General features: G+C 36.0%; 5 protein-coding genes across 12 annotated transcripts; 1 reads left to right on the top strand and 4 right to left on the bottom strand.

The window, feature by feature from the left end:
* Positions 1-13,234: 13,234 nt before the first annotated feature.
* On the bottom strand, positions 13,235-16,720 carry LOC111917233 (beta-fructofuranosidase, insoluble isoenzyme CWINV3). Of its 3 annotated transcripts, none has more exons than XR_008230721.1 (7): positions 16,445-16,720; positions 14,776-15,641; positions 14,541-14,699; positions 14,206-14,444; positions 13,836-13,926; positions 13,502-13,750; positions 13,235-13,415 (listed from the first exon to the last, which is right to left on the bottom strand). XR_008230721.1 is itself a non-coding variant. In XM_023912903.3 (7 exons), the coding sequence occupies exons 1-7, from the start codon at positions 16,449-16,451 to the stop codon at positions 13,553-13,555; spliced, it is 1,569 nt and encodes a 522-aa protein (XP_023768671.2). In that variant the 5' UTR covers positions 16,452-16,466; the 3' UTR covers positions 13,235-13,552. The 3 variants fall into 3 exon arrangements, 2 of the variants coding, with proteins under 2 accessions (XP_023768671.2, XP_042755979.1); XM_023912903.3 differs by adding an exon at positions 16,305-16,313 and having other exon boundaries at positions 13,235-13,750; positions 16,445-16,466; XM_042900045.2 differs by having other exon boundaries at positions 13,235-13,750.
* An 18,262-nt stretch (positions 16,721-34,982) lies between these two features.
* LOC111917234 (fructan 6-exohydrolase) lies at positions 34,983-37,811 on the bottom strand. 3 transcript variants are annotated; one of them, XM_023912904.3, is made up of 7 exons: positions 37,504-37,811; positions 37,349-37,357; positions 36,278-37,131; positions 36,027-36,191; positions 35,697-35,935; positions 35,528-35,618; positions 34,983-35,439 (listed from the first exon to the last, which is right to left on the bottom strand). In XM_023912904.3, exons 1-7 carry the CDS (start codon positions 37,658-37,660, stop codon positions 35,230-35,232), a joined length of 1,725 nt encoding a protein of 574 aa, XP_023768672.1. In that variant the 5' UTR covers positions 37,661-37,811; the 3' UTR covers positions 34,983-35,229. The 3 variants fall into 3 exon arrangements, with proteins under 3 accessions (XP_023768672.1, XP_052625166.1, XP_052625167.1); XM_052769206.1 differs by lacking the exon at positions 37,349-37,357; XM_052769207.1 differs by lacking the exon at positions 37,504-37,811 and having other exon boundaries at positions 37,321-37,357.
* A 7,208-nt stretch (positions 37,812-45,019) lies between these two features.
* On the bottom strand, positions 45,020-47,119 carry LOC111917235 (UDP-sulfoquinovose synthase, chloroplastic). The gene is made up of 3 exons (XM_023912905.3): positions 46,962-47,119; positions 45,592-46,646; positions 45,020-45,506 (listed from the first exon to the last, which is right to left on the bottom strand). The coding sequence occupies exons 2-3, from the start codon at positions 46,624-46,626 to the stop codon at positions 45,105-45,107; spliced, it is 1,437 nt and encodes a 478-aa protein (XP_023768673.1). The 5' UTR covers positions 46,627-46,646; positions 46,962-47,119; the 3' UTR covers positions 45,020-45,104.
* Positions 47,120-47,676: 557 nt separating this feature from the next.
* LOC111917236 (T-complex protein 1 subunit beta) lies at positions 47,677-51,344 on the bottom strand. The gene is made up of 11 exons (XM_023912906.3): positions 51,185-51,344; positions 50,264-50,309; positions 50,092-50,148; positions 49,939-50,004; positions 49,714-49,825; positions 49,484-49,612; positions 49,214-49,401; positions 49,066-49,142; positions 48,493-48,978; positions 48,102-48,417; positions 47,677-48,018 (listed from the first exon to the last, which is right to left on the bottom strand). Exons 2-11 carry the CDS (start codon positions 50,267-50,269, stop codon positions 47,872-47,874), a joined length of 1,584 nt encoding a protein of 527 aa, XP_023768674.1. The 5' UTR covers positions 50,270-50,309; positions 51,185-51,344; the 3' UTR covers positions 47,677-47,871.
* A 16,088-nt stretch (positions 51,345-67,432) lies between these two features.
* On the top strand, positions 67,433-69,572 carry LOC111917238 (zinc transporter 4, chloroplastic). 4 transcript variants are annotated; one of them, XM_023912909.3, is made up of 4 exons: positions 67,433-67,677; positions 67,766-67,823; positions 68,273-68,920; positions 68,998-69,572. In XM_023912909.3, the coding sequence occupies exons 3-4, from the start codon at positions 68,303-68,305 to the stop codon at positions 69,451-69,453; spliced, it is 1,074 nt and encodes a 357-aa protein (XP_023768677.1). In that variant the 5' UTR covers positions 67,433-67,677; positions 67,766-67,823; positions 68,273-68,302; the 3' UTR covers positions 69,454-69,572. The 4 variants fall into 4 exon arrangements, with proteins under 4 accessions (XP_023768677.1, XP_023768675.1, XP_023768676.1 ...); XM_023912907.3 differs by having other exon boundaries at positions 68,172-68,920; XM_023912908.3 differs by having other exon boundaries at positions 67,433-67,823.
* Positions 69,573-72,089: the final 2,517 nt, after the last annotated feature.

The following is a 72,089-nucleotide window of genomic DNA, read 5'->3' as shown; positions in this document are numbered from 1 at the left end:
CATGAAACCATGATTACAAAAAATCCCTTTGATTCTTAATATATGACATCTAAATAACCAACTACTACATTGTGAATGTTGAGGGAATAGGAACATTTTCAGAAGCTTTCTTTCTTGGTCTCCCTCTTGGCTTCTTTGGTTGATTCATTTCAAGATTTGTTTCTCCATTCCTTTTTGCTTTGATTCTTTTTTTTCTTTGACTTTGAAGACTCTAATGAATGAGCACCAATAACAAAGAACTAGATTGCAATTTAGATTTCAATTCAAATGGTATAAAATTTAGATTCTGTATTTCAATGGAGCACATTGTATGTAAAGAGCTAGAATGCAGGTCCAATGGTATGCAATTCAGATTCTTAATTTCAATGGTATGCAAAGAAATCAAATCCAACAAATTAATTAAGTTTTACTTTTGGTACATGATATATGTTTGAATGATGTAACATCAATGTAGATGGTTTGCAATTTAGATTCGTGTGAATGTTGTAGGACCATCAAAGAATTGTATGGCCAAAATCATTGAAATTTCTCTTAAGCATTTACACAAACACTTGGCATGCTAGTTATGAAACAACCATATCAACCATATCACTGAAATTTCTCTTAAGCATTATACGACCAAAATCTCTGAAATCGTGCTTGCCAGTGATCAAACAACCATTTACACAAACATAGTAACAACATAAATCTACCTTCAATCGAGTTTATGGGTTTGTCTAAAATCTGTTTTAACAGTGAATCAAGCGTATATGAGGAACAAACCTTCGTATAGATTGAAGAACACTAAGTTGATTTTACCAATTTGAGTCGAGAGAGAATCGATTTTACCAACAAAAAAACACCCTAGAAACAAACTGGGTATAGACTGAAGAACAAACCTTCGTAGATGATAAGGACTGGGTTAGAGGGCTCCTGGAGTTGTAGACGACGTCGGAGGAGAAGGGCAGCAACTTTAAGTCAACAATGTGACAACGAGGTTGGAGGGGGTGACAAACTAGAGCAAAAGGAGATAACGTGAACGGAGGAAGAAGATTTCAAGTTTTTGATGTTTTACATATTTTGTGGTTGAGTTGGGAGGGAATCGACTTTACCAATTGCCATGTATGATCTAGCAGAAAATAGAATCACAGATCGAGTGAGTTTGAATTGAATCGATGCAGTTGTGAACCAATAGACCATCATGTGCAAAGATGTATAGAACTATTACAAGTTTGTCATCCCACATCGTTGTTGGGAAAATAAACAAAGGCACCCATATCTTATATAAAGAGACTTAGGCTCCTTTAAAAAATCAAACCACTTGGTGTGCAAGCTGGTTCTTTCGAGCATGGTTAGCTGGACCGATTTGGCCCAATTTTGAGTCAAAGTTGGACCGATTTGGACCGGTTTTGATCGTTATTGACCAAGGCTGATTATTTTACCCTCTAAAAATTATTCGTAGGCGGATGGAGGCCGCCAAGCGTCTAGGCGCCGATTAATCGGCCTCCATTACCGATTTTTACAACCATGGAATTTCAGCTAGGGTTCTCTGGAAGCAAGCATTTGCCGAAAATCCTAAGCCTAGGGGTTCCTTATATAGCTGAGGGTTGCTAGGGTTTCTAGAGGAAACCCTAATTTCCTATTTAGGGCTTAAGCAGCTCATGTACCTTCCACCAATAGGCCTTGGACGAAATCTATAGGTCCTCCCTATAGAATTTCGTCCACTCTTATCTAAGGAGTCCATCAGCTCAGTTTCACAACTATCAATGATTTGCACAACAGCCCATGTTCCTTTAATCCCGAAATTAATTCCAAACTAATTTCTGATTAAATACTAATTAAATAACATGATTTCTAATTAAGATATAATACATTAATAAATCAATTTCTTATTCCAATTAATAAATTCAACCTTTCTCCAAAAGTCATCCTGTCAAGTTGCTATGGTGAAGGCAACCCAACAGGACCATGATACTATCAAATCAAGTACATACCAATTATAGTTATGGGCTTAGACACCTAATCCAACAGTCTCCCACTTGGATAAGTCTAATAACTATGATTGCATGAACTCAAAATTTGACCAACAATCATAGCTTTCAAAAGCCGTTGTCGAACTCAGACCTAGTCAATGATGTGTCCTTAGATAAGTGATCAAATATCTCACCGTTCTACAAGATATCGTATGGACATGAGACATGGATTACAATCAATCTCAATACAAGATTTGTTTCCCTATTTCCGATTTATGACAACTGACTACAATTGAACACATCAATCCAGTCTAGGCTTGGCCAAGTGCTTCATATGTTATCACCAAATCATCGAGGGGGCGACATATATCGCTTATATCCCATTTAAGGTAAAAGGAATGGATAAACTTAGACTATATTCTTGTACAATTCACTTATCAAATCATACACAACAATATGTTTTATAACATCAAGTTACTGATACTTTTACGTATTATCAATGCACAACCGACTCGTAAATAACAACTCATATGTCTCTATTTCAAGAATATATGGTATTATCGTCTCAGAATAAATTATGATAAAATCCATGAAGTAATTCTCTGAGTGTGGGTTAATCCAATACTCAAATTCCTATCTCAAGAGTACTAATGAACACTGCAACAAACTTGTGCTATGTCTAAGTTTTTAGACAATCTACCGTCAAAGAGGGCATCATGGAGATCATGCAGGAGCGGCTCAGGTCTTTCCGAGCCGAGATTTCTGTAGATCAGGTTGGGGCCTGAGTTCCCCCGTTCCAGGAGTTCAAGGCATACGGTGTGCCCAAGTTCTTTGGGATCAGGGATCCCATCACTAGTCGAAGTTGGGTGGCAGACATGGAGAATGCCCAGCGCATGAGCTTTTTCCCTAAGGCGGCAAAGGTGGGGTTCGCATCTTGTATGTTGAGGGAACGAGCATGTGACTGGTGCGAGGAGGTAACCCGCGAGGTGGGATCAACGGGTGTTGTTGAGATGTCTTGGGAGAAGTTTGTGAGGAGGTTTGATCAGGAGTTTGCACCATCCATTGAGGTGCAGCATTTAGTGAGGGAGTTACAGGATTTACAACAGACTATCGAGACTGTGGCGGAGCTCACCACCAATTTTCGGGAGAGGGCACTATTGTTTCTGCAATACGCTGTAGATGAGGAGATGAAGAAGACGAGGTTTCATTCCATCCTGAGAGATGACATTCATGTGTTTGTGAGATTTTTCGGGGTGTAAGACCCTAAAGGACATGGTGGAGAAGGCCCGGGAATGGGAAATTGAGTTGGAGCTCCGCACAAAGCGGAAGTCGGAGTAGGTTCATACAGTAGCAAGTCAGGCTAAGAAGCCTAAGACCTCTGATCCTCCTAGAAGGGGCCAGCTAGGTTGTGGTCTATGTGCCAAGTGTTGTAAGCCGCACAGTGGAGCTTGTCGAGTGATAGGCTCGGTATGTTATACATGTGGTTAGCCGACCCATGTGAGGAGGGATTTCCACAGGAAGGGCTTGATTTGTTTTCACTGCAATCAGGTTGGTCTTAAAAAGACTGACTGTCCGCAGTTGGCATGAGGAGGAGGAGCAGTGGTGGCGCTAGTGTTTCAGACACGAGTGTGGAAGCCATGCCGGAGTTGACTAGTTTTCCGATTGTGAGAGATTTTGCTGACGTATTTCCTAAGGAGTTGCCAGGGGTGCCTCCAGAGAGGAAAGTGGAGTTCTATATTGATTTAGTGCCTGGTGCGGCTCCGATAGCCAAGGCACCACATCGGCTAGCTCCGCCTGAGATGCAGGAGTTGTCTACGCAGCTTTAGGAGCTACTAGACCGAGGATTCATCCGTCCTAGCAGTTCTCCATGGGGAGCACCGATCCTGTTTGTGAAAAAGAAGGATGGGTCACACAAGATGTGTGTTGATTATCAGGATCTGAAAAAGCTAACAGTGAAGAACCGTTATCCACTTCCTAGGATTGATGATTTGTTTGACCAGTTTCAGGGTGCATCTTGTTTTTCCAAGATTGATCTTCGGTCGGGGTATCACCAGATGAGGATATACCGAAGACGACTTTCAGGACTCATTATGGTCACTATGAGTCTGTGGTGATGTCATTTGGGCTCACCAACGCTCCATCGACGTTCATGGATCTCATGAACGGGGTTTGTAGACCAAAGTTGGATCGCTCTGTGATCGTCTTCATTGATGATATTTTGGTCTATTTCAAGACCAAGGAGCAGCACGAGCAACATTTGAGGGAGGTGCTGGAGACCTTGGGGATGGAGAGGCTTTATGCCAAATTCTCCAAATGTGATTTTTGGTTGTGTGAGGTGTAGTTCTTAGGGCACATCATCAATTAAGAGGGTATTTTGGTTGATCCAGCCAAAACTGTGACAATGATGCATTGGTAGGCTCCGAAGAATGCATCCGAGGTCCGGAGTTTCTTGGGTCTAGAAGGGTACTATTGGAGTTTCATTCAGGATTTCTCCAAGATCCTTGTACCTTTGACTCGGTTGACCAAGAAGAGTGTGACCTTTCGGTGGGGCCCAGATCAGCAGCTGGTTTTCGAGACTTGGAGTCAAAAATTATGTGAGGCCCTGATTCTAGTGCTACCTGATGGATTGGATGACTTTGTGGTGTATTGTGATGCTTCTATTTTGGGATTATGATATGTTTCTGATGCGGAGGGGGCATGTGATTGCTTATGCTTCGAGGCAGTTGAAGCCTCATGAGGCGAATTACCCCACTCATGACTTGGAATTAGGTGTGTGGTGTTTTCCCTTAAGATTTGGTGACATTACCTATATGGGGTCCGATGCACCATCTTCACTAATCACAAGACTTTGAAGTATTTGATGGAACAACAGAATCTGAATATGTGGCAGAGGAGATGGCTTGATGTAGTAAAAGATTATGACTGCGAGATTTTGTATCATCCCCGGAAGGCCAACGTGGAGGCCGATGCCTTGAGCCATAAGGAGGCAAGTGCTCCAATCCGAGATGTTTGCTTGAGGATAACAATGATTTCACCTTTGATGGATATAATCAAGTAGGCTCAGGTGAAGGGGATGAAAAAGGAGAACCGGAAGGTTGAGCGGACTCGATGATAGATTCCACTATTTGTTCGAGATAGTCGGGGTTTATTGACTCAGTGCAATAAGATTTGGATTCCAACATTTGGGGGAGTGAGACAGAAGATCTTAGAGGAAGCACATAATTCCAAGCTTTCTATCCATCCGGGGCCACAAAGATGTATCGACACTTGAGGTTGAGTTATTGGTGGCCCTGCATGAAACGAGACGTTGCGTGGTTTGTTGAGCGGTTTTTGACCTGCAGAAAGGTCACTGCTGAACATCAGAGTCCCCATGACAAGGTTCAGCCGCTACCTATCCCCATGTGGAAATGGGAAGAGGTTACCATGGATTTTATCATGAAGTTGCCTAGGACGACGCGGGGTGTGGATTCTATTTGGGTTATTGTTGACAGGTTGACCAAGAGTGCACATTTTGTTCCGATTTACGAGAGTATCTCCGCTAAGAAATTAGTAGATATTTATGTGTGAGAGGTGGTGGTTAGGCATGGCGTGCCAGTGTCTGTGGTCTCGGACTGCGATGTTCGTTTCACCTCCAGGTTCTGGTGGAAGTTTCATGAGGATTTAGGAGCTCAATTGCTTTTCAACATTGCTTACCACCCCCAACCGATGGACAGAGTGACCGGACGATTCAGACGCTCGAGGATATGCTTCGAGCCTCTGTATTGGATTTTGGAGATAGTTAGGATACTTACCTCCGATTAGTAGAGCTTCCATACAACAATAGTTATCATGCTAGTATTGACCAACCCCTATTTGAGATGTTGTATGGTTGGAGGTGTAGGACTCCAGTTTGTTGGGGGAGGTCGGGCATTGAGTTATGGGAAGCACCAAGGTGGTTCTTAAGACCACCGAGTTGATACAACAGGTGTGTGACAGGATGCGAGTCGTGTAGAGCCGTCAGAAAAGCTATGCTGACCGGAGTCGTTTGGAACTCGAGTTTTAGGTGGGAGATTTCATTTTGATGAAGGAGTCACCATGGAAGGGTTTCATTCAGTTTCGAAAGAGGGGCAAGCTGGGGCCCTAATTTATTGGTCCATTCAGGATTTCTACTCGATTTGGCAGGGTTGCTTATCGATTGGACTTACCAGACGAGCGCAGTCAGATCCACAACACCTTTCATGTGTCTCATCTTCGGAAGTGTGTTGCTGATGAGGCTGCAATCATTTCCTTAGATGATATTCAGGTTGATGAGAGCCTGAGTTATGTGGAAAAGCCCATTGCGGTTCTGGACAGAAAAACGAAAGCCCTTCGGAACAAAGAAGTTGTAACGTCCAAGAGTTATAAGTTATTATTTATATTTATATAAGGTTAATGAATTTAATTGGTTTGGGCTTGGACCATTGGGCCCTTGTGATTGGGTTGAGGAAGTGTCGTACGTGGGGCGTACCATGCAATGTACGCTTAGCATACTCAAGAGATAAGGATGCAGATGTTATGCACGTACGCACAACGTACCATAGGATAAGCACAACGTATGTGTGCAGTCTCTAAAACCCTAAAATTTAGGGGTTGAGCCCTATATAAAGAACCTTATGTCCTTAGCCCAGCCTTCCTCTCACCTTTAAGCACCTCTCACAAAAACCCTAACCCATACTTGTGTGTTCTTGTGATTCGGAAGCCATTTGAGAGTATCTTGGTGTTGTTTTGGTGATTTTGAAGAGAAAGAAGTTTGAAGAAGGAGCAAGGACTTGAGGAGAGCTTGTAAATCCTGGGGATTAGCACCATTTCTAACTCATTTGAGGTATCAAGCTCAAACTAGACCATTGCATGCTTAGTTGTAGTTTTGGGGTGTTTTATGTGACATTTTGACTCCATAGTTGGGGTTCCTTGTGTTTTGGTAGTTTCAGTCCGTAAAAGCTGTCCTTTTGAGCTCTTGGAAGCATTTAGAGTCATAAAAATTGGACCTTGATGGTTAAGCCACAACCATGAAAGTGCTAGATGGTCACAAAGCATGATTAAGGACTTAAATCATGTCTTAACCCCCATCCATGCATGTAAAGACATAAAGGTTATGACTTTATGGTTTAGCACGTCTTAAAGGACATGCATCTGTGTTTTGGACATTAGGACTTAATGGATTAAGTAAAAAGGGAGTCCTTAGGAAGCTAGCTACTACGTTGGGTGTAAACCGTGGTACGTCGCACGTACTGGGTCAACTTCCCGCTTCTGGTCAAGGCTAGATTACATTGGGCGTACGTGCCAGGTACGTCGTGCATACGCATACATAATGGCAAAAATAAACTTTTGGGCCTGGATTTTTTGGGCCTCATGACCCACTGTGGAGCAGGGCCTCTGGGCCTAGGACTAAGATTTATGGTATTGGGCCTTATTTGTTATTTGGGCCAAATTCATGGACTAGTGTCTTGTGCCTTAGTGGGTTATTTGGAATTGACCCTTTGGACTAGAGAAACATTAGTGGGCTTAGGTTGAGGCCCATGAGAAGGAAAGAGGCCCAATTAGAAATTTGGCCATATATTGGGCCTGGATGGATCATGGAGCTATTGGGCCATGGGGTTACAATCTAAGGTTCCATTATTGGACCAAATCATGACAAGGGTAAAATGGTCTCTTACCCTTGTAGGGATTTTGGTTAAGGTTGTAGATCCCGAATGCTAAGCAGCTTTTATTTGGTAATTGATAGCTCGGGGAGCGGTAGAGCCAGTAAACAGGGGTCATTCTTTTCATTCAGCTATTCAAGGTGACCTACCTTCCTATAAAAGTGGGTCTAAGACACCAATGTCGGCCCACTAGTAAGTGTATAGAGTAGAGATGATTGTCTTTGTGATAATTGTCTAGTTTTCCACTATCTTTTATGATTTATATGGTTATATGTTGCATTATTATGTGATAGTGGGAGGGGTGAAATAGTCCCTGGTTACTGGTTAAAAGAGACCGAAGGGGTAGGCCAGCACCCAGATTTGCTAGGTAGTATGTGATTCATATGCTTATATGCTAGGAGATCATGTGGTAGTGGTAGGGATGAAATAGTCCCCGGTTACCGGTTGAAAGAGACCAAAGGGGTAGGTCGGCACCTACATATGCTAGGCAGTTACCAGTTAAAAGAGACCGAAGGGGTAGGCTAACACCCAGATATGCTAGGCAGTATGTGTATGGTATGTGGTATGATGGGGGAACTCACTAAGCTTCGTGCTTACGGTTTACAATTTTGTTTTCAGTTACTTCTTCTTCCAAGGGAAAGGAGTCGGCTTGACTGCAGCGCATCACACATGATTTTCCGCACCATGAGATTCTTGGGATTTCGTACTCTGGCATTATTATCTTATGACATGTTTTGATTTATGTGACTTATGGGTTTTATGATATGATATAACAATGATGATATTTTTGGAAGATTGTTTTTATAAATTACTTAATCAAAAATAAAATTTTTGGTCTTGGATTTTGGGATATTACAGAAGTGAAGTTAGTAAAGGCATAATGGCAATACCGAAGAGGCTCCGAATGGACCTGGGAGCCGGAGGACGAGATGAGAAAGCATTATTCTGACCTTTTTGCATCAGCAGACTTCGAGGACGAACTCTAGTTCAAGTGGGGTAGATTTGTAACACTTTGTTCAGTTATAAGTTATTCTTTAAATTTATGAAATTTTTGTTGGACCTCGACGAGTTGGGGAGCTTTAACTCGTTGTGTTGAGAAGGATTGTGGTTGGGGGTTTTAATGAACCAACTCGGCGAGTCGGGGTGTCCCAACTCGACGAGTTGGCGGCTAGGATGAAACCCTAAATTTAGGGTGTTGAACCCAATTTAAAGAATCCCCTTAGCTGGCCTCCTTACCAGCCACCCTTGTCTAGAAATCCTAGATTTGTGTATCTCCTTGAAAGTTTGAGTGTGTGAGCTTGGAAAGTTGATTTTGATGATTTCTTGGAAGGAGCTTTGAAGTTGGAAGTGCCTAGCTTAGAAGGAGGACTTTAGATCCTGAAACTCTTCGCCAATAGTAGTATTTTTTAGGTATAAAGTCGACACCTTTCCTTGTTATCATTTAGATCTCTTTGTTTGAAGTTTTAGCATGATTTTGGGATTTTGGTTGGGGTGTCCAAGATGTTGAGGGTTCCAGAGGTTATTATGATAGATCTAACCCCTTCATGACTTCTCTTGGACTAAAGTTGCAAACTTTATTGGCCTCTAGGCTCCATTCATGCAATAAGTCCCTCATTAAGTCTTTATTAAGCTCTAGAGTGCATTTCTAGCTTGCATGGACGTAAAGTTAGAAATGTGACTTCCCAACCTTTGGACTCCAGACATGTGTTTTAATACTATGTTGTGAAAGTTTAAGGGCTTAATGGGTTAAGACTCACTCTAATGAGACTAGGGTTTGAGTTTGGCTCTTTATGGATGGTTCTTAAGGGTAAAGTTGGAAACTTTACCCTTCTAGACATCATTTTGGAAAAGATATGAGATTGGGAGTCCATGGATTCGATGGAAATAGCTTAATGCATAAAGAGGTTGGATTTCTGGCCAACTCAGCAAGTTCATTAGTGAACTCGACGAGTTGATGAGATTTTTCCCGATACGTGCAGTTAGTGGAGAACTCGACGAGTTGAAGAACAACTCTGCGAGTTGAGTCAACTCGGGTCGTTGACTTTGACTTTTGACTTTAGTCTTTGCACAAGTTTGACCTATAAGGGGTTTTCGGGAATTTGAGTCATATTTAAGGATATGGTGTTGTTTTAGGGTTTGTGTAGAGTTGACATTCGAAGTTCAGACCTAGCCGGCCATCGTTCAGTATTGAGGTGAGTCTCCTCACCATATCAATGGGTCGAAGGCACCAAGGTCGGCCCATGTTATTTAGCTAAAGTGGTTATTTGCGAATGTGCTATCAATGTGTTATGTATGTACATGAAGACCATGTACGGGTTCCCATGGCAGTTAGTTAAGACCATGTGGGCGTTCCCATGGCAATTAGTTAAGACTATGTGGGGGTTCCTATGGCAGTTAGTTAATACCATTTGGGGGTTCCCATGGCACCCTGAGTAAGACCATGGAGGGTTTCCATGGCATTCTCATATGTTTGTATGCATGACTTATATGGTTTATTATGGATTATGTTATGGGGAATTCACTAAGCATTAGCTTATAGTTTATTGATTGTTTCAGGTACTTCTGGATCATAGGGAAAGGGCCTAGCATCATGGCGCATCATGCACTCTCCAGCATTTTATCATGGACACTCTGATCTTTTGAATAGTTAACTGATGTAATGGATTTGGAGGAGTAAATTATGATTGGAATTCATATTTAATGAACATGGGTTTTAATATTTAAATGAAAATTTTTATTTGAAAATTTGGGTCGTTACAGGGGCCTGATGGTTGTTGGGCATGGCTCATTGTATGTTTGATATGTATGGTATGGGGTATTTTGGGGAACTCACTAGGCTTTGTGCTTATAGTTTTATGGTTATGGTTTCAAGTACTTCCGGTTCGAAAGGGAAGGGTCCGGCTTGATTGCAGTGCATCCACCCATGTTTCCACAACTTCAAGATTTTGGAATTGTACTCTGATGACTGTTTTTATTCAAAAATACTTTTGAATAATTATAAAACGGATAATTGATGTTTGTGGTTGAATTAAAAATGAAAATTTTACCTTATAATTTTTGGGATGTTACACAAATAGTATTCTAAATCATAAGGTTTCTAACTTTATGACCTTGCATGTCCATTAAGGGTATAAATATTAAAACCCTAACTTCTTAACCCATTAAGACACCATAGCCTTTGCATGGAAGGACTAGAAGGGCCAAGATCACATTTTATAACTCTAGATACTCTAAAACGTCCAAAAGTATAACTCCTTTGGTCTAGAGTAGCTCATACTCAAATGGGCCAATATTATGTGGCTAAGAAGCACAAAACTCCATAACTAGCAGGATCTAATGAAGTAACCAACAACTTCAGAGCTTTATACCTCTGAAGCTTGCGAGAAAGATTTTTCTGGATCCAAAGAGGTCTTGAGCTTCTAAGGTGAATCCAATTCCTTCTTCATCATTTAAGAACACCAACAATACACTATAAGGCTCAAAATGCTCATAAAGGAGGATTAGAGTTTGCAAGATAAAAAAATGGGACTGGAGGTTGATAAGGGAAGGAGTTTTGGGGAGTTAATGATTCTTAAATAGGGTCTAAAGCCTAAAAATTATGGTTTAGCCTTCGGCCACGTACACCCAGCGTACTAGGAAAATGTGTGTTTCTCACTTAAGGCTCCTTGGGACGAATTTGCAAACAATTCCATAATAAGGGTCAAAATTATAAATTACCTTAATCGGGATGTTACAATTCTCCCCCACTTAAATCAGACTTCGTCCTCGAAGTCCGCTGCCGCGAATAACTCAAGGTACTGCTCTCGCATCTCCGTTGGTCTCTCAAAATAATTCTGGCGATCATCAACCTGAATATCATCCAAAGGAACAACCGCTGAATCATTAGCCACACACTTCGAAGCTGAGAAACATGGAAGGTGTTGTGAATCTGATTTAGCTCCTCAGGAAATTCTAACTGATAAGCTACCCTGCCAACCTTGGTAATCACTCAAAACAACCCAATATACCGGGGCCCCACTTTTCTATCATCCTGAAGCGTATTACACACTTCTAGGGCGATACATTCAGTATAACCATATCACCGACCTGGAACTCCAACTTCGATTGGCACCTGTCAGCATAACTTTTCTGCCGACTCTGAGCTGTCTGCAACCTCTAGCGGATCTGTTGAATAATCTCTGTCGTTTGAAGAACTACCTCCATGTTCCATATAACCCTAGACCTCCTCCCAACAAACTGGGGTACGACACTTCCTCCCATAAAAAATCTCAAACGACAGCGCACCGATGTTGGAGTGATAGTTGTCTTTGTAAGAAAACTCAGCCTAAGGAAAGTAGGAGTCCTAACTCCCACCGAAATCTATGAAACAAGCTCTCAATATATCCTCAAGTGTTTGAATGGTCCACTCGCTCTGGCTACCAGTGTACTAGGATCCGTCCAAGTACGCCAAACGTACACAACGTACGCCCTACGTATTAACCTTCCTTTCAAAAATTACCAAAATTCCACTATGGGCCATTTTTGCAATCTTTTCAAACGTAAGGGTCAAAATGCAATGTTCTTTCATACTTAAGGTTAAAATTGAAATTATTTCAACGTCGGGATGTTACAAGGCTGGTGGTACAGAGTATGATGTAAATGCATGTAAAAAGTACAACTTAAGCTTTTAATACACAATTTTTCCATAATCTTTCCATGTGATATTATGATTTCAAACTAAGAGGGCCAGTACCAACCGTGCTTATTGAAGTTGAAATTGCAGAACTATCAGAATGACAAAGTAAACAATTACATGATTAGAAGATAACTAAAAAAAGAATGACTGCAATGAATTTGATGGAATCAAACCCATCAACCACGGAGATGTAGGTGTCCTTAAATGACAATCTATTGTTCTTCCTCTCGTTAGAGAGAACGTAAGTAGATAGTATTCTTTAGTAAAATCGAATGGGACCAGATGATTTCAATAAATGTGCAAACACAAAAACAAATAATGTTTTCGTAATTGCGATAGGGATATCATGGGACAAATTATGGGAGACTTTTAAGGAAGCCAAATGAGGTGAGAGATTAGCAGGCCGATAACTTTTCTTCTAAAATATGTCAATTTGTCATTCTTGTGGATAAGCATGTCCATGTGAGTTACAATCTCATAAAAAATTATAAACCCAAAAATTTTAAAAGCAAAGTTATTAGTATTGTTATTTGTTATTGAAGATGACTAATAAAAACAAAAATAAATGAGAATACGATACGATAAACAAACAAATGATCTATTTATGATAATGGATATAATAGATAAGAATTACGCTTAATTAGGGCTCATTAGAATTAGTAGTTTGGGTGAGGTTTAAATTTTGAAAGTTTATATTTGATTTTAGATTAAAGATGGAATATGAGGGAGAAAAAGGAAAAAAGAAAATCAAGTTGATTTCCATAATCATCTCCTAGAAGCCATAATTACTAGTTCAAATTTTCAACAAAAGATTAATAGTTTACGTGCATAACTTGATTGTATATTTAGAAGTGAAAATTTGTACCTCTTAAATATCAAGAAATACTCAATATGTTTAATATAATAGAACAAATATTTCTAACATTAAGAAAACATAACCGCAACACAAATTTTGATGTTCAAAAGTTCAAGATCAATCCAAATAATAGTAAAAACACATAAATTACAATACTAAAAAGAAATGTAGTTCAAAAGTCAAACAACAATCGGCATAAGTTTACATTGAATCTAAACATATCATGATCAAACCAAATCACAATATTGACACCTCAATGCTTTGTGAGCTTATTCCTGAAAAGTTTTTTTTAACCATGGTTTAGTGTAAAACTTGTTGGTTTAGTTTGAATCATAATTAAAAAAATCTACTTTTAATTGACCTGATCTCTGCACAAATTCATTATTCAAGTGGACGGATCACCCCCAATGTTTTAAACATTGGATTCTTCAATGCTCATTTGAGCTGTCTTCACACTCCACGCATTCATCTCAGAGATCACGACACTCTTTGTTCCGTAGTTGAAAGCGAAGAGTTTGGCGTCTTTCCCAATGGCTAAAGTTGGGTAAACCTTAGCTGTTATACAACTCTTTCCTCCTCCCCCAAAACTCTCAACGATTGAGTGATCTATCTGTAGAAATCCAAGATCAAACAAATTAATTACATTACATCTCACAATATATATAACAAAAAATAAAAGAAATAGATTTACGAACCAAGGTTCTGAGTGAAATTTCATCTTGTTGTGGATCTATGTCCAGAAATGCTCCATAAAAAGTTTTATCACTTCCTTCCTTTTTAGATGACCTGAGATTGGAGATGTTAATTAGTTGGTTAACATTTGATTAAGAGCGTGTTTGGCATAAAGCATTTAAGAGCTTTTAGCTTTTGATGTTTGACAAAATATTTCGTTTTGAACAGAAAATCTTGTTTGTTTGACACTACAAGTTTATAGCGTTTAGTTTAAACAAAACGTTACAAATCCAAAAGCTACTTCATATAACATTTAACAAAACGCTACATGTTATCCAATGCCGGTTAGTTTTGTCGAACAATTTGGACATATCTAAACTGTAGAAAACTTACCGGCTTTGATCACTACACATTACCACCACGTATCGTCCGTTCTTTTGGAAAATCCTAAAATAAATTGCAGTTTGTTCGGTCAAGTCGTTTGAAGCCAAAGCTAAAAGCCCAAACGGTCCGAATTCGCCTTTCTTTGATGCATCATTTTTGGTGCAGATAATTTGTGGGTCAACCCAACTCGGGTCCAATTCTTCGGCCTCCTCCAAATTCTCCAATTTGAACGAAATCTTCACATCAGCCTTATCAATTTTCAAAATGAAGTAATTGTCAGCCGAAAATGGAATGAAATTAAACTAGATTTATCAAGGATTGGTGGCTTACAAGTTATAGCTTACCTGAGAAGCAGTGATACCCTGAATTTCATGTAATGAACCACCTTCAAGCTTCTTATTTTTAAAACTAACTTGGTTTCCGTATAACGTCTCAATTTCCTCAATTGGCCATTGTAGGAGCTGCTTCTGGTTTTTGTCGAGCCAAATACTCCTTGGGAATGACTGTATGTGATATATGAGTTAGTAATCTTTATATACTATAATAGATGTAATTATAGTGAAATGAATGTTTGATTACTTGAACTCCGGCCCATCCTCTGGCGATAAAATCGGCTTTAGAATCAGTCTCGTGCACCCAGGCCATAGTTATCCTTCGGACTTTCACAGGATCGAAAAACGACTTGGAAGCATAGAACCTTCCGTAATCAAGCCTTAAACCGCTGATCTGTGTTAGATCGTCATTTTCAGGAACATAGTGTTCTTTTTCAGGACTGTAATTCCCGATCATGTAGTAGTCATGAAAACGCTCTATGAATGACACCTTCAACACATGCTTTACCTCCTTACTAGGGTTTACGACAGATGTATCGACTCCCATGGTGCTATCAACCCAAACCGGAAAGAAATCAGGGCATTCCCATATTCCGGTTTCTGGAGCTTGATGAAGTGGGGAATCATATTTAACCCAATTAACAAGGTCGTCAGAGTGGTAAAGAAAAGCGATTCCCGTCCTATCTTTCTTACTTCCGACAAGTAATCTCCATTTCCCGTCTTCTTCGATCCAGGCGGTGGTCGGGTCTCTGAAGTCAGCCGGTTGAATCCCTTCCGGCAGGTTTATGACTGGATTGCCGTCGTGCTTCACCCATTCTTTTAGATAGGGATCCGATAAGTCCTTTGGGACAGCCAAATTCTGGACTTGGCGCTCTTGGGTGTCGCGTCCGGTGTATAGCATAATAGGTTTGTTTCCGGGGAGGATGGTGGCGGAACCAGACCAGCAGCCATTGATGTCGAAAGGTTCAGTTGGAGCAAATGCATGGTCTAGATGGATCCAATTTATCAAGTCGTATGATACAGAATGTCCCCAATGCATTCGCTTGTCAAAGAGTGGGCCAAAAGGATTGTGTTGATAAAAGAAATGGTATACTCCATTGTACCACATTTGTCCTGGATGTATATATACATGCATTAGTACAAATTAAAAACCCATATATTATTCGAATGTTCTTGTTCTATACCATGGAGAAATACGTACAAAAGTAATGTGTTTTCAGAAATGTGTATTTTAGATATCTAAGTTTGTTGATATGCGATGATTGAACGATTGTCATGCATGAAATCCGATATAGATTTTCCTTATCTTGGTTGATATTTGTCACAAGAAAGTTAACAAATTACGTAAAAACGGAATGAGGAGGATGCGAAGGCCAATGAGATACACATAGAAAAAGCATTTTGAGTAAAAAATGGCGAATGTTCCTTGAATGCATTTTATTAACTGCTTTAAATGGTTGTATATGACTTGAATATTTTTGTGAAAACTATAAAGTATAAAATAACATTTTCTTTACTCAGGCGAATTGATAGTTTGCTTAACAGATTACAAGTAATTCAAAAGCTTGACTTGATGACTTCCCTTTTATCTAAGTTGCCCTCTTTTTATTATATTTATATACCACATCCTCCCTTGAACAACACTCAATTTATAAATTGACAAAAATTGCCATAAATAAAAGACGATGAGAGAAAAGAACGAAAATAATTAACAAGCAGTTTCAATAAACAAAATGAAAAACACAAATCCAAAAGTAGGAGTTGAGGCTAACGTACCATTAGGATCTACGCCACTCAATCAAAGCCATGTTCGTCGTCACAAATCAAATATGGCATTGCGATGATATTAGAACATGTACATGAGGAAGATGAAAGCTGAAGAAAAAAAGAAGTCAGAATTAAGAATATAAACTCACCGTTCATCCAGTTTTGCGGAGGCTGGAAGTGAAATCCAGTCCGATACGGCTGCTCCAACACGGCAGCAATAAGAGATTCCGGCGTAGAACTGCTGGGATTGGACATGGTTCAAGTCAAACACCAGAAATATCAGGAAGAAACTGACGCTGATCTCAGCACCCCCCAGATACAGATTGAAGATTTGTAATTTTGTATGGATCACAATCGTATTGAGAATCGTAATTTTGTATGGATCAAAAACGTATTATATATTGAGTTGTCGTGAACTGGTGAGTTAGTACTAATAATTCAAATGCTTTATGTTTTCTTTAATTTTTAATGACTTCTTATCCGAATATTATATGTTAGACCATACCATTAATCAATTTAATATCTTGACTTTTCAATTTATGCAATTTACTATGATTAATTTGTTTTAACAACGTGTTTTATATGATTGATAAAATCAATAATTCAAAATTAATAAATTTAGAATATCCGTTGGCTCAAATAATGCCTTTATTAGAAAGTGGTAAGTATATTACTGAGTTGTGTTTTCTTTTTTTTGAACGGCAAGGTTAATATATTCATTAAAACAAGCAGGACGCTGGCAATTCAGTACAAATATGATAAGAAAATAGAACAAAGATGCGGATAAGACAACATATACTAATTAAAAGCTGAAACTATTGAGTTACATTGGAAATCAAAACTTGAATACGCCCAGAATCTCCGCCTAGGATGCTTGAGACATCGGCAACATTTTTCCAAAGCAAAACTACCCCTCCAAGAGACTAGGTTCTTTTGGACTATTTGTTTTCTAAAAAGTATATTTTAAATTTAGATTTTATATAAGCCGGTGGTTTTAGTGGGTCGTGATTGGTCGCGACCAAGTAAAAACGTAGCGAGGAATCGATATAAAAAATTAAGATTAGGTTAATAATTAAGGATATGCAAAAGTGGCACCAAATTCTTGTTGATTAAGTTAACAAAACCTGAGTTTATTATTATATTATATACATCAAAGTTCTTGTTGATTCATAGTTTCTATTATATATGAGAAATTATATATATATATATATATATATATATATATATATATATATATATATATATATATATATATATATTTCTTACCATATTTATATGCATTTAAGATTGTGATATTTGTCATGTTTAATAAAATTAATAAATCTTTATTATATTTGTCATCATCTAAAAATGATAGGAGAATAAATAGTCACATAAATGACCATGCATCTTTACTTTTACCGGTAGACAAACAACCGGTCTCCATCTTCTTTAAAGTTTCCATGTAAAACTCTAAACATTCTCTTTTCTAGGGATCCTTAATTCAGTAATTCTTACTCAAACAATACATGTGTACATAACATCATAAAAACATAACATTTACATAACACATTTTATCCAACATATCACAAACTAACAATGATGTAATCTACATATACATACTCATCATCACATGCTTCAACATCAATCTATTTAACAATATCATACTCTAAAGGATAGTATAACTCACCTCTTGTAGCGGAATAGCAACCTACTTCAACTTCTCCAAATCTTCTATTGGAGGACTCCAACTTCTTCTTTACTACAACCTGATGCCATTCACATACATTAAGCCCTTTACATATGTCTTAAACCATTAAGACTTTAATATAAGTTTTAGCCAAAAACTCATATTTTGGGTAAAACTCCAACTTGACAATCCTTTGTTCATATACTTGCTAAAATTCTCCAATCAAGCTTTTATACACTTATTCTAACAAGATCATATCACATAAACACCATTTCATGATTTTCCATTTCTAGGGTTTCAAACCCTAACAATCAAAACATGGATTTAACCGTTGAATCTCCGTAAAAACCATGTATTAAGCTTCCAAACACTTGATTATACATCAATAACAAGTTAAACATGGTAAATCTTGCAGACCAAGCTCAAACTCACAAATCATCATTAAAGCTTTGAAAAACTAGAAAATTGAGAATATGACTATGTTAGGAGCTTTAGATGCTTAATCCTTGCCTTAAGAAATCTTGATCCCTTCTTGTACCTTCCTCAAGGTTAAAATCGTTGGAGCTTTGCTCTAGAGGGATTGGGTGTGCATTTGAGAGAAAATAAGCCATAATCGATCATTTAATGTGCCTTGAAATCGTGTCGTGGTCTTACCCTCATAGCATTGCGGTACGGTTAATGAGCCCGCAGTTGGACCTTCTTCGTATCGTGATATCTTAGACTCAACTTTCCCTTTTTTTCAAAATAGATCACCCTTTCCATGGTGATATCTTCAACATGACCAAATCACTAAGATTCGTCTCAAAAGGTCGCTTCTTCAAATCCGCGTAACTCCTTTGGTTATCTTATGCCACTTTCATTTGAGTGTTGATCGCCTTAATCTTTTCATTGGTAATTCTCACCAATTTCGGTCCCATAAGCTTGTTCTCATCCACTTCAAGCCAACATAAGGGTGTTTTACACTTTCTTCCATACAATGCTTCATACAGGGGCATTCCAGTACTCGAATGCAAACTACTATTATAAACGAACTCTACAAATGGAAAATACCCATCTCATCTACAACTAAAACTAATAGCACATGCCCTAAACATATCTTCCACGTTCTAAGTTTTTCATTCACTTTGGCTATCGATTTGGGGATGGTATGTTGTACTCATGAGATTTTTCATTCGAACTCTCCTAGCAACACATGCCAAAACTTAGAAGTAAATCGTGGATCACGATCTGACACTATTGTCAACAGAACTCCATGAAGTCTCACCACTTCATCTACATACAAATTTGCTAATTTCTCCAATTGATTCATTTCTCTAATTGTCAAAAACAATGCACTATTTGTTAAAACGGTCAACAATGACCTAAATAGCATCATAACCTCGACTTGCCTTCAATAATCCCATAATGAAGTCCATCGAGATCACATCCCACTTGCCTTATGGAATCTGAAGAGACTATGTATGCCCGTATGGAGCCTGATGCTCAAACTTGACTTGAGTACAAGTTAAACACTCATACATAAACTTGGCGACCACCAACTTCATACCAGGCCACCAATAAAATTGCTTCAAATCTCGATATGTCTTTTTACTCTCATGATGAATGGAATACTTAGACTTATGCACTTCCTCTAAAATTATCTTCCGAGAATCTGCAAAAGCAGGGACCCAAACTCTATTTGTAACACCTCAAATTTCAAGACAAAATTTTTTATTTTTAATTCTCAAAATATTACTCATAAATTCAAGTCTTCACATAAATTGTAAGTTATTATCAAAACAACATCAGAGTATCCTAAAATCCTCAAATCTTCATAAGCCGACGGATGTGTACAATCATGCCTCTACCTTTCCGAAATCTACAGAAATACCTGAAACACATTTAAATCAACATTGTAAGCACGAAGCTTAGTGAGTTCCCCAAAATACCACATACACAAATAATAAGCCTCTCGTGGCTAAATCTCGATAAGGACCCCCCGGTCATGTGACTCAGTGAAGACCCTCTGGTACCACGTCTCAGTGTAGACTCTCCGGTAATAGCTCAACATATATACATAACCAAATAACAGCATAAGTCGCAAAGACAGAATGCATAATAACACATAAAGCAGATAAGACCCTCTGGTCAGTAATACAAATAAGACCCTCCAGTCAGTAATATAAATAAGACCCTCCGGTCAACAACATACATAAGACCCTCTGGTCAATAACACCAATAAGACCCTTCGGTCATGCATGCATAACCACACATGTAAGTATAGTAAGAAGACTCACCTCAACCGTTACGCGAGAATCCTACACTATTGTTGTTGCTGCGTATTGGCTCCCGAACTGAGCAAAACAACCCAACACCATAATCAATAACTAAACACGGCTAAAAACCAACACTAGGTCCAAGGATGGCTCAACTAAACAGGCCCACTAATGACCAAACCCATTGGGCCCACCAAGGCCCAAAACCAAAAGATCCACAAAGGTCCACTAATGGCCTAATTTTCCAAATTGGGCCCAAACCCTAATTTGGACCTTACCCTAAGCCTACTACTTAACCCTAAACCAAAACACACCTTCTGAGATAGCCCAACAAGGCACCAAGCAACTAGGCCCAAAAAGATAGCCCAAACTAAAGCCTAATTACACAAACCCACTCAGGCAGAGTACACGGGGCCTACAAGCATGTACGCGCAGCGTACTCGCTTGGAGGCTTGTACGATGCATATACCTGCTTGTACGCCCAACATACTTACCTTATCCAGCCCAAACTCCATTTCCACTTAATCTATTAAGACAAAGCTTCCCAAACCACAAATCTGACCTCCTTAAGCTGCAATACCACATAAAGTTGCCAACTTTACGTCCACAAGTGACTAAATGAGACTCTTAAGCTAGAAAGGGACTTAATGAGTGACTTAATACATACATAGCCCCATAAAACACATAAAGCTTGCATCTTTATGCTCAAAGATGCCAAAACCAACTCAAATCTAAAAGGATGAACTTTCAAACAACCTAGCTCATCCATTAACTCAAAAAGAAGGCCAAAATCACAATAAACAAGCATTGAGGAGATCTATTCATACACAAGGCAAGATTGAAACTTGATACCTCAAATGGCTTCTCTACAAGCTGATGATTCTGGATCCAAGGTCATTCCACCAAGCCAAGCAACTTCAAACTCCTCTTCTTCCTTCCCAAAAGCATAAAAGAGCACCAAATCCTTTTAAGAGCTCCATAACACCATCAAGAAGCTTCAAGATCGGATTAGGGCTTTGAGAGGGTGGAGGCTAACTTAGAAATGAAGAAAAATGAACAACATTATTCTTATATTGTAACGATCCAATTTTCACGTCCAAAAATTTCATTTTTGATTAAGTGATTTGCAAAACATTTGTAAAAAAATATCTACCAATCATATCATTTCATAAAAACATGTCTCCTGTCTGAAAACCAAATCATAAAAACATAATAATGTCAGAGTACACATCCCAGAATAACTCATAGTGCGGAAAGCAATGTGTGTGTATGATGTGTCGCTGCCGCGCCAGCTCCTTCCCCTTCGCTAAAGAGGTACCTGAAACCAAAACTGTAACTGTAAGCACGAAGCTTAGTGACTTCCCCCATCGTACCACATACCATACAATCATATAGCATACATACTGTCGGGCAATTCTGGGGTGCCTGACCTACCCGGTACGGCCATTCTGGGGTGCCGACCTACCCATGTCAAGCCATTCTGGGGTGCTGACCTACCCGTCGGTCCCAACAACCGACCCTCAGGAACTAATCCACCCCCTACTGCTACTATCACATATATCATAACATAAACATACTATCAGACATATTTGGGGTGTCCAAACTACCCTTCGGTCCTAACAACCGAAGTTGGGGACTATTCCCCTCCTACTACCGCTATCACATATAACATCTCATGCCAGCATATAAACATATAATCACATACTGTCAGACATATCTGGGGTGCCTAACCTACCCTTCGGTCCTAACAACCGAACTCTACTACTATCACATATAACATATCATGCCAGCATAAAACATATCAGGTAGTAACAAACCTAGATGATATCACAAAGACAATCATCTAACATACAACTCCTACTGGTGGGCCGGCATTGTGGTCGTAGACCCACCGCTACTGGAAGGTAACTCACCTCGTAGTAGCTGCTGATCTATGTGGGAATCCTCTAACTGCTGCCGCTGCTGCTCTGGAAATCATCCGGCTATAATTCCCACAAAACACTTAGTCATACACTGCTAACTGTTCTTAGGGTAAAATGACCATTTTACCCCTGACCAAGTCAAAGTCAAAGTCAACTTCCAGTTGACCTGAATCGTCGAGTTGCTTAGCCAACTCGCCGAGTCCCTATCCTTCCATTTGTCATTATACTCGTCTCTACTCGTCGAGTTAGGCGATGACTCGACGAGTTTTCTTTCTAATTGAACATCGACTGAACCTTCATCCGACTCGCCGAGTTGTATGAACAACTCGTCGATTTCATCTTCAAATGATACACAGGTCCTGTCCTTGACTCGCCGAGTTGTATGAACAACTTTTCGAGTTCATCTTCATCCTTACGAATATTGCCTTGGACTCGCCGAGTCTGATCATGCACTCGTCGAGTCCCACGAATTTCCAGAACAATGGCTTAGTCCAGAACGTTGGGTCACTCCCCGGGACTCCCTAAAACCTTTCCACACTCAATTGGGTCCTTTTGACCCTCAACTGATATGGGACAAAACCTTGGACTCGCCGAGTCCAAGAATGGACTCGTCGAGTCGGCCACATCCTCTCACTAAATCTTCGATTTCTTATGTACAACCCCTGATCAAAAGATAGATCTATGCTTCTACAATCGATCTAGCACGTAAAGTTACAACCTTTACGTGCTTGCATGGGACTTTGAGCTCATAAGGTCCTAAAACAGGCTTTTACAATGCATGGGGCCTTCTTTGAGTGCAAAAGCCACTCCTTTCTGCCTTGTAACCCCTTTAAGGACCTAGATCTGAAACATCAACCCCTAACCATGCCTTCAATCTTGGTTGGTGACCAAAATGGCTTAGAAAAGCCCTAAAACTCCACAAAATGGGATCTGTCAAAAGAACAAACAAGGTATAGACTTTATACCTTCTGTAGACTGCAAATGATGCTCAAAATCGGATCCTTCTAGCCTCCTCTTGATCCTTCAAGCTTTTCCTTCCTTCCTTGGATCACAAACCACCAAAATCACTCTAAATGCCTTAGATTGCTTCAATAACGGCTAGGGTTTGCTATGGGGGTCTTCTGGGAGCAAATGGGACGAAGGAGGCCGAGTTAAGGTGTTTAAATAGGGTGCAAACCCTCGGGTTAGGGTTTTTGTCCAGACAGGGCCTACTTGCCGAGTTCGGGACCCGACTTGTCGAGTCCACTGCTTAAACCCCGCGTCTCACCCCGCTTCTACTCGGTGAGTTGGTCCTTCAACTCGCCGAGTCCAAGGCCAAAATGCAAAATAGTTTAAAGAATTAATAAAAGAATACGTACCAAGAACCAGGTGCTACATATATAGGGTACAATACTCGATATTAGGGTTTTTAACTTCCTCTTGTACGCCCAACGTACCTCCTCTTACGCCCAGCATACGAGGTCTCGCACCCCGACACTGTTCTCTGTATGCTAAGCGTACACTCCTTTACGCATGGCGTATATCTCTTAGTGTTAGTACGCCCATCGTACTAAGGTCTTCCTCCAAACCCTAATTTAATCCGAAAGCCATAACTTCTTTGATACAACTCCAACTCCCACCATCCTTATACCCATGAAAAGGTATCGAGAAGCCCTACACTATTATCAACTCATACCAGCCATAAGATATTCTGAACGAACGTCTACTTCCCATAAAAGCCCAACTGATAAATTACCGAAATACCCCTTTAGCTCCACATCAGAACCGAATACCTAGTTCATCCAATACATCACCCACCTCTAAATGAGCTCTAAAACTAACTTCATTAATGATTCTAACCTTGCTAATACCCAATCCTTGATCGCCATTCCAAAATGAAAACAACTTGAAACAGGATGTTACACTATTCTTTAATGTCTTCAAACCTCGTTCATTCTCTCTGAGCTCTAAGTTTTTCTACAAGTTTTCTTCCTTGACATTCACAGGGTTCATCACTTCTACTTGATCGACTCTAATCTACTCCAAAAAAGTGGATACTAACTCAATTCTTATAGATCTTCCTCTAATACGAACTTCCCGCTTAAAGCATCCGCTACAACATTTGCCTTTCCCACATGATAAATTATCTCATATTCATAATCACTGATCAACTCAAGCCATCATCTTTGACTCATATTTGAATCCTTTTGCAAGAACACATGATGAATACTTTTGTGGTCAGTGTACAACTTGCATTACGTATCGTACACATAATGCTTCCGAATCTTTAAAGTAAAAACTATAGCTGACAACTCTAAATCATGCACTGAATATCTCATCTCGTCCTTTTTCAATTTTTGGGAATGATAAGTAATCACTTTACCACATTGCATCAAAACACGTCTGAGATCTTTCATTGAAACATCACTATAGACGACAAAATCTTTTCCCCCGTCTAGCAATGCTAACAGTAGGGCTTCACATACTTTATTCTTCAAAATCACAAACAATTGCAAAAATCACCCCCCGTATTTATTTTTTATGCATAGGAATAAAACATGACTATTTTGGTATATTTATGGATTAAAACCGAGCCCCTAAGGATCGACCCTGTTTGTCACTATTACTATTATTTTTAAATAATATAAGTGCAAATAGGATTTATTTGTTTGATGGATTCGACACCAATCATACCTCCCAGAACTGGGAACCCGTCAGTCCTAAATTCAGAAACCTCACTGTAGAACTGGTGATCATCCAATTTTCGTACCTACCCCTAGTCTCTAACTAGGAACACCATAAAAACATGCGGAAAGAATACTTAACATATAAATGTGTTGGCGAGACCTGAATGGAAATTAATTGGTCGCATACCATATTAACCAAGCATTCATTTAGCTCGACAGCCCTTCCATCCACTAACTACAAAGCCTTCCCTCGATCCGCCTAACCATTAACTATACTCGGGCTTACCCCTGATCTGATAACCAATAATTACACCTACCATATCATAGATGAAATCCATGTGGGTCCGTGACATGTTGTGACATTATCCAATCAATGGAATGAGAAGCTCATTGTTCCCCACCGTTCTTGCCAGATTCTCATAGCGGGCCTAACTCATCCCATATAATGTTACGGCCAAATCATAGACTTACCATTCTTTTACGCCCGACTACCACCTAGGGAACGCTACGGTTACCCCATGTTCTCAAAACATTTCCTCAATTGCCATGAACTTAATACGATCCGGATCTTCCGACCGAGATAATCCAAATCCTTAGCCTTTGATTCCCTTATAATGCTCAAAACCAACTATTCTCTTGTCCTTAGACATAAATTCCAAGATAATCTGCATTTGAAATTATTACCGATATTTCCAAGCGGTTCTCCCCCACTTGGAATTAGTCATTCTCTAACGATTTCAAGAATTTTACTACACACTCACAATCCGTAGCATCCGGATCCTAAGCTTTTCATGTCACACCCCCGAACCAGACGGCGGAAACGTCCGGGGGCTGTCGTGACTCAATTGAATACCATAACATTGAATATATATGAAACAAAACAACATTCGTCACCATTCATCAACATAGTACAACCAGTAGTGTTTACATGTCATACATTGTTTACATTCCAAAAATTAATGTTGTTCGGTTCATTCAAAAATAAACTGCAACCGTCACTGAGTATGTTTTCCCCTTGGTTCACTGGTTCCCTGAGAATACAAGTATTTTGAAAAACGTCAACATATGAAATGTTGGTGAGTTCATGAGTAATGTTTGAAATCGAATGTTTATATTGCTTGAAAAACCACCAGAAAATCCGATATTTTCTGAAAAGAAAAGTTTTCGAAAACGTTTGTGAAGATCCATAGGTATGCTTGTTTGTTTCTATACTTAAAAAAATTGTTCATTTAAGATGTATGCGTTTCAAATCTGTATGTGATAAAAACCCTAGGGAAACCCGATGTTCCCCTAGTTCTTTTGAAATCCATTGAGTTGCGTTGAAACCATTACGAAAATAGTAGTATCGGTCCCAAGCGACGTTGGAAGGTTCTCGAGCATTGATTATTTACTACAAACCCGCATTACACAAATGCCCGGTTTATAGATATACCAACGATTCCCGAAGGCGTCGTCAGTACTAATCACGTTATCCAACCGCCCGGACAAGGTGTAGTCCCACATCCGAAGAGAAAGAGGTCACGAAGACCCCGGTAACTCCATTAACCGGTTGGGGAAAATATGTGTGCGAGGGGTCCCCGACCCGCCTCGTAAAATGTGTAGACTTTTCTAGCAATACCATGGACCCTTGGGGACCAGTGGTACAAGCCATTGAAAGTCACCCTACGTTGTGCCAAGTCGGTGAGACTCAACACTTCGTAGAAAAAAAATGTCTTCGGGCCTTAAGATCAGGTCATTGGGCTAGCTAGGCCCAACAAACAAGATTTTACACTTTTGGGGCCCGAAGATGGTGCGTAGACGTCTGTGCACACTCGTATGTATATGTATTACCAATCGTTATTTGTATGTATCAAAGAGTTAGTAGTTGTAGATTTCCATTGGCTCGAGACCGAGCCAATTCGTTTAACAACGACTTTTGGTATTGTAATGAGTTGTATTTCGTTGATAGTCGAGGTGTCATTATTTGATCAAATTGTACACATTGAATCAGCCTTGAAATATTTCTGTTTTCAGCCTCTCATTATTTGTAAAATTTACATTTTCAACCCTTTTATTTAAATATTTCCCGGTTTGGTCCTTAAACTATTTTTCTTGACATTTTAACACCAAAAATTATTGAAATTAATATCTTCCAGCATATTTTTCAAAGAAAACAGTTTAAGTCCCTGAAAATGCAGTTTTTCTCGGTTTTAGCCCATCTTTTCGCAATTTTGACAATTTTGGCCCAAAATGGAAAATTTTTGCAACTTTGGTCCTTTTTAAATTTAAAAAGCATTTTAAACCTTTGAAAAGGATTTGGAACACTTATAGTCCACTGTTTTACAGAAAGTTACAGTTTTGGCCCTCCAAAACAGAAAAATTCGCATAATGGGCCTTATTGGGCCGAAATTTTCATTTTTAGCCCAATAAGCTTGAAATTTATGTTTTTAATCCCCCAAATGAGTATATTTCCAGAAATTTATTTATAGAAACTGTTTTGGCACACTTCATCCATCAGAATCTGTGAAATGTCAATTTGGGCCCTTATTTTTGCATTTTTCACATTTTAGGCCCAAAATTTGTGTTTTTAACCCAAAGAAAATTATCACTAACCCACTTAGCCATTTTTCTTGAAGCTCTTTGTGTTTAGAAATATATTTGAAGCTAAAATCATTTAACACAAGATATATCTCGGTTTTGATGAGTTTTAAGGCTAGATCCAACATAAAAACACATAAAAGCATACATATAAGCATGGAAATCATACAAGGCATACAAATACATATAGATCTACACTTTCACTTGTATTCCCCCCCACAAAAACTCATAAAAACAGAAAATAGGGGTATGAATCTCACCTTGGGGTGTTGACTCGGTTTTTGGAAGAAAATGGGAGAGAAATGAAGTGATTTTTGGCCTTGGCTCCCTTTGATGAAGATCTTGAGTTTTGAGATGATTCTAGGGTGTAAGATCACGATTTTTGTATAGATTAGGGTAGGATTTTGATAACCAAAAGAATTTAAACCATAGATCTATGAATAATCTTACCTTAGATGATGATTTACTTGCAAAATCCTCTTGGAAAGTCCCTAAATTTCGAGATCTTTGGAGAGGGGAGGAAGGAGAGTTCTTGTGTGTTCTAGAGAGAAAGTTGAGATATTTTTGGTGTGTGTGATGATGCTCTCGGCCAAACAAGAAGAGAAGAGAGAAAAGAAGTGACTCTTGAAGTGATACATGCATGGAGGTATGTGATATGTGCCTAGAAATCCATTAGATAATAGTGAGGTGGCAACCAAAGTCAACCTCCCTTGGATTTGGGCCTTGGGCCGAGAATATGAAGGGGAAAGAGGAAAAATTTGGGCTTTTGCCCCTAAGCCCAACATTAGAGGTAGTTTAGGGTATTTATTGGACTTATAAAATAAAATTGTGATTTTTTTATGCTTTATTAAGCTAGGTTAGGTTAAATTATGGATCAAACTTGTGTTTTATTTCCTTCTAGGTTCTACCTAGCCCAAAATATTGGAATAAACGAATGTGGGTCCAATTAGAGCCCAATTAGGGTCCTAAGCCCATGATAGTCTAATTGGAAGCTTATTGGTTTATTTGGATCCAATAAGGAAGTCTTAGTCCAAAATGAACTTAACCAAAACTTCTAGGGTCTCCAATTGTTTGATGACTATCTATAGTACTTGTATCTTGTATTTGATTAAAGTTTTTGATTCACATTAACTTGAATGTACAGATTACATAGCTTAAAATTCACAGTTGTGACATTTCAGATGGATCACCATTCATACAACCTTCTCAAATAAATTTCCAGCTTTAATAACCGAACCGATCCTACAATTGCTCACTTAATGAACCCCAAACTTTGAATGCCATAAAAACCAAGGTTAGACTGACTCCTTCTCACCCTACCATCCTTAATTGATATTTAGTCCGAGCAACACGCACTCTTCTTTACTCTATTTTATTGTCCTAGAAGGGACAGCCGGCTGTAGTGAGATCTTGTCTAGAATCCTCCGACATAAGAACTGCATGCACAACCCCGACAGCAGGAATTTTTTACAACTCACCCTACACCCGCTTCGGATCAATCTCCCAATCATCTTTATCATAAAAGATCTCAACAGTCTTGAATACCAAAAATCCAATGAACTTTGTAACTTCCTTCGGCTTGTCATGCAAAACCCATCAAAATCAATTTAGCTATTGATCCTCCGACCTTGTGGAATCTGATCCACCGAGCAGAATGTGCAGTTCTCTCCCACTCAGAGCTTGCTCCCTCAATGGCAGACATTAATTCTCCACATCGCAACCCAAAAAATGGTTCGTTTAGATGCTCGCGGTATACAAAATGACATACGACAATTCCTGAATAGTAACTAGCAATCGTGAGGAAATCCCAAACCCTGAATGGGTATGTCAGAAGCCTTCCCAACATTATAGCTTCCAACCCTTAACGAACGGCCCTCCTACTTTATGATGCACAGAGCATCTCGAAAGTTGAATCACTGACCCATTAAGGCCTATAGATGCATAATAATTCTAACATGATACTACATGAATGGCTATCCACTCAAAATTAAAACGAGGATCAAAATTTCATACCTGCGATTTCTTGTGTTTCATCCTTGACCTCCTGTCGGACGGTGGACATCTGGGCTTGTACTCCCTCTGCTACCCATGTAGGACAGTCGGGTTTGAGATGAAACGGCTGTTGATACTGGAAACACATCTAATCCTTCTTACAATTACGAAAGACATGCCCTCTCTATCCACACTTATAGCATTTGAACTTGTGACAAGCAAACCCATGGGTTCACCTACATTTCCCGCATATATCATAGCTCCCTTGAATTCGAGTACCCATGTTAGCAGCCTCGAACTCTTCATCAATCGTTGAATGAGCCCTCCTTTTCTTTCTGAGTTGTGTCCCCATATCATGATCTCCCCCAGTATTCATCTCAGTAGTCCCTCTCACAGTCTACAAAGTTGAAGTTCGCTCCTCGAACTTGGCAATTAGCCTGCCAATGGTCCGATCCACGATACCAGACAATTCTTCCTGCAATATCTATGAAACCTCGACAATAATCATCTCATATATCTAATCAACAGTCAACCCAGACCTATCCCAACCATCAGCTCCAAATCCTGAACCGGATCCCTTTTGTGAACTCCATACTGAAAACGAACTAAAAATGCATCAGGAATGTCGCGATACACATTGCTACAACCACATGAAGAGACTACCCCTCGGGTCTATGACTTCCTTGCAACGCGTATGGGTCTAGTGCTTTCAGTAGTGTGGGCTCATACTACCTTCCACTCCTACCTGTATTTGTCTCAAGGATCATCACGACCACCTAAAACAAATACAACAACTAGGATACGCATACATCCTATCCTTACTCTCTCAATAGTGACTAAACATTCTAGAACTAACATGCTACATCCAAACTCACTCATAATGATATTACCCAACACTTGCTAAAAAATGCATCATGAGCACTACATACTCCCTAATCTATCCTAGGATCCACACCTTACCCTACTATCAACTGTCGAACGACCCCCATTGGTTCCAGTTAACTACTTCATGAATGCAGTCACATGCAACATAACTTAAATAATTTTATATTAAAATATTCAACCTATAATAGTTGGACTCAGACAAGAGTTGTGCAATAGGACCAAATCCTTCACTCTAAAATTATTTAAACCATGTAGTATGCGACTTATCGTATTCAATTAGTAGTCAATTCACACCCGAAATATTCCTACAACTATAAGCAAGAAACTCCCTAGGAATAAGGTATCATACATCAGGCAATTCTATCATGCAATTCCTAAAGATCCCTACCCTACAACTAGCATGTTGTTCTACCATATCATAACAAATAATAGTGTGGGTAACTTGGGATATACTTCCTTGCTTCGGTTGATCGTACACATTTCATCCTTCCTTGGTTACTTTTGAAAAAAATATTTGAAAACCATTTTTTTATTTTGAAAACTTTTACAGATCCTTAGTTTTAGTTTAGATTCACATGAATGTTCATCCAATTCTCTTAAACCAGGGCTCTGATACCAACTTGTAACATCCCAAAAATCAGATAAATTTAAAATTTTCAAAAACAACCCATTTCATCCATAAAATGTTTAGAAAACCATTGTTTCAAAAGTATATTATTCAAAATTAGAGTATCCCAAGATCCATTATCATAAAAACAGGAAGATGTGCATGATCAAGCCTTCGCTTTCCCATGATCCTCTGAAATACCTTAAACAATAAACTGAAAATGTAAGCCAAAGCTTAATGAGTTCCCCCAAAGTACCATCACACAATAAAATAAACAAAAGCATGTAAATATGAGCCTTCAACCTAGACCACCTCGTAGGGCCTACAGTCTATCTGGACCGCTCTACGAGCCTTCGGCCTGACTGGACCGCCTTGCAGGGCCTACAGCCTATCCGGACTGCCCTAGGTATCTTGGCCTTCAGCACAAAGCAGGACCGCCTCAACCAAACCACAATGTCGACATATGTAACAGGTAAACATAAACATAGAACCAACAAATACATATAATCATAAAGATCAACTAATCATTCATATCCTAGCATAGCACTATCATATAACCAGAATACATAATCTAGTGAGCCATCATTGGTGCCTTCAACCAACAAGTATAGTGTGGAAAACTCAACTTTCAGTCCCACGAGTAGCAAAAAGTACATAGCACTGAGTACAACTCCAACAGCGACTCTACCGATCAGCTAAACGAAACCGGTGACCCATGCTTAGCTAATAATCCCAAAATACCTAAAATGCCCAAACTACCCTTATGCCAACCTTGGTCAAAAGTTCAAGGTCAACAACCCAGCCGAGTACGTTGGTCGTACTCAGCTGTACGTAGGGCGTACACCTCTTGACCAAGAAGTCGGGGATTTGATCGCTTACGTGCAGCGTACCATTTGGTACACCCATTGTACATACCTAATCACCTCAAATTCTTATTAGGAGCTTAATACATCAAGTCCTTACGTCCAGGTCCAGATCTAAGCTCAAAATATCATCATAAGTGAAAGTTTCCAACTTTATGACTTTGCATGGCTAAAAGTGCTTAATACTAAAAAACCCTAACTTCTTAATCCATTAGGACATCCTAGCACATGCATGGGGAAGAGCTAAGAACCAAGATCATATTTTTATGCTTCTAGACATCTTAAAACTTCTGAAAGTACAGCTTATACAGGATGGAGCATGCCATACTCATAAAGGTCAAGACTTGGGACCAAAATGCTTCAAGAATCAAGAGCTAACAAGATCTAAAGAAATGCAAGTCAAGTTCAGAAATTTATACCTCCTAGAGGTTGCTAGGTAGGTGAGGGTTCTAGATCCAAAGCTTCTTCAAGCTTCCAAGGTGATTCTACTTCTTTCCTTCTCCTTCAAGGTCACTAAAATGCACACCAAAGGTCAAGAATGCTTAAACAAGGGTCTAGGGTTTGCTAAGGTCGAGTAAAGTGGTGGAGGTTGATGAGAGAAGAGACTTGGAGGCCACAAAGATGTTTAAATAGGTTCCAAACCCTAAAAATTAGGGTTTAGGATCCTACCACATATGCCTAGCGTACGATATGTACGCCCAATGTACGTGTCCCACGCCTATTATTTACAAAAATGCCACTAAGGGACATTTTGCAACATTTCTCACACACAAGGGCTAAAATGCAATAATCTTCATACTTAGGGTTAAATTTTGGAATTATCTCAACACATGATGTTAAACAGTGAGGATTTTGGAAAAAATGCCTACATCGGAAATTCATAAAGTGATGATTAGAGAATTTGTATCGTGAAGAGGGGTTTATGAACATAAAGATTTGCTATGTTGGAGGGTAATGAGTGTGGGTAGCATGTGAGGATTCTGAAATATGTGGCAATTTTATGTCAAATGTGGGAATTCAAAATGTGTTTGCTAAGTTCCTACTAGTTACCAATGTGTTTGTGATTAAAGAGATGTTAGTTTGGTTGGAGATTTCTAGACTTCCATTGTGTGCTTGGAACTCAAGCATTTTTAAGAAGGTTGCCTTGTTGTGGGGTAATATTTTATTTTCGGATGACGATGAGTTAAATAATCTTGCAGTTGGAAATATGTGTATCAAAATGGGAGTCATGGCTTTTATACAAGAAAAAGTGATGGTAGGAATATTGTTAACAGAGTGATGATAAATTTCATGATTCATCCGATGATAGTAGTAGTGAAGGTCATGGAGGTGCTAGTGAATCTGATAAGGTGGTTCCAAATACATTTAATGATCTTGACGGAGAAGAGGTGGTTGATGAAATGTAAGTAATGTTGGTAACATAGAAAAATGTGAAAGTGGTGATAATTTTCAAAAAGCAAAAAGGAGTGAAAGTGTAGAATTAATCGGGTCACCAAAATCTCTTCCGACTATAAATTTATACCTTCTTTCATCAAAATGGATGAAAGAATCTAAATATTATTCCAGAGTTTGGTGGATACCACATTTCTTAGGCTGGAGGGAGTGGTAACACTCCTAGTACCTTGTCACGTCAGTTTTTTTAATGTCACCTCATTTTTTTCCATTTAACACCTAATCTTAGCATTTAGTAGAGAGTAGTAACACTCCTAGCACTCCATTTTTTTCTTTTTCTAATTTAATTAAATTACTTTATATTAATACACAAACATTTTTTATGTACAAACATTGAACAAAGTTTTTTGTAAACCACAAACAATTAATATAATATTAATTTTATTTTTTAAAACACAAACATTTCATATTAAATTAAAAAATTACAATAAATTAAAACTTAAAATACCTAGAAACACGGTTTAATAATTCAAACCACAGCAAACATGACTTAACACCAACAGACACGACTTAATACGTAGAAACACGAGTTAATACATAAAATAACACACTTCATAAAAAATACTAAAGAAACGAGTCTTCCTCTGAAACTGGCCTTCCAATTCATCTTCCGGTTGCATATTTAGATCAAGATTGTCCATCGTCCAAAGATGATCAGTCAAATGGTAGTGAAGATCGGTATGGATTACTACACTGTTGATTATCATTATTCTTTGTAGCCATTCTTGATTAGCATATTTTAGTGTTTGTGTCTCTGAGATTATTTCATTCTCGTCATACACACATATCGTGTTTCCTTCGTGTTGGTTTGACTTCGGCTCTTGAAATGACTCTTCAACGAGTCCTTCATCGAAAGAATCGGTTGACTCGTCGAGTAGGCAGCGTGGTTGGCATTGAAAACTACTTTGGGGTTGAGGTTGAGAAAAGAATTGAGTTTCTTGAACCGTCTCAAACAGATCAAGATCCAAATTTGGACGAGGTAGTGGTTGAGATTGGTTGTGGTAAAAAATGCATGGGCTGAGGAGTACAGATTGAATGGAAACATTTGTGGAGCCATAGAGGGAAAGTATAATAAGTTAGCGGGTGAGTGAATGGGTTGATCATATGAAAGTCAATAACATTGTGGTGATGAAAAGTTTGTGTATGGAAGGTTTGGTGACCGAGTGTTTTGAGGTGGAAGGTTTAGTAATAGAATGTTTGAAGATTTCTTTTTGTTGGTTCTTTGGACTTTTTTGGGGTTGAGATGAAGATATTTTTCTTTGATAAATTAAAAGAGTTTGTGAGGAAAATAATGATATTTTGTTGTGTATGTGAAATGTTTAGAGTGTGGTTTGATTTTATAGTATTTGAATTATAGATGAGGGTGTGGTTGAAAGTTAAATGTATTAGGTTGAAATGTATATAAATATTTTTTTTAGTTAAAATGTATATAAATTTTTTTTTAATTAAATGTATCTAGATGTATATAAAATTGTTTGGTGGAAAATGAGGAGGGAGTGGTTGGAATATAAATTTGTTGAATGAATTCTATCAAAGGGAAGCAATCCGGTCCAACCTCCTCAACCAATCAGATTCCTGCATTTGGTTCTCTTTCTTCTCGCCAATATTACAATGACCGGAGGGTAGTGAGCGCTAGGGAGCAGTGTTCAAGGCCATCTAGCAAGTGTAACAAGATTGGTAGTGACTCTCACTCCTTTCAATCTTATACTCTATAAAAGGGAAGATCAATCGACCACATAAACAGGTAGACCCTCTTGGTTATTAGGTTCGAAATGATAAATTTTAGAGAGCTCAGCGACTTTGTTTTAATTACAAACTTTTTATAATTTTATATAATCTTACAAAAACATCGATTTTTTTTTTCATAAATATCCCTGAATAATTTTTACTAACGCGAAAGTTAAGACCACAAAAAATGAGCTTTCATACATGTTTTAAGTACTCAAATCATCTAATCTGGCTATCTTTGCTTCCAATGTAATAAGTTATTCCATCTCTCCTTACCAAGAATACAGCTTAAGCGCTCGCTCTCTCTCTCTCTCCACATCATTTTTCCGCATAGCTTATGGTTTCTTCGACATTAATTCGAGCTTTTCTCACACTCCATGCATTCAGCTCAGAAATCACCACAGTTTCAGTTCCATTGTTGAAGGCAAACAAGTGCGCTTCTTCTCCAATGGCCAATGTCGGGTAAACCCTAGCCGTAATGCAAGTCTTTCCCCCTCCTCCAAAGCTCTCAACAATCGAGTGATCTATCTGTAAAAACCCCACATCCAACCAAACTACATTACACCTAATGTTGAACATACACAAAACAACAAAAGAAGTAGGTTTAATTACATACCAAGGTTCTGAGTGAAATTTCATCTTGTTGAGGATCTATGTCCACAAATGCTCCATAACTTGTTTTGTCGATTCCATTCCTCGTAGAAGACCTGAGATACATATATGTAGTTTTTGAATAGGTTAAATCTTTGTTTACTATTTGAATATTTTCAACAACAAAAACTTACCGGCTTTGATCACTACACATTAACACAACATATCGTCCCTTCTTTTGAAAAACCCTAAAAAAAATTGCAGTTAGTTCGGACAAGTCGTTAGAAGCCAAAGCTAACAGCCCAAACGGCCCAATTTTGCCTTTCTTTGATGCATCCTGTTCGCTGCAGATAAGCTGCGGGTCAACCCAACTCGGATCCATTTCTTCAGTCTCTTCCAAATTAGTCGATTCGAACGTAATCTTCACATCAGCCTTTTCAAGTTTCGAACAATAAATTATTAACCAAAATGGAAGCATTTATGCCTGAGAAAGACTTTTATTTTATGGCTTATATATAATATACCTGAGAAGCAGTTATGCCCAGAACTTTATGTAAAGAACCACCTTCAAGCACAACCTTCGTATTTTGATAACTAACTTCATCTTCATGCAACATTTCGATTTCATCGATAGGCCATTGTACTAGCTGCTTCTGGTTTTGATCCAGCCAAGCACTCCTTGGAAATGACTGCATCAAAGTCATAAGCGAATTTATAATCTTATAAAAAGTAGAAATGTATTAAAGAACAAAATAAATCTTGGATAATTAATTACATGAAGTCCGGACCATCCTTTTGCGATGTCATCTGCTTCAGAATCAGACTCGTTCACCCACGCCATCAAGATTCTTCGATCCTTCACAGGGTCAAAGAACGACTTTGAAGCATAATACTTTCCATAATCATACCTCAAAGTATTAAGCGTTAATTCATTTTGAGGAACATAGTTTTCTTTCGCAGGACTGTAATTCCCGATCATGTAGTAGTCTGTTGCATAATCAAATAATCCCACTTTCAACACATGCTTTACTCTCGAATTCATAACAGATGTATCGACCCCCTTCGTGCTATCAACCCACACCGGAAAGAAATCAGGGCATTCCCATATTCCGGTTCCTGGAACTGTAAGAAGCGGGGAATCGTATTTACTCCAATTAACAAAATCCTCAGATTGGTAAAGAAACGCGATTCCGGTCTTATCTTTCTGACTTCCGACAAGTATTCTCCATTTTCCGTCGTCTGCAAGCCAAGCGGTGGTGGGGTCTCTGAAGTCATCGTGTTGAATCCCTTCCGGAAGGTTTATGACTGGATTGCCGGTGTATTTGACCCATTCTTGAAGATACGGATCAGATAGGTTTTTTGGGAAGGCTAAGTTCTGGACTTGGCGGTTTTCAGAGTCGATTCCGGTGTATAACATAGCAGGAATGTTTCCGGGGAGGATTGTGGCTGAACCGGACCAGCAACTGTTGATGTCGAAAGGTTCGGTTGGGGAAATGGCGAGGTCTAGAGGGATCCAGTTTATTAGGTCATGTGATATGGAATGTCCCCAATACATTTGATTCGAAAAGAGAGGACCAAATGGATTCTGTTGATAGAACATGTGGTATACTCCATTGTAGTACATTGGTCCTGGATGCATATGCATTTACCATAAGCAAAGAGTCAACGTGCTTTCCAACATAATATGTGTTCGATTGTAAACAAATCATAATCTAATTGTTAAAAGCACCCACTGGAAATTACTCAAAGTCAGTAATTTGCAACAAAACTAAAATGTTTTGAAACCTAATTGATGCAATAAACAGAGGACCAACGAACCAAAAATTGAATTTCGAGAGTTACGTACCATTAGGATCTGCGCCATTGAATCATCCAGCAATCAATGGGGAGACAAGTTCACCGTCACATATGGATGGAGGCGTTGTGATAGTTAGAACACGTACAGAATGAAGGGGAAAGCTGAAGAGGAAAACGAAGTCAAAATGAAGAAGAAAGACTCACCGTTCATCCAGTTTTGGGGAGGCTGGAAGTGAAACGCCGTTCGATAAGGCTGCTCCGATGAAGAAGCAAGCCGATATTCCGACGTACTACTGCTGGACCGAACATGATCGAAGTGAAGCACCAGAAATATTGCGAAAAAAATGGCACTTCTCCTCATCACTAGCAAATGCTTGGTGTTTCCAGATTAAGATCGGAGGATGATAACGAGATTATTCCCTCTTTTGGTCAACATATCTTATTATTATTATTATTATTTCTTTATAATATTTATGAGACTGATTAGTGATTATTATCGCTTATTTTACTTCAAATTGATATCATAGTAGATAATAACAAACTATTTACCTGTCAAAACTCAAAATAAATATCTGAAGGGGTGAGAATCGTATGGGTTTTAAACTCTATGAGTTTGTACAAATTTTGTCTTGATGCTTATGTCCAACCAATGATATGAAGTCATTTATTTGTCAAATGATGCCGAAAGACTTATTATCTTAAATGCACTTTTTGCAGAGAAAAACCTTATGTGTTACACCAATAACCGTTGAATCTAAATCGAATAGTGAATTAAATTGACGAAATATTAGTTGCGTGATATGATTTCGTTTTGATAACACCCCTATTCATGCCTTTGGGAATAAGCATAATATGATAATAAAGAGACATTATTGCTTATAATATCGACTACAACAGCAAGCAAGGTTCTAGACAAGGTCATAAATGGAATGGAGTATTGGGGTTACAACGATCGACAAAAAGGCATATGAAAGCAAAGTAAATTATATGTCTACATTTATATAACAAAAGATTGACCAGGTGTTTCCTATCCAAGATGGCAACATGCTATGCCTAAAATTTCGATCTTCTAGATAGATATCCCAAAAATCAAGTCTAAAAAAGTCATCTATCACGGACACATGGAATACATATCATGAAAAAAGAGATACGTAAGATAAAAAGTCTCAAGAGATACAATTTAATGGCGGATGCAGGATAAAATTACATGGGTTGCACATATGATTTTAGAAGTTGCATGCCAGAAAATTTATATTACATCGAAAATTTTCCAAAATTTTTACACCATGCTATAAAATTTGAAAGGTTGCATCAGCCAAGCTGGAAACCCTCTAAGTCCATCCATCAGCTTAGTGGCGTAACTAGAAATTTTGATACGGATACAAACATTGTCATTGCTCAAAATAGTAAATACAAAGAGTTTCATAATATTTAAAGTCGTAAATCAGAAAGAAAAAAAACAATTTAAGAAAAGTTACAATTGTATTTTTCTAGTCGTAATGATTTAAAATCGATCAATGATACCGTCATCAAAAACTTGTAGAAACACATCATTCTCAATAAAAATAATTAAACAGTCATTTAAAACTTAATCATCCTTGCTATTCTGCAATTTATTCTCTTTACAGTTATTATATGTAGCAACCATAAAAGATATATTTTATATAGTTATCATATCTCAAACATTAAAAATATGGTATAATCCATTTAGTTGGGGGTACAATAATATAGAGCATTTTTTAAAATATTATATATATATATATATATATATATATATATATATATATATATATATATATATATATATATATATATAAACAAATTATTTTAGGCCCCGTTTGGTACGCAGAACAGAACGGGACAGAACAAAACAAGGTCCTATCACTGAGCGTTTGGCACGGACAGGACTAGGACAAAGTTAGTTGTTAACCAAGCCCAATGGGACTATTTCTCCAAAATTTAGTCACATCCAAAACCATAGAACACAATGGGACAAAACCCAAAATGACAAAAAAAAAAAAAAAAAAAAAAACCATTTCCAGTTTCCGTATTGTTCCAGTGTTGCCAAACGCTATATAACGAGTTCAGTCTAGTTATGTTCAGTCCAGTCCAGTTCTATCCAATCTAGTTCTGTCCCACCTAGTCCCACCACCAAACGTTACCTTAAGGATGTTATAGTACTCTTATCGTCCATAGTTGTTGATTATGATCATCACTAGTCATTATTACAATCCTCAAAGAACAAATTTAAGGTTGTTCATTATTTTGATAAAACCGAATTGTCTAATTGGACAATTTTGATCGGACTATTTGGTTCGGATATTCGGATTTTTGGATTGGTTTCCAGCAAAACCGAATTATTATTTTGGATTTCGATTGGTTTTAATTTATAAACTAGTACCGAATAGTCCAAAAAAACCGAATAACAACTTGTTATCTATTTTTCATATGTATCTTTAACTATTATAAATTTACTAAATTATTAGTTTTAGTTGTTAGAAGGTTTCATCCAATATAATACTTTAAAATTTCTTCTTATCAAAAGCTTTTTATCAATGAAATATTAAGTATAATATATTTTCTTAGTATTTGTTTATAAATTATAATTTATAAAAAAATAATAATGAATAGTTTCTTTATAGATTTTGCTAATATTCAAGTTATATATTTTTCAAAATGCCTCTTGAAAACAGAATTGTAAAAATCAATCCAACCGAATTGTAATTTGGTTGGATCGGATCAGATCTAAATTTCGTTTGGACTATTCAGATTCATGTTTTGAAAACCGACATCTATTCGGATTCACTTGATTGCATCGGATTAAACCGATTCATCCAAACGAACACCCCTAAATAAACCAACCCCTTAAGATAGCTTAGGCTACTACTCTGTGAATGGAGGTAGCATCCTAATAGTGTCTTTTGGTCCCACTAATGACCTTTGGTCTAGACCCTTACTAGGCTATTATGCAATCTTGTTCAAAGTATACACACAGTGTTAGAGATGCAAGTGGTAACATATTATTAAAAAGATTATATTAAGCATAATATTTCATAGAAATGAAAACTTTGCAACTCAATGTAACATATGATGGTAAAAGCTTATGTATAATGAAATAATATGGTTTGTGAAATATAATCCAAGAGATAAAATTCACATGTACTCGTGTCAAAGGTTAATCTATCATAACCATTAACAACTACCTTGATCTTGCTCTATATTTGATCCCAAACTTGTCAAATTACCTAAGAACAAATGTTTTTACTCCAAAAAGTCTTAGAATAACAATAATAACATCATGCTTTCATATTGACCAATCTCTTATTTACATTATGTTACAGTGACATCATTAGGCTGTTCTATCCTTCAATAGTTCAATTTATTTATATCAACACTTTCCTTACTTTCAATATCATGTAATGTGCCTTTCAAGTTATAAGTTCCCACATTCTTGCATCTTGCACAATTGTCAAATTTAGACTTTTTAGTCCACTATTAAATTCCCAAAAATCCTCCATATCCACCAACAATCTTTACATTGCAATTTATACATCAAAACAGTAGTAAACCATGATAATCTCTTACCATTTATTTTTATATTGATCAAGAAATTAATAATTTTATTGATATCGAGTTAGTCCTTGAATTCTTTTACTTGCATTTTACTACTGTTTCTTAATTGAAGTCATTAACTCATGTAATTATGACTTATATCTTAATTGTATCTTATCCATCTTTAATTCAAACATGCGAGTATAGTTTCTCATCATCTTAGAAACTGTTAACTAACTCAATTCTTTCCAAAAGAAGATATAATCAATAACCTTTACCTTGATTCAACCTTAATTTAGGTTTGAAAAATCAAATATCATACTACTTATATAAGATTATAACAAGTGGATACTATTAATTTTTTTTCTTAATCATCTCTCTTTATTTTGACACTTTTTTTTATCTAATGAGTATAATGAATAGAGGGATAGATAAGAACAAATTGTCGGAAGATATTTGATTCTCTGTAGGTTTATCTTATTAATTACACTTGAATTCACATTCTTAAGGTTTTACACACACAAATCGCACCCTAAAACGCACACGACTATTTATGGAAGGTTTGATATGACTTTTTTGGCTTAAATCTATGTTGGTCAAATTTTAGTCAATGAGTCAGACCCAACTATTTTTCAAACACAGGCCATGCCTAAATTGGCACTAGGTCAACTCGGATTGTGCCTTACACAAGCATGCACCATTTTTCATTTTCATTCCAGCTCGGACCAAGATATTTGGCACGTTGGCACCCCAAGTCTGCACCCAATTAAATTTCCCTTGGGTCAATTTTCTCATGTTTTGACCAAAAATGTTTGCTTAATGTTCATACAGTTCGTATATACGAGAAAACATCTTTGCAATAGTCAAATATCTCATTCTTGATCACATCGTGCTACTTTCCTAATGCATGCTAACTAGGGATAAAAACGAGTCAAGCTACTTAGGATCGACTTATTAAAAGCTCAATTTAAGATCGATTTTAAATGAGCTCGAGCTTAATATTACAATTGTTTATTAAACAAGCTTGAGCTCAAGTGTTACTAAGCTCGATTAGGCTCGACAACCTAAACAAGTCTGCATATATATAATTGAAAAAATTGTTTTTTTATTTTTATACGTTAAAAAATAAGTATTTAACCAGTACCATTTCATTTTCAGGGAATTAAGGTATGTCGTATGAGTCCAAGCCGAGCCCAATCCCGTATAATTATTCATGAGTTGATCTCGAGCTCCGTATCATAAGGCTCGACGAGCTCGAGCCGAAAAAAATTTAAACAAACCGAGTTCGAACTTGATTAGGTTCGGGTTCGGCTGAGTTCATGTGCGATCCTAATGGCCGGTCCATATCATACGTTTTTCATGCCCTGGGCAAAAGGGGTTGGCTAAAAAGACACCTCATTTTACCATATAGACAACCTAATTTAATTTTGAAATATTTTTATTGGTTGAAATTGAATTGTTTTCCGAAAAAACTGATTATAAGTAGTTAACTATAAGTTGACTTTTTAAAAAGTAGTCAATTGGGTGTCCAAGGTGTGTCTTATTAGCAACACCCTGGGCAAAAACACTTATTGATGCCCCTATATTTGTACCGAACCCATATACAACGTAGAGTAGTAAAACCAATTTAAAATCATTTTTATATATAAAAATTTTGTTTACATACAAACAAAAACTTGTTAACATCACCTAAATTGATGTTTTTATGTTGGTATATTCTTTATTGCAAAAATATCAATTATGCTGGACAATTCAGTCTTTCTTAGGCCATTTAGTCTGCATATAAAACCTGTATAATTTTTTATTTTTAAAAACTTCTTTGTTACGGTTTACAATGGATGGAGAAAGCTTGGTATTGCAACAAGTAGATTTGTTTCCTGTGATATGTAAATTATACTTTCAATCCTTCTAATACACATGTAAATTATTGGAGAAAGGCACAAAGCATACTGTAACAGTAATCAACTCAAAATCAAACAAATTAATATATATATATATATATATATATATATATATATATATATATATATATATATATATATATATATATATATATATATATATTAAAAAAGTTCAAAGTTATGAATAGTTAATTTGGACATTTTTTTGTCAACTTTGTCATTCATTCTTTAGCCATTTTGACATTTTTGGTCCTTGCAATAAAAAATTTTACATTTTTTATGAACCTTTTAATATTCAAAGTTTGGCCATAAAACTTAATGGAATTGACAACTTTGGTCCCTTTTTTAAAAACTTGTTAATTCTAACCCCTTTAACTCTTTAGTCATTTTGACACTTTTGGTCCTTGTAGTCAAAACTTTTACATTTTTTTATAAAAAACACAAAAAATGGCTCGGGACAACGGCCGGGTTTTTCCGCTAAAAGATCAACAACGAGTTAGGAATAGTGAAACTCACGTTTTTTTAAGTGTTTTCATACTTGCACTTTCTGTGTCTGTTATTTTTTTTCTTTTGGTATATTTTTTCTATATTGATCTTCGTTTTTAACTTTTTTGTTTTTTTTCCTGCATTTATCCATCTCCGACTGTTTATCCATATGAAAATAATCTAAAGTCAACTAAAATAGTCAACAACGCCTATTAATCTATAAACAAAAACGATACTCAAATCAGACGCACACGGCCCATGCAGAGCATGGGCAACATATCTAGTTATCATTAAAATACTCAAACAGCCAAATTCTATTAACTAGTGTTGGTTCATTGTGAGAGCAATTAAACAAATCATTTAATTACTCAAACAATATGACTATTTCTTAATTAATGACGACAGATTAAATCGTTTATAAATTATAAAACAACAACAAAATGTGTACTTAAACTCTATATAAGAAAACTATTGCTTCACAATATTGACAGATCCAAACAGCCAATTAGTCAAATACTTGAAGGACTTGGTTATGTTCGAGCTACTAGCCATACATCGCACATGCCACAACTTCAATGAAAGGAAGAATTAAAAACAATGATTAAAGAGATTAAGAAATTATCTCAGAAGTAACAAGTAAGAAAGTAGAGATGAAACTTGAAAGAGATTACATATTAGATACAGAGTAAAGAGGAGAGCATATGGGAATTTATAATAGTTAAATCTTTGATTAATTGATTTATCAGGGAAATCGCAGCAGGATAAAGATGCAAGTTAGCGTTGATCCAATCGATTCCTCACGTCTCCTCGTCTTCTTCAATTCTGTCGGACTCCTTGAATTAGGCGTGGAGGTTGTTTTTTCCAAAAAGACGAAGGCATCTACTTGTTTCTTGTTAGCTACTCTCGTGCATTCTCAGACCTACGCCCTTATCAAGTTGGCTTTATGTTGTGATTATTATTTTGGGCAAAAAAAATACATACGAATAAAGAATACATAATTTTTGATGCCCCATCATTTGTTACTGCCTTGGGTCATGGCCTAGCTCGCTCGGCCTTTGGGCCGGCCCGCCCTGTGTCCAACTTTCACCTTCTGATCTTTTAAGCCTTCCTAGGTTACAACATTATTCAAATGACATAATTAGGCAACTCCAATGGTTTACTTCCTTGATTCATGCACATTTACATCAAATTTTCTTAATGTCTAGTAATGTAATAAATAACAACATACTTCGGGGTTTTTTCCTTCTTGTGTTGAGATATTTTCACCATACCCATAACAAAGCTTCATATAGCGTGTTTGAACATTGTCGCTCGTCATATTTAATTATAAAAATGGTTTTTGACATCATTTTACAATCTTTCCCAAATGACACCCTATTTTTTCCACATTTATAACCTACACATCATATCATCAGTTCCAAAAGCTTTGTTTTCACAAGTTCTCCATGTCAATAACCAAAACCCTAGGATGTCTCGCTAATAATTCTAATCATAGGATTTGGAGTAGTTTATTATTATTATTTTTTTAAAAAGTAATTAACCGAATTGAACACTTATAGTTTATTTCCTTTTGTCTTATTTTTTAAGTCAAAACCTCTACTTAACAAAATATATGAAAAAACATTCAACTCTATTCATGACTTGACTTGAGACTTTATCTTCAACGCCTTGTATTAAGATCTAAAGCCCTGATCAACATAAGATCAAAACACTCAAAAAAAAACCTCCCACGTAAGCATAGGTTTTCAAGTTTCTGCGTCATTTTTAGCATCACATTAACATAGTTTAAAAACCATAATCTCATATTTTAAAATCGTCCAGTTCTGAGTCGAGTTCCCAAAGCAACTCACCAAGTACATAACAATATTAAGCAGATACAGTTTTTGGCTTGGCCCCAATCTTTCTCCAAGAAACACTCGGCATGATTTGTTTCGTGTCAACTCGGTCTTTAAACTGAACAGCAAAATTGAGGAGTGAGTCAAGAAGTGAGTCAGACAGTAGATGTGGTTCGAGTCCCAACTCAATGAGTTTCATATGCTTAGCATTGTAGTAATGTTCCTCTGCTTCAACTCTAGGGTTAGGCACAGATATCGTTTGCACTTCAATTCCAAGCTTCTCTCCCGCTTTTGTAACAAGCGATGCAAGTTGATTCACTGAAAACTGCTCTGTGAATTGATTAAATACCCGAAATTCACCGCGCTTTGCTGGATTTGAAATCGCAAGCTCCACACACTGCACTGTGTCTCTAATGTCTAGATAACCCCGAGTCTGTTAAATGCAAAAAATAACAATGTACTTTCATTGATTTGTTTAGACAATACATTCAAGATAATAAGTATATGAAATGACGAACCTGCCCTCCTTTGCCATAAACAGTAAGGGGATGGCCCACTGCTGCTTGAACACAGAATCGATTCAAGGCTGTTCCAAAGATACCATCGTAATCGAATCGGTTGTAGAGTTCTTCATGCATCTCGGTTTCAGCTGTTCTTACACCATAAACAACTCCTTGATTCAAATCAGTGGCTCGGATCCCCCAAGCTTTACATGTAAATGCGATATTGTTTGAATCGTGTACTTTACTCAAATGGTAAAAGGAGCTTGCTTGTTTTGGGTAAGGTAAAGTGTCTGTTCTTCCATTGTGTGTTATGGTGATATACCCTTCTTCAATGTCGATATTTGGTGTTCCATATTCTCCCATTGTCCCGAGTTTCACCAAATGGCAATCTTCAGAGAACTCTTTGATAGCAAATAAGACGTTGAGGGTACCGAGGACATTGTTTTGTTGGGTGTAGAGAGCTCGTGACCTGTCAATCATGGAGTAAGGTGCAGATCTTTGCTCACCAAAATGAACGACTGCATCAGGTTTGAAAGATGTGAAAGCTTCTGATAAGAATTCAAAATCACAGACATCACCAATGTAGAGGTTTATGTCTTTTTGTGTGAGGGATCTCCACCTTCTGATACGATCATGGATTGATGAAATGGGTGTGAGTGAATCGAGCCCGAGTTGATCATCAAAATGGCGGCGAACAAGGTTGTCAACAATGGCAACTTCGTAATTTTTGTTGGATAAATGGAGGGAAGTGGCCCAACCACAGTAACCATCGCCGCCAATGACCATCACACGGGTTGGCCTTGGTTGTTCGCCGGAGGTTTGGCCGGAGGTGGAGTCTGGTTTTGTTCCGGGTTGTTGGAGAGTAGTTGCACGTACAGAGAAAAGTTTCTTTGTGTTGTTTTTGTTTAATGAAAGGGTTTTGAATGGTTGGATTGAAGTGCGTAGAGTGAGTGAAGTTGGGAATGCAGATGAGCTTTGTTTCAATGATTTAGGGCTGGTTTTGGAGCAGGAGATGTTCAGTGGGCAAGAAGCGGAAAGTAGATGTGCCATTTTCACATCCAATTTAGTACCTGTAATATGGATTTTGTTAGATGTTATCTGAAACAATTCTCAATTCGTAGCATTTCTGCTAGGTTATCGGTTTTCTAACCCTAAAATTCAACAAGTAAGAACTAAGAAGCAGAAATTAATATAAAAGAGTAGGTTTATCTTCAATTTATCAGAATTCAAAATCATCGAATTACTCCATTGATGATTATATCTACTTTCCATCAGTGAATACAATAAACTAAGATAAGAGATCATTTTCAATTGCCGACTACGAGCAGAAACTTGCTTAACAAACCGAACAAAAACGAGCATAAATGAGAGGAAGTTTCATATACCTGCCGAGTAATAACTGATGAAAACAGCACAAAATCACTTGCAATTTGCAAATCAGTGGTTCTGGATTCTGAACTTGGTTTTTGCTCTGTTATCTCCTCCTTTCGTCCTGATTAATAACCCAGAAATTGGGTATCAGGCGGCATTGTAATGTGGATATTCCGCTTATACCAATGCTGCATGTTTGTAAATGTACATAAATGATCCTTCAACTTTGCTTTACATGATTTTGGGTGACGCAATTTGTAAATGGTCTAAATCCTTTTCATCAAAACATTATTTTTCATGACTTTCTTTTAAAACCATTGAAGGACACATTTTCAAATACCACATAGAGCACCAATTGCCTATTGAAATTTATGGTTCATATGAATATTTTAGGGCAAATAACATCAAAACCCTTATGTTTGTAAGCTTTTATCAATTTTACCTAAAATACATTTTATCAATTTTACCTAAAATACGTATTTTAAGTATATTAATACATTAAATTTACAACTTTTTTTTTTCAATTTTACCCTATTTACAAATTTATCCAGTAAAACTAAAAATTTCTATCGAACTTAAGGGTTTTAATGAACCAAACTTAAAAGCTTTTTACTAGAAAAAATGGTAAAGCCGAACATTTCTATCAAATGCAAAGGTTTTAATAAACTAAAGGGTAAACTTGAAAAGAAAAATAACCTAAAATCTACAAAAAGGTAAAACCGGAGAAACTTGAAAACTAAAGGGTTTTTATGTTATTATCCTAAAATATTTATGCCTATGGTTCCCTTTTTTTTGGTCTTACAACAAATAAGACGTGATCTCACATACAAAAAACAACCAAAACATATTAAGTCCACTAAATCCACCAAATCATGTCCACATCAAGTTCATTATTAATCAACTAAAAACACATAAACTACATTTTTACATTCTATCTTCTCTCCTCCTTGGTGCACAAGTGATGATTTCATCAACTCTCAGAATCATTTCAGCAGCTTCTGTTGCAGACAACAACACACCCTGCTTCACCTTAAATGCCTCCGATATCCCCAACTCCGCCATATCTCCAACCTATTTGTAAACAATCACAGACCAAAAAGTTAAAATAATAATTTTCTACAATAAAACTTAATTTTATAAAAATAAAAACTTACAGAGCCCGTTATCACATCAATCCCAGCATTACTCTCCTGTTTATGATGCTCAGCACGAAGCCTAGCAATCAACTCAGCACTATCTAAACCAGCATTATCAGCAATAGTTGTTGGAATCGCAAGAAGTGCACGTGAAAAAGCTTCTATCGCATGAGATTTTTTGCCAGGTGTCTTTCTTGCCAGCTCATCAACCGCCTTGGCCATCACCATTTCCGGCCACCCACCACCCAAAAGAACCCTGCTATCATTCACAGTCTGAGACAGTACACATAAAGCATCATGCAACGATCTTTCAGCTTCATCAAGTACATGAAAACTGCAATTCAAAACATTCAGTCAAAATTCAAAAGTTAAAGGTAGTAAAGTGAAAATTGGTTAATAATTACATTACCTTGCTCCTCTCAAAACAATGGTACAGGCTTGACCCATTTGGACACCGGAAAAGTGGATTAATTTATCTTCACCGATCATAATTTCTTCAATAAGTTTACAGTGTCCGAGTTTAACAGATTCCGGATTATCAAAAGTGGATGCAATTTCGCCACCTGTCACTAAAGCGAGACGTTCGATTCCTTCAAAATCAGCATGTTCAATTGCGAGAATGCCAGAATCTGCAAATAATTCTTCGGGAAAATTGTAGATTAATTGTCTGTTAACAAAACAGTTGATTCCATGACCGATTATTTTTTGTACTTTTTCTCTCATTTTCTCCTTTTCAGCTCCTTCGATTTGAGCAACTTTTGCCATCGAGTCGACTCGGACACGTGCCCCGTAGATTTTTACTTTATCTGTGTCCATTGCTGTATTTGCAACCAAGATTTTTGCATTTTCTATACGTTTTGGTTGACCTAGTCCAATCTTTTTGTCTAGAATAAATCTGCATAAACAATATTTTTAACTAATTAAGAACCATAGAATAAAATAATAATAATAATAATAATAATAATAAGATTTTGAGACTTACCCTTCATCTAAAAACGAATCTTTTAGTGACCCTCCGGCTTTCTTGATGATTTGGATGGATTCCAAATTTGTGCTTCCCTAACATATTGAAGATGAAATGTATCAACTTTTTGAAGTCACAACAATGAACAATGTAATGAACTAGTTACTTTTAGCCTCATAACAGCATCAACAGCCAATTTTGCAAAATGTTCTTTGTCCTGTGAGAGTATCTTTGAACTCAAAGTGGTCTTTGCAATCCTCATTAGGTCGGATCTAAATTTCTCTGCATCCTTTTTATTATCCATAACTCTGGCCAGCAATGCATTACGTGCACAGTCAGCAGCCATCCGGAAACCTGAAATAAGTGACCTGGCATTTTAACAAATATATACACTAAAGAAAAATGTACATTTAGAAAAAAGGGGGTGAAGAAAAACCTGAAATGATTGTCATTGGATGGATTTTTGATGCTACTAACTTTTCAGCCTCCCTCAAAAGTTCACCAGCCAAGACTACCACTGAAGTAGTCCCATCACCCACTTCATCATCTTGAACTTTTGAGATGTCTGATTATTAAACTAAGAATTAATTCTTTTTTTTTAAGAAAATCTCAAGTTGACATGATAGTTAGTTTAGCTACATAAATAACAACAATTTATAAGGATACCAATAAGGACTTTGGCAGCAGGGTTGTCAATATGGAGAGACTTTAAGATAGTGGCACCATCATTAGTCACAGTGACACTGTGTCCTCTACCAGTGGATTGTAATATCTTATCCTGCAAAAAGGTAATAACTTCAATTGATTAAGTAGATGGATATAAATATCAAAATCTTGATGCATGAATCACAAATAATAAGAAACAGGCTTGGATTTAAAAAGGGGACTAACCATTCCTTTAGGTCCTAAAGTTGTTTTTACCAAATCAGCAATTGCCATGGCCCCAACAAAGGATGCCTGAATCATGAAAATAGGTTGTAATAATAATTTGAAAATTGAAATAAAGTCAAATAAAATAAGTCATGGGAGACTTAGAAGGCTCACCATCCGGGCCCGTTCACCCTTTTCTTCAGTAGCTTCATCTTTGAAAAGTTTTTCAACCTGAGATGCAAGTCAAATGTTGACTACCAAAGGGAAATGATTGGGTATAAACAAGACTTATTGCAAATTTGTAAGTTGTAACTCCAACAGTTATGAAGATAACATAGTAACATACAGCCATTAGAAGCAAGAAATCCAATAGCCTTGAAAGTTTTTATGATCTGAAACAAAAGAGATCAAGTTTCTAGTTAGATATAATATAAAAGTAGGAACTTTAAATTGCTCTGTACATTGCACATAAAAGAATAGGGGAAAGAACCACTTGGGCAAATGAACTTTCACCATAAATTCAAAACAAATTATAAAGTAATGATAACAAAACAGCCCATGGACTTTTAAACAGATAGCAAATAAGCCTTTTCAGCTGATGTTTAACTGATTTCTTGTACTCTTTTCTTATTCATTTTGCACGTCCATGGACTTATTCATTTTACCCTGGGTCAAGCAAAAAATATGATGGTGACAAAGATAACTAGGGGTTTCAAGATTTTTGTTTCTAGGGTTTCCAATTTGCAGACATAATTCTTGATAAATTCAGGTTTTCTATTGAAAAGTGAAAACGAAAAATAAACTATTCTTAACAACAGATAGAACAGTCACTTTGCCAATTTTCACTAGGAAAGAGCTAATGTTGACATGTGTATTCGTAAAATCTAACTTCTGTGAGGTCTACAGGCCTTTTTGTCATGTTCAAGTTTATGTATACATGGTCATGAGGACAATCCGAGAAGCCTGACAACCGGATCAGAAATGTACATTAACAACAGATGATATATGACTAACAACGTAGCTCCTACAGCAAAAAAAAATGTGACAGGCCTTAACAATTTCAACTCCACGAGCTTCTTTTAACTCGTAATTCGTAATGTCACGGAAAATGATAAATAAATCAAAGATTTACAGCAGAACTGCATTTTATTTCACTAAATTTCTAGTCACCGCAAAGATTCGGATCTTCAAAGATGCATTTCCTTATGCTAACAAGAATGTGCCTATAGAACAAAATAATCAAGAAAATTCTGAGGAAGAAACATACTTTTTTCCCTCGATCTAGCGTCTTCTTCGAAGTCTCTCGTAATATCACAGAAAACGTCCGAGTTCTTCAGTGTTCAGTAGCAAGTGTTCGTGGGAATAAATTTAAATCGGTTTTAAATTAGGGCTGTTTTCTACTGGGCCCATATCATTTTAGATTCCCAGCCTAATCCAACATTGTTGCTGGTAGGATTCGGTCTTTCGGATGAAAATACGGATCAAATTTTATAATTTTCAGAATGGGTCAGTTGGAAAACATGTTTATCATCAATAGGTTAGGGTTCCATGATATATGTTTTATCTTTTTTTAAATTTTACTGATAATTGTAGCAATAAATACTGTTAGTGTAATGTATATTTTGTGTATTTATTTATGAATTATATTTCAGCTCTTGTATAGGCCGGCCCATTCCTTGCATGTATTATTACTACATAGATTTGTCTTGTACAATATAAAAATACTTTTAAATAGCTTTTTTTTAGTTAATTGAGATAAATTATTGATAAGTTAGGTTTAATGAGAAAGGAATATTCCCATAAAATTATCATGTCTTCATGGGAAGAACGATATCAATATATCATCTTCTAAACCGTCTATCTCTTATCTCTCTCTCTCTCTCTTAGGATGGGAATCATTTTGATTTATGGTTTTTTAAGTTTCATTCGTTTGAAATTTTTTAGGTTCAAACCAAATTCAAGGCAACTCAAACCAAATTACAATTCGGTTTGGTTTAGTTTTCAAATCGATAAAACTAAATTTTAAAGTAAAAAATAAGTCCAAACTCTCAAATATAAATATCTAAAATTTCAACCATCAAATATAAAGTTCCAAAAGAAAAATAAAATACAAAGTTTCAAATCAAATATAAAATACAAAGTTCCAACTTACAATACCAAATCTCAAGTTTCAAACTTGTTCCAAGTGGCTGCTTCATGTGTAATTGTATGACAAGCTTTATGTGTACTTGTATATCATGAATGAAATAGAAGGGTGTGAGTCGAACAAATTAAGGTGTAGATTTATGATGTAAAATGAATGGTTTAGAGAAGATCGTAGAATAATTTATAACAAAATTTACCTATAGAGAAAGTGAGAAACATACTTGGATTTCAAAATCGTAAGCTAGTATAGACTTTACATTTTACAATTTGGACTTCATAGACGATGGCGGTGGGCGTAAGGGTGCGGTAGCGACCACCTTTGTAGTCAGCAATCGTAGTGAGTAGTGACGTTCGAAGGAGAGGATAGTAGGTGAAGGTGTGATAGTCAATCGACAATGCGCTAAATTCAATTATGCTAGAATAAAGCGGAAAACAAAAGATTAAAAGATTAAACATGTTGGATAACGATGCCAATCATAATAGAGTCGGTTGCCAAATGAAGGAGACTGTAACGCCGCATTTTCACAACAAAAAAATTACATTTTTATAAAGGTAAAACTTCACAATTATAAATACATTTTAAGAAAACCATTTATTCCAAATTACATTTGTCGAAAATCAGAGCAATATAATAAACGTGGAATCCTCAATGTTGCTAATGAGTGTGTATGTAACGACCAAAAATCATGCCATAAAAATTTTTTGTTTTAGATATATAAATCGTTAATACATATTATTCCCAATAACCAGGGTAACAAAACATTTAACATAACATCATCAAATCAGAGTAGTTTGTAGAATACGAAAATAGGTGGTGTGTGTTCTGCAATCATCCAAAGCTCTCCCAATTGAAAATTGAAGTAACTGAAACATAAACTAAAAACCGTAAGCACGAAGCTTAGTGAGTTTCCCAAAATATCATAAAACATACAAACACAGATTATCATGCAACATACATATAGTTGTCATGAACTCCCCCCATGGTCTTTATCTAGTATGACATGGGTTCCCTCATGGTCTTTACCTGGAATGTCATGGGTTGTCCCCCATGGTCTGATATTCAAATGTCACAGGCTCCCCCTGGGGTCTTCCATTCAAGTATTACAAAGACAACTAACATACCACATAACACGTAATGGGTCGGAATTGGTGCCTTCAACCCATGGATATAGTGAGAAGACTCACCTCGAATGCAGAAGTTTACTGAAAGAAATCCCTAGTTGCTACCATGACGACACCTCCGAGCTATCAGATCAAAATAACACCCAATTAGCAATTGGGTTCCATTCTAAGGCCCACCATCCATACTTGGGGTAAAATGACCATTTTACCCCTGACCCAACATGCATCAAAACTGAGGCCTAAATCCAAAAGATCCACAAAGGCCCACTAATGGCCCAACTTTCCAAATTGGGTCCAACCCAATATGGGCCTTATCCTAAGCCCATAATTTCCTTAGTTATAATTCTGATTACCTCAAGTACCCCCTTAGAGCAACTTGGTCAAAGATAGGGTCAAAAGTCAAGGTTAACGGCCCGAGTTGACCCAACACGCCAAGTTGTCCTTCAATTCACTGTGTTTCTCCATTATCTATAAAGTCGGGGAAAATCGAGCTAACTCGCTGAGTTTATCCATAAACAGTCGAGTTTGCCAGAAACCCAACATTTTAATACATTAAGCTGACATTATCGACTCTAAGAGCTTCACAACTCAGATCTCAACCAAAATTAGATCTAGAGCGGTAAAGTTTCCAGCTTTACCCCTAAGAACCACTAAAATGGGTCTAAGCCCAAACACTAGACTTAAAAGAGTGAGGGCTTTATAATACTATTTTAAATAGATTAAATGATATTTATACTAAACTAATGACGAAAGTATTCAACACTATTCTTATAACGACCGCATCGTCGATACCTTTCTAATGATATATATGTAACACCCATGTTTCTAGGCTAAGCATTAGTATGATGATGTAATAGTTAGGGACAATAATTGTAACCCATCTTGAAGTAATAAAGAATAATTATTTGAGTATTATGTGATTTATGTGCATTAAACTTGTTTATAATGATGTAATAAATTAAGAATAAAAATAAACGTCAAAAATAAAATAATAGATAGACCGAATATCTATAAAGAAAGTTGTAGTGGATGTGTTAAGGATTCCGAAGATATAAAAACACCGAAATAAGACGTATAACGAAGAAGTTATGACCTGTCGAAGTTTCGCAACAAAACCGGCACAACGTTGTGTGACGTAAAAAGTGAGTTTGCGATAAAATACTTTTTAGCCTTAGCGATCTAAACGAAAGTCATAGTATATGTTAAACCAAGAGCATGCATAAAAAAACGCCAAATCTGACTTTGTATGGGAAGTTATGATTTTTCTAATATTTTGGCATAGTAGTATGCAGCCTGGAATTCGAAGTTTAGATCGACTGATTTTTAGCCGACACAACCCAAACAAGAATCGAAGATCTCGTTAATAAGAGCTTAATAATAAAAAGACAGACGAAAACGGACATCAGATGACAAAGTTATGAATTTTTAACGGACTTTACCTGTCTAAGACTGTTAAAATATAACTTTAAAAACAAAGTCAAAATTAGCCGGCAGAGTCTAACCAAAAGTTGTAGAGTACGTCTCCAACGCGTGGATATAAATAATGTCAAAAACGGAGCTCGTATGCTAAAGTTACAGAATTTAGAAGTCGTAAGTGGGCTGATGCGAAGTGGGTGACGTGGCACGATCCGAGCCCTTGCTTGCTCCATATGGTCCTCGCTTCGGATGATGACAGGTGCCCCCCTCGTATGTGCAGCGTACTGAGTACGCAGAACGTACTACGAGGAGTACGCCCAACATACCAAAGATCATGCTCCCTATAAAAAGGGTGTGAGGGTTTCCATAAAATCTCACACCTTAACCCTTTTCTTTCTCTCTCTAAACCTCTCCCAAGACTCAGTACTTCCCAAGTGCTAAGAGGTGAGTCTCAGAGCGCCAGAAGGCTCCGAGAAGAAGAGCGTTTCAGCGCGGAAGTTCTACCCCCTCAGAGTCTGGTTCCTAGCCAAACCTCCTAGTAAGTGAGTTATGCTTACCCTACTGTAAGTATAACTTATTTTAAAGTTTATTAATATTATTATAAACTTATAAAAATAAATATATTATAAAATATAATATACAAAGTGTTATTATAATATATTTTAACTACTCGCGGTATGTGGTGTAACATCCCAAGTCCAGGTATATTCTATAAAAACCCTGACCTTGAGCTTTTGTTCATTTTTGACCCTTAATTGAGAAAAGAGTGGTGAGCGAGTATGCGGGGCATACTTGAGAGTACGCTTAGCGTACTCGTTTGCGTGTTTGTAACGCGGATAGCCACCTAGTACGCTATGCTGGGCGTAATAGGCGCAGAATGAAACCCTAATTGTGAGCAAGCTCCTTATTTAAAGGACATGATAAACTCATTTATGGCCACCATTCCCAGCCACCAAAACCTCTAAACCCTAATTCTTCGTCCTTGTAGCTGGAGAGTGCATTTAGGAGCTTGTGAGTACATCTTTGTGATCTTGAGGTGGAGAAAGAGCTTGGAATAGAAGGAGAGAGAGACTAGGAGTTTGGATCTGAGCTTAGCCAACGTGAAAGGCTTCCTAAAAAGGTATAAAGCTTCAGGCTTTCTTATCCTTTGCTTTGGTTCATTCATTTGGTGTATTTAGGGTTTTAGTCCAAAAGGTGGAGACTTTATGAGTAAATGAGCTCTAAAGGCCTTGATCTACCCCTTTTCAGTGTATATAGTGATATAGAGTCATAAAAATTCCATCTTGGACGTTAAGAGTGATCCATGCATGAGATGTGAGCTTCTTAAGGAAAGGGGTTGTGTGTTTTGAGTGTTGGTGACCTTTTCATCCATGCAAAGGCTTAAAGTCACTAACTTTATGGATTAAGGGACATTAGAGTGACCAGATCTAAAATATGAGTCCATGTCTTAACTGATTAAGACCAAAAACATGAAGAGTGTGAAACAGGGGCGTACGTTGGGTGTAACCCCAAGTACGCGCAACGTACTGGTCGAGCACCCCCGATTCAGTGTGTCAGCCGAGTACGCCCAACATAGGGAGGTGGTACGCGCAGCGTACTCCCTACTGTTGGATTTCGTTAACTTTTTGGGTTTGGTCAAGATTAAGGACTATTAATGTGACATCCCCATTTTCACGGCCAGAAAAGACCGATTTTGTTTATGATTTATAAAAATCAAAGTACTTCTTTTAATAAAAATGTTGCAGAATTTGTTCCCAAAAAAACACGATAAATACGTTATTAAAAAACATTTTCGAAGGAACGTATTTTATTCATTTTAAAACGTTTGGGATGTCATCGTTAATACAGAAACATAAGCATAAACAGAACTTACATTTATTTACACTATTGATCTACATCTCTTTAATTGCTCAGTGTAATGTGACTTCATAACAACACCTGTGACATAAATAAACTGAGTGGGTCAGGTTGGGAAACCTGGTGAGTACATAGGGTTTTCAACCCACAATAATATAATTATTATGTTTAAACAATTAAACAATCAACCCAATTACCCATCCCCATTATCTTCCTTATTCTTAAGGATCTACCCTAAGAATCCGCTATTTCTCATTCATTCATTCCTAAGGATCATCCTAAGGAAACAACATGAATTCCATTGTTGTCAATGACACATTGGTCAAGCGCAGCTGCTAATATTATCACTTAGGCGCAGCTACCAGAATTTGGACATTTTCTATGAGGCGCTTCTGCCAATATTGACCTTTAAACGCTACTGTCATGGTCATAAGACTCCCTATTAGGCACAGCTGCCGATATTGTCCTTAGAGCGTAGTTGCTAGGACGTTTAACGTATATCTAAAACATCTACGGGTTGTGGCGCAGCTGCCAGTGCTCATCTATAGGGTACTAGGTCCACTGTTGTCAATGTATACCTATAGGGCACTAGGTCTGCACTACTAGTGTTCCTCTATTTCAGCTTTTATTCCTCATCATTCATCTACCCATTTTTACCCTACATATTTTGTAGATATAAAATACTTATACAGTTTAAATCATTGAAAACATGTATAAAACGTTCATCCAGCATAGATAGCAATTATTTAGATAATATGCACACATAGCATGTAATTTATGTAAAATACTTCATATCTATGTGTAAGCTGAAAGGGACCATGCACTCACTTGAAAGGTGGTGACTCAGCACTTGAACAGCGCTTCGATACTCTCAAAACGATTTCCTTCGATAAAACCTAGTATCAATACCACTAGGGTTTAGTCTAACGATAACCGCGACTAATTAATAGTCCAACTATTATTATTATTATTATTATATAAGCGTTAAATAATACTCAATATGACTCATAATAATAGCCCAAATACTTATTATAAGGTCCTACTAACATTACTATATTAAAACATAAGCTATACTAAAGATAGGTTAGGCGTGGCTCACTTACAGCGAGTTTTCTCGAAAATCGGGCTTCGCTGGAGTAGCGTTTCTGAGCCAAAAGGCTCTTTTCTCGGGACTCCGGGAGCCTCGGGGGTTCCTTCGGGTGCTAGGGGGTTTACGTAGGCTTTAGGGGGCTTAAGGTAAGCTAGAGAGAGAGTGTAGAGAGAGAAAGAAGCGGGGAAAGGTGTGAGAAATGAGAGAAACCCAACACTTCTATTTATAGGGTGAAATCCTGACGAACTCGCAGAGTAGGAGGACCTACTCGCCGAGTTGGTGCCACGTGTCATCATCTGATGGCTTTCCTTGGGGAGAAAGCCTTGGCCCATATTCAACCACGTCACCCCTTTTGCAGCAGCACTCTGCCGACTTCTAAGCCCCGTAACTTTCGCATACAAGCTCTGTTTTCGACGTTATTTATATCCACGCGTAGGTAAAATCAATATCTACAACTTTCGTTTAGACTCCGTCGGCTAATTCTCGACCGATATTAAATTTAACAGTAGGAGGAGATTAGACTGCTAAATGACGGCGAAGAATTCGTAACTCCTTCATACGGACTCCGTTTTCGTATGTATTTTTACCGTTGAGTTCCTACTAATGAGATCTTCAACTATCATTTAGGTCGCGTAAGCCAAAAACTGCTCGAACTAAAATTCGAGTTTCGGGTCGTGCACTGCTAAGCCGAATCTTAGAAAAATCATAACTTCTTCATACGAAGTCAGATTTGGGCGTTCTTTTTATGGATTTTCTTGGTTTAACATATTCTACGACTTTAGTTTAGATCACTAAGGCTAAATCTCGCTCTATCGTAAATTCACTATTTATGCTTCCCGGTGCCGTGCCGGTTTTGCCGTAAAACTTCGACGGACCATAACTCCTTCGTTATAACTCGGATTTCAGAGTTCTTTATATGTACGGAAACCTTGAGACATATTCTACAACTTGGTTAAGACTATTTATTATAAAGAATCTCTTGCCGAAAAGTCGTTTTTGACACTTATTGCCTCTAAATTGACTAGCCCGGATCTACGGGCGTTACAATTAAGCCTATGGAGGGGTAAAATGGTCTTTTACCCTTTTGTGAGTTGTAGAAGGGTTAGTCTAGCTTCTTGAGGGCCAATATTAATTAGGGATAATTATTATGTGTTAGGCGGAGTCTAGACCAGTGGGTAGAGTTCGAGATCCCGAGTACGAGATGTTCATTCACTAGCTTACGAGGTGAGTCTTCTCACTATACTTACCTTGAGTGGTAACTTATGTGTGACCAGTGGGTCTTATGTGCTTGTGTTTAGTATTGAGATATCCTGCTATTTGTATTGTGATATGTTTATTGTGTATTATATTGAGTTGCTGAATTGAGGGACCAGAGGGTCCACCTGAGTTATGGGACCGGAGGGCCCCACTGAGACATATTGACTGGAAGGTCCTACAAAGTTATAACATCGAGTGGATAATGTGTGATATGTGGTATTTTGGGGAACTGACTAAGCTTTATGCTTACCGTGTTATGTGTTATGTGTTTCAGGTAGTTTCGAGGATCGCGACAAGGCACCGGCATGATTGTACACACTGGCGAGAGATTGTCTTTATGATTATGGGATTTGTGTTTTATTTGTTGACATTTGAGACATATGTGATTCGATAACTATGAAATGAGTTATATTGTGTTTTTAAAATGAGAAAAATTCTTTGAAAATTTACGTCGTTACACATGGAATCTGGTTTGAAGGGCCGCATAGGTTTGTTGGATTTCAGAAGTGCTATAATGCCAAAATGGTCCTGCCCTCCGGTGTTTCATGTCTGGCCCCTATCTGTACATAGTGGTTGAAAAGTATTGTTTAACACTTATAAAACAACATCGTTCGCAAATAGTCACAATAAATATTATAATAAAATCTAGCGGTAATGATACTAGGTTCGTCGAAGGAAAATAGAATTATTAGAAGTGAAGCGCTGCCCGAGTTGGGAATCATCACTTTAACAACTGAGTGCATAGTTACTTTCATCTTACAAATTGATATGAAGTATTTAATATAAATTACATGCTATGTGTGCATATTATCTGTGTACTTGATATTTACGATGGATGAACAAAATATACATGTTTTACTTGATTTAAATTGTATATGTATTTTATACCTATGATTATGATGAGTAAAGATGTGTAGATGAAATAGATGATGAAAGAGGAAATAAAATTGATGAGAGACCTTGATGTTTAAGATGATCCAGTCATCTAGCGAAGTATAGATGATGATCACAGACTATTCTATACAATCCAATGGAACGCTAGCAGGCTCGCAACCTGTAGGTGTTTTTGAACTAAGTGTTCACTAGATGTACTACATCCCCCTCATGGTTGCCTTATTTGACATACATTGCTGAGGAATCCCCTAAGCAGTGTTGTCATCCTGATGAAAATCCTTAGGCTAGGTCTCTTACTTTAGATGATTTAGGGACAGAAAGTGAGGATAACGGGAATGGGTAATCAGGTTGTTTGATTTAAAGAAATTAATAAACTTAATTATTGTGGGTTGAAAACCCTATAAGCTCATCAGGATCCCAATCCTGACCCACTCATTTTCTTGTATATAGGTAATGGCAAGAGAGCACATGAGTGATGATCTGATGATAGATCAATGAATTATAGGCCACTAGAATAAATAGATGTTGTAAGGCCTATGTTGTTTCTTTTTATGCTTTTTATCTGTAGTGACAATGACATCCCGATGTTTTAATATAATGAAAATATATTTCTTTAGAAATGCTTTGATAAATTCTTTATCATATTTTTGGGAACAAATTCTGCAACATATTTCTTCAAAAGTATATTTTGATTTTCCAATTAAGCATAAATAAATCGGTCTTTTCTGGCCGATAAAATGGGGATGTCACAATATATATATATATATATATATATATATATATATATATATATATATATATATATAATTTATACTTTATTTTAATATGTAAATATGCTATTATAAATTATAACTCGTTCATATGAACTCTGTTTTTGACGTTTTTTATATCTGCGCGTAGAGATCTACAACTTTTGTTTAGACTCCGTCGGCTAATTTTGACTTTATTTTTCGTTTATATTTTTTATAAAATTAAATGATATTGCTAAAATCAAAACATTCACGTACGGACTCCATTTTTGACATTCTTTTTCACAAAATTCTTATTTTAAAGAGTACTACGATTTTGTTTTTGGTGGCTTTAGGTAAAAGTCAATCATTCTCTTCGTAGGTTTTTACGCCATACATTTATTGTGCACGACTGACTTTTATATTTTAAAATCATATATAATTCATACGGAGTAGGATTTATACGGAATTTATATTTTCAGGATCGGGAAGACGTGTACTTTATATATATATATATATATATATATATATATATATATATATATATATATATATATATATATATATATATATGTGTGTGTGTGTGTGTGTGTGTGTGTGTGTGGCACACTTATTTTTACGATTTACGGACAATTCGGCTGTTTTTCCTATTTTATTATATTATAATAATCATGAAACACATAATTTTTATATAATTATTCTTTATTGCGTCAAATAGGTTATAATTGTTGACCTTAAATATTACTTTAGTTAAGATTATTTATCTTAGATAATCTTCTATAAAAAAATTATTTCTAACGCTTATTATATCTTAATTGAGTAGCCAAAATCTACGGGTGTTACAAATTTCCTTTCCAAAAATGATTATTTTTTTCACTGAAAAGGAGGACGTTGATGTGGGCATCAATGTTAGCTAATCACGCCAAGTTAGTGCACATGTGGCTTAAGGTGGCCGGTTTAACCTGTAAAAGGGGCAAAAACCAATATTTTTTCTTGCGAGTTTGCCTAATAAACAAATCCTTGCTTTCCCATTTCCTTCCCAAATTATTAATTTTTTTAGTGAAATTGAGGACGCTCATGTGGGTATCAACGTTAACTAATCACGCCTAGTCAACACACATGTGGCCTAGGATGACCGGTTTTACTCTTAAAAAGGGCAAACCTTGAAAAAAATTGCGAGTTTGCGGCATAATTGCATAAACGAGTCAAAATTTCGTCAAATGGTGAAAACATAAATTTCTGACAAACTTAAGACTTATATGACATTATCCCTTACATATAAGATAATTTACTTAATTTGTTCTTTAGAACATATATAACTTTCATTTGTTCATTTAAAACAAAAGGAATACATCCACCACACTATGGCCAAGCCGTTGATGTTTATACCGTGCATTGAATCTTCTTGCGGTGGACAACTTAGGCAGTAAAAAGAAAATGACGTAGCGCTTAGATGGCCGAGTGGAATGCGGTGTAGGTGTTTCTATTGGTCTTGCTTATATAATTAACTAGGCGAATGTCCGCGCGTTGCACAGAATAAAATTAAAACTTTTGATAATCTTATGTTATTGAAAATATTTATATCATTTATATTCACTATAAAATAATAATTATTACATTTAGTTTATATAAAATTATAATTATTTTGAACAATAGATAAAACAACGCTTATTAAAATCTAATCATTTAATGGTTTCTACTTATATTTTACGTATAACATAAGTTATATTTGTCAACTATTTTAACTTACTAATGTTATGATTTATTAATTTTTTTTAAAAAAAATTGACGGTGTTTTTAATTTCATCATGATGATTATTTAAATTATCAACAACTGTTTATAATCTAACATAATTTAATTTTTATTTTTCTATTATTTTTACCTATTATTATTAGACAAAATTGCAAAAATGGTCCCTGCGGTATGCATTTTTTTGGGGTTTTAGTCCAAACCTCGATTTTTTTGGATTGGTGGTCCTTTTGAGCTAGTTTCATTGCGGATTTGGTCCCTCAATAAACTGAAATTACTGTAATACCCTTGGGGTATTTATTTTTCATTTTTCTTTGATTTTTTAAATATAATATCTATTTATTTATTTTAATAATTATTTTAATAATAAAAATGGCCCACTTCTTTCTCTCTTTCTCTCTCTCTCTCTCTCTCTCTCTCTCTCTCTCTCTCGTTCATACCTCACCGGACCAACCTTCCCCTTCCTTCTTCTTCACTTACAACCAAGAACCACCGTTGCTGGCTACCGGAGCAGCTCCCTCCGCCACTCCATGCTGCCATGGTAAAAATCCACCACCACCACCGTGTTTATTTTGTCGAGTACAGCAGCCCCAAACATCCCCGACCCTTACTCCTTCCTCCCATCGTCTCTCACGAGTCGACCTCGCCAGAAGAAATAAAGAGAAGCAGCGGGAGTCGCCAAAGCGAGCACCACCGGCTGCCACCGTCGTTCTCAGCCCACTCTGCCCTCCCCTATCGTGACCCACTGTTTCAACCGCCTTCCTTATTTCCACCGAGGTAAATCACAGTAGCTGCCACCTCCTTCATTTGTGTCGGTTCTTAGTTCTTTCACAAGCTCCACCATTTGACACTTGTTGGAATCACTACCAAGATTTTCCAATAAACAACATTATATACAAAAGCAACTTCAAAAACCAACAAATTAAAGTCCATCCAATGTACCTGGAACGAAATCGGGGATGAGAGGGCCAAATCGGAGACCAAATATACAGATGTAGGTATACACAAAAACATACAGATGTAGGTACACCAAGAAATTAAAACCTAGAAATTGATAGAGAGGCATCTGGCCCCATCTTCTCTACATCACCATCGAGTTCACACCACACCTCCATTACAGACACCATCTTCTTCTCTACTATTCACCGAGATCCCCACACCACACCTGTTTCGTTCATTTGTTGATTTACAAACCGGATATTGATTCATCATCCAAATCAAATACCTTGTAATAACCTACTTACACTGCTCGATGTATCAGACTCAATCTGTTGAAACAAGGTCTGTTAAAAGAAAAATAGAAATGGACGAAGGTGGAAGAGGGAAGAAGGAAGAAGATGAAAGAAGGAAGAAGACGGTGGTTATGGGAATTGGGTGTATTTCTTTTTCTGGAGAGAGAGAGAGAGAGAGAGAGAGAGAGAGAGAGAGAGAAGTGAGCCATTTTTTATTATTAAAATAATTATTAAAATAAATAAATAGATATTATATTTAAAAAAATCAAAGAAAAATGAAAAATAAATACCCCAAGGGTATTACAGTCATTTCAGTTTACTGAGGGACCAAATCCGCAACGAAACTAGCTCAAAAGGACCACCAATCCAAAAAAGTCAAGGTTTGGACTAAAACCCCAAAAAAATGCATACCACAAGGACCATTTTTGCAATTTTGTCTTATTATTATTATAAATTGATTTAAAAACATCTGAATTGAATTTTAGTTATTATAAAATATAGTTTTCAGACACCTTTTATTTAATTCGATTCATCAATTTAGGTTCTTTTATATTTGTTATATTTAATGTTTTCCTTTTAACTATGTTAAAAAATATATATTGAATTTTTTTTAAACATTATTTGATATTTTACTTTAGGTTTTCAATTTTACACTAAATTTTTAGGCTTATTTGATATATTAATGTAGCTTATTTATTTAACTATATTTGGGAGATGGCTGACCCAGAAAGAAAGTGAGGGTTTCCAATAGTACCCTTGGCTTGGTTAAAAATTCATAGCTAATGAAGGTTACGGGATTAGAACTTAGGTCTCCCTTGTAAAAGGGGTGGTGTTTACCAGCAAGCTGAATGAGTTTTTGTTTTTTATTTCTAAAATAATATATTTAATGTCTATTATGCTGGAAGTTTTTTTATACATTATTATTATTATTATTATTATTTATTATTATTATTATTATTGTTGTTGTTGTTGTTGTTGTTGTTGTTGTTATCTTCATATTGCATAGAAACGTGTAGAGCATCGAGGTAAAATGATCATTTTGCACCAGTCAGCACATTCAATCAGATTTTCAATCAAACAGCATGATTTCTTACTCAGTCAGAATTTCTTACTGAGACAGACTTTTCCCGGTCAGCACTTTCTCGATCAGCAACTATCAAACGGGGCCTAAGTATATCATATTGATAAGTCACAAATTCTTCTATTTATGATAATGTTTACAACTAAAAGCATATGTAAGTTAATAAATTAAGTATATTGTATGGAAATATGAAAAGTTTGGAGTTTCAAATGAATGTGGTGAAAGAAAAAATATTTCCTTTATAATATAGTATGATATGATATGATATGATATGATAATTAAACTACTTTAGAAAAATCGGCAAAACTGTCATCTTTAATCTCGGGATATTAAAACAATTAGATAATATAACTAATAACTAAGCTATTTTAGCAAACAAGTCTTCTGATGGATTTACATTTCTAATAATTCTTGCATTAAACTTATCTTTTTTGCATTACAATTTATCTTTCTTGATAAGGTTGTTCGGTATAGGTTTAATAACGTCATTGATGTGGTGGTATAGTGACCATTTTCTAGCTAAAATCGGGATGGTGTTGAAGATGATGTGCTATATGATATGACACAAATTTGTTGTAAAGGAGGTGATACATACCCACTTATATAAATTCTTTATTAAGCATGATTTATTGTTACACATCATTTTTGGGTTACTAATTTTTTTTTGTCGTTTATGTATCGTAAAGTTGGTGGAATTTATTCTTGTATAAAAAGAATACAACCATTTAGGGTGTGTTTGAGATTTATTTTTCACCTTAAAAGTCCTTTTATAAAAAGGATTTTTTTTATAAAATGAGATCTTTAAAATGTGTTTGGTTTGACTTTTATGACTTTTAAGAGTTAAAAACTAAAAATTAGGAAAAAATAGGATTTTATGATTTTTGAAGAAGTTACTTTTTATTCGTGACAAAACACTGATTTAAAAGAACTTTTCTATTTTGCCAAATATTAGACTTATTTTACTTTTTTGGAAAAATTAAAAGTCCAAAAATTGTTTAAAAAGAAAGTCAATAATTGTTTCTCATCTAAAAGTCATAATTTCATAACCAAAACAAGAAATAAGTTATAATGATTTTACCAAACCATATAATAACGTTTGCAATGTATCCAAACATCTTTTAACTTATATATCAAACCATTAGCTTTATATTTGAGTTAATAATTTCATAACCAAAACAAGAAATAAGTTATAATGATTTTACCAAACCATATAATAACGTTTGCAACGTATCCAAACATCTTTTAACTTATATATCAAACAATTAGCTTTATATTTGAGTTACTCCATGAATATCACTACAAATAACTCAACTGGTAATGAATTTGTCGAATATTTTATTTATACTTTTCTAAAATGTAATTTATTTGAAGACGAAGAAAATGTTACTCTATGACTTTCATTAAAAATAACTCAATTGATGATGAATTTGTCAAATATTTTATTTATTCTTTCTAAAAATATGTTATGTAGAGAACAAAGTTTTGAAAGAGACAATATAATCATATAAATTAAGGAACATGAATATAAATATGAGATGATTGCTTGCATTTCTTGACAGGTCTTAAATCACATTGAAAATAATTTAGGATGTTATTATATATATATATCTTTTCCACTCATATAAATTGTTAAATCGTTAGGGATACATACACTATTTCCCTGAGATACAATACAACATATAAAAATGTTCAAATAATTTACTATGATATTAACTACCCATTCGACACACATGTCACTCATTTAGCCAGGTTTGTTGATTTGATGTATATGATTTTAGGAGTCGTTGAGTGTACATGATTGCAGGGGCAGAGACAATAAGGGGCTACGGGATATTTTGCCCCCCTTAATCCCTTTCAAAGTTTTGTTATAATATATATAGTTAATAAATCTATGAATAATTTGAAGCTCAGATCAGCTATCAATATTATTAAGCCCCTTCTATTTTTTTAAAGTTCTATTATTATATTAAAAAATAATAAGCCTTTGTCAATTATCATTAAAAGTAAATGAGACCCACAATCTTATTGGAAAATGTTACGCCGTCCATATCCATTTAACTTAATCGCCTATTCTGTATACCCATTTATTTTAATTCATGTTAATATTCTTTTAATCGTAGATTAATAGGTACATTTTGTTCTTAAATTTCTATTTAATGGACGATTAACCGGTATATAATTTGTAGCTTTTACTATCTACATATAAAGTTATAGATGATTTCTCTTCTTTAAAATAAAGACGGTCTTAACGTAAAACGAGTAAAATACTACCTATAATCTTATAAATTTTATTTAGTTCTATTTTCTCTAAAATTGATCATAATACAATATATATGTATGTTCTAATTAGTTTTTTTAATACTAGTAGAATAACAATGAAAATTGGTGTTTATAAACGGCTATTTTATCAATTTTACAGACTCGATTATGTTATTTAGAAACAAAAAATATTTTAATATTTTGTTAAGACGTAAGCCCCTTATCCTGAAATTCTAGCTCCACGTCTGCGTAATTGGAATCGTAGATATCATATATTTGTCTTTTTTGGGTTAATATTATATGTTTTTCTTTTTCAGGTTGATGATGTATTTTATAATCGTAAACTCGTAGTTTTTTTATTGAAGTCATAAAAGCTTTCTTGTATCATGTCATACTCAACTGATTAACTCAAAAAACTTAACAAAAATCTCCAATATAAAAGCTTATTCGTTAACTTATTTATTGGACTCATCAAATTTATTTATATTATTTTATTATCTTTTATATACGTTTGGTGCTTACCATTAATTGAATATAAATACAGTGGCCCACACAAACAAATTTATTTATGTTATTTTATTATTTTTTATATAAGTTATACATTGCCCACCACAAAATTTAATAGAAAAGGCCAATGCAATAACTTGTATGTATATCTACAAATTTCTTTAAAACAATTTTTGAATAAAAAAGCTCTCATGTAGAGAGAATTTTTTCATAGTATTTTCAAAATAAAAAAAGTTTCGAAAAGGCATTTATATTCACTTTCTTCCCAATTGTCAACTGCAAGAGAAGGAGAGAGACAACAAAGAAAGCGTGCGTCCATGATCTTCCTCAAACTCCATTAATATTATTCAATTCTCACACCAGACGCTATCTTATTTCCCCAAATTTATCATTCATAGAATACTTCCATGTCGCCGCTTCAGGCAATTCTTCCCTTTCTACTTTCTTTCATTTAATTCCAGTTGTTTCTTCAAATCTGTAACTCCTCACTGTTTTTCTTTCTTCTCTCAGGATTTCTTCCCTTTGCTTTTTCTACACATAATCAAAGAAAACGTTCCCTTTTCACCAGGTGATTTCGACAATCCATTTATCCGTTCAATAGCATATCTGCTTAGTTCCATTTGATCGATGATCATAGCTTGTCCATCTTTTGTTGATTGCTTTAAATTTCAGTTTTGTTTCGATATTATTAGACATGTTTATCTGTGGCTTAATAAACCACCTCATGATCGAGAAGTTATTTATCTGAACATCTTTTACATATTTATCTGAACATCTTTTGTTTATTGGTGAAAATGAGCAATTACATTTCCAGAATTTGACAAAGATATTACGATTTTGTCAATGAGATTTTTTTGGCGTTATTATTGTAATAACGACAATTAGTTTTCAATGAAAATGAATTTATTTTGAACAGTTTGAGGGAATTCTTCAATTCTGTCAGTCAGCAACTACTTCATGATAGCTTCCTGTTCCAAGTACCAAAATTGATACTTTCTTCCTTTTGGATCAAAAAAGGGATTCCTTTCAAGCAATCTTTCAATATCAATGTCAACCAGTAGTTGCAGTGGGTCGCCGGAATTAGAAGCATGCCGGGATGAGAAAACTGCTCTGATTCTCAAAATCGTGGCCATTGCTTCCATCTTTCTCGCCGGAACCCTAGGGTCCGCCGTTCCACTAGTTGGCAAGAACTGGCGACTTCTCAAAACGGACTCCAGTTTCTTCTTTGCCATTAAAGCCTTTGCAGCTGGTGTCATCCTTGCTACAGGATTCGTCCACATGCTACCAGATGCCATGTCAGCATTATCTAACCCTTGTCTCCCTGAAATCCCTTGGTCAACTTTCCCTTTTGCTGGTTTCATTGCAATGATGGCTGCTTTGACCACACTGCTTGCTGACTTCATAACCACTCAATATTATGAGAGCAAACACAAGAATAAGCAGATTAAAACTAGTAAAATTGAGCCGGATGACTTGGCTTTTGCATCCGTGGTCGTTCCGTTGGTGGTGAAAGATGACGGTGCTGACGAGGATGGGGGTGGGATTCAAATCGCGAGTGTGGATGGTCAATATGGTCAAATGCACGACCACTCGGAGAGCCACTCACACTCTCATGGTTTTGGTGATGATACCGACAGCGTTGCAAGACATGTTGTCGTTTCTCAGGTAATACTTGTACCAATATCGGTATCGGTATCAGTATCAGTGTACCTGTACCTGTTAATAACTTAACTTTTACACAGGTACTAGAACTTGGAATAGTGTCACATTCGATCATCATTGGTCTATCGCTAGGGGTTTCACAAAGTCCATGTACGATTAGACCATTGCTCGGGGCACTATCTTTTCATCAGTTTTTTGAAGGGTTTGCATTGTCTGGTTGCATCTCAGAGGCAAGATTCGGGATGCTTCGATCCACAGTGATGGCGTTTTTTTTTGCGATAACGACACCTTTAAGTGTCGGGATAGGGATAGGGATCTCTTCATTTTATAATCCTAATAGCCCTAAAGCTCTGGTTATTGAAGGTATTTTGGACTCTATTTCTGCTGGGATTTTAGTTTATATGGCTTTAGTGGATTTGATTGCTGCTGAGTTTTTGAGCAAGAGGATGGGAAGCAAATTAGGGGATCAAATGGTGTCTTTTATTGCGCTTTTTCTTGGGGCTGGATTAATGGCTTCTCTTGCAACTTGGACTTAAGAAAAGATATGGCCTGCCCTTTTGTGTAATTAATATTTAATTTCATCTCATCTATTGATTATTGTCCAATGAATTGCTATAAGTTATAGTAGATGTAACAAAGATTTCATCTTACTTGATTTGGTCCTTTTTTTCTATAGAAAATGGAGGGGTTAACATGAATCGACTTGATTTGGTTGATTTTTTTTTTCTTTTTCCCCTCCAAAAAATTGTTTTTAACTTATTCACTTTATAGGTTAAACCGATATCTGTTTCTTTCACGTAAAACAACAAAAATAGCAAAATAATATATAGACAAAATCCAAGAAAGCGTAAAAGATATTTATTTAATTAGGCAATATATAATAGCAAAATGTTCTAGAGATTTAAGTTTTAACAATACAAGTAATTGGAATATAATGACAACTGAATTATTTATATATGTTATAAAAGCAACATCGTATTCAGAAATTATTTTGTTTGTCTTTGAATGACAACTAAATTACTTGTTTATCTTATAAATGCGATATCCTATTAAGAAATGATTTTGTTTGGCTTTGAAACGAAAACAATAATAACCTAAATTATTTGTATAATAACCTACACTGAAATCAAAATGGCACATAGTTAACATGGGACACTCTACTGGATATTATTTATGCATGTATCATAATACATAACACGGTGATTGAAAATAAATGACCAAATATTACGGAGTATTCGACTACGGAATCTAGACACGTGCAATTTCAACTAGAGACAACGGAATACTTACAGAGTTGTTGATATTCAAGACTAACGAAAACACAGACAATTTAGAAAAGACTTGGCAGATCATATATACGATGGTAACGAAGATGAATAATTTAGGAAAAAATGTAATTTAAGATTTATTAAAATTTTATTTTTAGTTTTTTAAATGTTATTTTTAATTTATGATTTAATTAAATTACATGTGTTATTAATATATGTTATTAAATATTATGACATAAATAAAAAACAAAAAAAATAACATATTGGAAAAATAGAAGTTAAAAAACAAATAATGGATGTTATCACATGTTATTTGGTGTTGTCAATTTTCATATTTGGTGTTATAACACCAATGTCTAAGTAGAATGATGAAGTGACACATTTTAAACATAATAACATGTTGCCTACACCTAATAGTTTTATAATGAATATTTTGATTTCTTAGAAAAAACCTCCAAATTTCTAAAAAAAAACTATAATCAAATCACTCACATCACATCTTTAATTATTTTTTAATTATTATATTTCTTTTTTGTTTTTAGCTTCTTTTATGAACTTGTTTATAACTACTATTTTTCTTTTATTTTTATTAAATTAAATAATTAGGTCATTTTTATTTTAATATATTTTATTATTAATTTTTTATTTAAATTATTTTTCTGATTAATTTATTTGTTTTTCTAATTTTTTCTCTTTCATTTAAATTTTATCCGCATTCTGTTCCGGATTGTAATCCCTAATAAAAAATATAGCTCCATGAGCAAAAAAGATTTTTTACAATTAGTTTTTTTTTGGATTGTTTTTTTATTTTTATTTTCTATATTATGTTTTAGATTTTATATACGCTAATTCAAAAATAATTTTTTAAAAACACGGATTATCGAAAATTATACATGGTTATACTATAAATTCATATCTCACGCAAAAATCCAATAAAAATCGGTTCTTATTTAACCAAAATCAAATAGCCTACCAACCGTAGAGACTATTTTTTACAAAAAAACGGATCATCTATACATAATTAATTTTTATTATGTTTATTTTTTGTAATTTTTTTTTACGACTTAAGAGAATTTTTAACTTTTTGATGATTTGTTCGTATCCTAAAAAAATAATGCAACAAAATATGTTTTGTTGGCTTAATTTTTTTGCGCCTTTGGAATATTTTTAACTTTTTGACGTTTTGTTCGTTTCGTAAAAAAATAATGCAAAAAATATTTCTTATTCACTTTATTTTTTACGACTTAAGAGTATTTTTAATTTTTTTGATATTTTGTTTGTTTCATAAAACTAAATAAGAATGCAAAAATCTTTTTTCAGTCTTGATGTTCGCTAACTACCCGAAAATTATATATATATATATATATATATATATATATATATATATATATATATATATATATATATATATATATATATATATATATATATATATGTAAACTCTTTTCTCACTATATATAATTTAAAGTAGAAGCAAAAAGAAATATATAATGAAACAATATAATTAACAAGAAATTTAATATAAAGTAAAAAGAAGATATATATATATATATATATATATATATATATATATATATATATATATATATATATATATATATATATATATATATATATATATATATACTTATAAAACTAGCATTTTTTCTTGAATCTCATGTATTTGAAATCTCCATTCTTTTTTCCTTTCACCACATTAATTTGAAACTCCCATGACTTTTCAATTTCTTTATAATAATAATAATAATTATTATAATTTGGTAATTAGGTTAAATAAATATTAAACCTAAAGTGTAATCATATATAAACTAAATTTCAATATTAAAATAATATCTTTACTTCTACTTATAAAATTATGTTTTTTATTAAAATAATATATTTACTTCTACTTATAAATGTTGCAT

Source organism: Lactuca sativa, chromosome 3 (assembly GCF_002870075.4).
Source record: "Lactuca sativa cultivar Salinas chromosome 3, Lsat_Salinas_v11, whole genome shotgun sequence".
Classification (NCBI taxonomy): Eukaryota; Viridiplantae; Streptophyta; class Magnoliopsida; order Asterales; family Asteraceae; genus Lactuca; species Lactuca sativa.
Note: the sequence above shows the minus strand (reverse complement) of the source record. Positions and strands in the feature narration are given on the sequence as shown.

Coding starts and splice junctions, on each gene's coding strand:
- LOC111917234 (XM_023912904.3), bottom strand. CDS start 37,660: ATGAGGAGAAGTGCCATTTTTTTCGCAATATTTCTGGTGCTTCACTTC. Junction 36,192..36,277: donor AAGGATGGTCCGGACTTCAT/GTAATTAATTAT, acceptor ACTTTGATGCAG/TCATTTCCAAGGAGTGCTTG. Junction 35,619..35,696: donor ATGTGTAGTGATCAAAGCCG/GTAAGTTTTTGT, acceptor TATGTATCTCAG/GTCTTCTACGAGGAATGGAA.
- LOC111917236 (XM_023912906.3), bottom strand. Junction 50,005..50,091: donor AGGGTGAACGGGCCCGGATG/GTGAGCCTTCTA, acceptor TTCATGATTCAG/GCATCCTTTGTTGGGGCCAT. Junction 49,826..49,938: donor CTTTAGGACCTAAAGGAATG/GTTAGTCCCCTT, acceptor ACCTTTTTGCAG/GATAAGATATTACAATCCAC.
- LOC111917238 (XM_023912909.3), top strand. CDS start 68,303: ATGTCAACCAGTAGTTGCAGTGGGTCGCCGGAATTAGAAGCATGCCGG. Junction 68,921..68,997: donor GACATGTTGTCGTTTCTCAG/GTAATACTTGTA, acceptor ACTTTTACACAG/GTACTAGAACTTGGAATAGT.
- LOC111917235 (XM_023912905.3), bottom strand. CDS start 46,626: ATGGCACATCTACTTTCCGCTTCTTGCCCACTGAACATCTCCTGCTCC. Junction 45,507..45,591: donor TTTATGGCAAAGGAGGGCAG/GTTCGTCATTTC, acceptor TGCATTTAACAG/ACTCGGGGTTATCTAGACAT.
- LOC111917233 (XM_042900045.2), bottom strand. CDS start 16,550: ATGTCCAATCCCAGCAGTTCTACGCCGGAATCTCTTATTGCTGCCGTG. Junction 14,700..14,775: donor GAGGATGGGCCGGAGTTCAA/GTAATCAAACAT, acceptor TATCACATACAG/TCATTCCCAAGGAGTATTTG. Junction 14,445..14,540: donor AGGGTATCACTGCTTCTCAG/GTAAGCTATAAC, acceptor AAAATTGATAAG/GCTGATGTGAAGATTTCGTT.